The following is a 59166-nucleotide window of genomic DNA, read 5'->3' as shown; positions in this document are numbered from 1 at the left end:
CTTTTTCAGACATATGTGCTGAAAACATAATTAAAACAAGAACTGACACCCTCTATCGAAAAGCACGCACGTGCGCCCTAGCCAAAAAGACAAACTAGAAACTATTTATGAAAAGTCGACGGTTGTACAAGTATTGGTTTGTTATAACTACGTGAAGGAAGTGAAAATGACTGTAATAAGAGCATTGTGACTTAAGCCAGAACTATTTAAAGGGGCCTTTTCACAGATTTTGGCATTTTTTTTAACTTATTCATTAAATGCTTTATATCGATAAATGTAAACATTGGATCGTAAAAGCTCCAGTAAAAAATCAAGAATAAAATTAAAAAAAGGAAAAGAACATTGCCCGGACCAGGTTTCGAACCAGTGACCCCTGAAGTCCTGCCAGATTCCTGAAGTAAAAACGCTTTAGCCAACTGAGCTATTCCGCCGAGTACTTATACGTGAAGTATTTTATACCTCATATAAGCAATCATCGTAGTTTCACAAAATTTAACGACAAAAACAGAACTCTCCAAATTATTCAATCGTTTCGCGTTGCAACGCTTTATAATTTTTAGCCGGATTTTTTTCGAAAAAATCTCGGCTTATAGATTGATGTTGTCGGGCGGGCGGGGGGCGGGGGGGCGGGCGGGGGGGCGGGCGGCGTGCTCGAAAATGTTAAAGTTCTTATTTCATGGTATAACTTTGGTATGCTTGGACCTAGAGTCTTCAAACTTGACATGAAGGTTGGCCAGGATTAACAGATGACCACTGGTCATTTCAAGGTCATTCATTTGAAGGTCAAGGTCACTGTGACCTTCAATATAAAAAATGTTAAAGTTGTTATAACTTTGGTATGCTTGGACCTAGAGTCTTGAAACTTGACATGAAGGTTGGCCATAACTAGTTAGTAACCACTGGTCATTTCAAGGTCATTCATTTGAAGGTCAAGGTCACTGTGACCTTGAATGTAAAAATGTTAAAGTTCTTATTTCATGGTATAACTTTGGTATGCTTGGACCTAGAGTCTTCAAACTTGACATGAAGGTTGGCCAGAATTAACAGATGACCACTGGTCATTTCAAGGTCATTCATTTGAAGGTGAAGGTCACTGTGACCTTCAATATAAAAATGTTAAAGTTGTTATAACTTTGGTATGCTTGGACCTAGAGTCTTGAAACTTGACATGAAGGTTGGCCAGAACTAGTAAGTAACCACTGGACAGTTCAAGGTCATTCATTTGAAGGTCAAGGTCACTGTGACCTTGAATGTAAAAATGTTAAAGTTGTTAAAACTTTGGTATGCTTGGACCTAGAGTCTTGAAACTTGACATGAAGGTTGGCCAGAACTAGTAAGTAACCACTGGACATTTCAAGGTCATTCATTTGAAGGTCAAGGTCACTGTGACCTTGAATGTAAAAATGTTAAAGTTCTTATTTCATGTTATAACTTTGGTATGCTTGTACCTAGAGTCTTCAAACTTGAAATAAAGATTGGCCAGTACTAGAAGATGACCACTGGTCATTTCAATGTCATTCATTTGAAGGTCAAGGTCACTGTGACCTTAAATGTTAAAATGTTAAAATTGTTATAACTTTGGTATGCTTGGACATAGAGTCTTCAAACTTGACATGAAGGTTTGCAAGCACACTTAGATGACCACTGGTCATTTCAAGGTCATTCATTCTAAGGTCAAGGTCACTGTGACCTTGAATGTAAAAATGTTAAAGTTCTTATAACTTTGGTAGGTAAAAATGTTAAAGTTCTTATTCCATGTTATAACTTTGGTATGCTTGTACCTAGAGTCTTCAAACTTGACATAAAGGTTGGCCAGTACTAGAAGATCACCACTGCTCATTTCAATGTCATTCATTTGAAGGTCAAGGTCACTACATTTCATTTTGACCTTTGAACAATATTTCAGTAATTTAAGTATTGCATTGACAAAAACACGAAAGGTACTTTCCTGTCATTTAAATAAAAAATCCGGCTTCAATGCGGTCATCTCCGACCGCGGAACTCTTGTTAGGTTTTAAAATCGTCAAAAGTTGCATATAATGGCTATATTAGACCATGGTAAATGTTCAGTATTACTGTTTCCTCACAAATATCATAACTAAAACGAAAATTTGCGTATCTGAAACAACTTTTTTCAATTTTGTCAATTTACCAAAGCGTGAAAAGATCCCTTTAAATACAGTCACCCGGGTAGAACATTCAATTCATTTTAAACTTCTAAGTATACGTTTTCTTCGCTTGTTTTTTGTGTGTTTATTACTATGTTTAAGTTGCTTTATAGGTTTCAACTTGTACGGTTCATCCAATAAGTTATATTGTGAAAATGCAGTTTCTTGATATACGTTGTAAAAATTTTTTCAATGGAATATGTACAACAATCATTGGTAAGGAGCACATTAATATATCATACCGCTGAAGGCACCGAAATTGTTAGCTATTGCATACTCTCAGACGCAACTTATTTTCCAAATAAGGTTATCGCTTTTAAATCACAAGATTGAAATAAACACAACCCATTCACATGTATGAAGTGTGTGTTTTAACGCACATGTCGAGATGCGTGTGCACTCATATGTATTTAATAGAGATAACTTAGACAAAATAACAACATGTCCCTTTTTCGACGTTCTGAAAGCATAGACGATATGAATAAGATGGTATAATGAGAACCAGTAAACATGAAATAAAATTAGCAATAACAATAAGAAATAACCACTATATTAAATGAACATTGTTGGAATATCATAAACCTATCACGATAAAAATAAAATTTTATGATGGAAATTCCCTTAACAAATGTTTTTGTTTTTGTTTTTTGACATCATATACAAATTCAAAATATACAATAAGATAATTGATGAAAATAAATACAAAAATAAATCTGCGAGCAATACTTTTTACTCACGAAATAGGTAGTCATAAAGATAGCGCGGTTGACCCGTACTTTGTTGTTGATGCATTGCTTGTTACCCTAGCAATTAACACGTTGTCAACCAGTCTCTGACTTAAACATCGGGTTATAACACTTATGGGCTTTTCGGCGTAGCTGTTTTACCCAGCCTAATACCTTTAATGACCTGTACATAACACCAACAGACCCGAGTGAATACTTTCGAATATTTCATTGGCTGATTCGAAGAAATTCCCTGAACTTTGGCCACATGTTGAAACGACACATAGACACAAAATGTTATGCGTTAAAAAACATCCTCGGTCACCAAATCGTGTAGGGAAGACGTAATTGACTATCAATAAACATTATTTTGCTTTCAAGATAAGAAAACAAACACTACCGAAATAGAATAGTGTCACGATAAGAGGCATATCGTTTAATTATCTAACCACAAGTGTTTGCTGTCCTCGGTCAGCACGTCTGGAAATCGTTCCTGACCGCCTTTATAGGCTTCCCAGTTTGCTATATTTGCTATTTTGAACATAATAAAATATCGAAAAGCATAGTGCTAAACTGTGCCATTTACAATGCGTAATATATTTTTTAAAGACCATCGTCATGCGAAAACGGATCGTATGCCATATTCGCCCATCATAGTAATTGCCCACATAGCCTTCATCTTGCAGTCTGGTCAGGATATACATAATGCGACCATATAACCGTGAGTGATTTTATACCGAACAACATCGCCTCTAACCAGACTGCGCAAATGCACAGGCTGGGCTTGAGCTACGCTGGTGGAAACGCCATAAGACCAATTTTCGCATGACTTAGCTATGAACGTGTGATTTAAATGTGTCGAAAGAAAACTGCGTGTTAATCAAATATTAACATACGATATATGTCGATGGTGAAGAAATAAACTCATCAAAAGCCATGTGATGACACTATGATGTGAACTCCCTTAGTATAATTTTTATCTACCAATACTAATGTGTAGTTTGACTATAATAACACACATTTCATGCGGTGAATATGCGGCTAGCAAGTGAAAAACAAAACACTATAGTTACAATTTTGTTTTGCAATTTAATTATTTAGAAATTTAAATTTTCAAACTTTATTACAACGTCAGCACTTACGTTGAATATCTCTTTTAAAGATATCTGTGTTATTATTTAGCATTGTAGTCGTTGTCTATAGTATACCTGTAGTTACCGTTGAGCTCATGTTCAACTTTTTGTAAATTGAGAACTGTGAATATAAAGAAACTTAACCTTTTACTATTACGTTGTAAGCACCCGTTCGAGGATACAGGAGAAATCGCTTCTACATGTTGAGCACAAAAGAACCTTTCCCAGACATATCAAATTTAACCCCGCTGTACAAACAAACACTATCAACGAGGTCTCGCAACAGACGCGTGATAGTGTATTTGACTCTACATATCCACATATACGTGCTGATCAGCAGTAGTTTTATTTTCCCTTATCTATCAAAAGCCTCATATTTTGAATGATCTGTGCTGCGCAAAAATTTCATGCGATTAAGACGCAACAAAAAGTGGACTGTTTTAATCATTCATAAATATTCTCATCCGCAACACGTATAATACAACAATTGTGTGTTTTTTTATTCTATAAACTCTCCGTTCAAAAATAAACTCCATTTAACACGATATTCACATTATGTGTTAATTTATGAATGTATATAGTGGAAGAACTGAAACCTTTGGCATACATGATTTTGTTCGGTGATCATTACCTAGCTCATACCGATTTTGAGAACGTTGTATGTACCTTATTTGTTCTCAAGCGAACGACTAATACATGTATAAGTATCAACGAGAATTGAATAAAATTATCAAGCAAACTACTACTCCAAATCAACGAAAATTTCGTACAATAATTTGCCGAAACTTCAACGCCAGATGTGGTCTTGTAAAATAGATGTTTGTAGATACAAAATGCTCGTTTTTATTATTGTTTTGCATATTTAATTCCATTTTAATTTCCCACAACGATATCTATTCATACGACACATGAACACTAACATGGTACCATTTTAGTGTTCGTGTGTCGTATGAATAGGTATATTCGCGGGAAATTATAATGGAATTAATTGTGTCACAAATAAACAAAAACGAGCATTTTGTATCTAAACAAATCTATGTAATCATACCACATCTAGCGTTGAAATTGTGGCTATTGCTATAAGGGACACTGATTGTTTAGGTGTTAACTTTATTTTACGAAATACTTAACGAAATGTTCGTAGATGTTTAGCGTTATATAGGCTTTAATATTTTTTTCGCATGAAATTGAATGCTTCATTTAATTCATTTCCATTTCATTATTTTTTCATTTTCATGTATTGACAGTTACGTGTAACTCCTCCAATCCCCACCACTAATATTTTTTAAGCTGGAGCGTAATATCAACTACAATGCTCAGTCGTAAATTGATGTTTTTTTCTATAGCCTCAATGTTTAAATACTTTCTCATAGTTTGATTTAATTCCGATTTAAATTTATCATCATAAATTACTACATGTACAGAGTTTCGCGTCTATATTTAGTAACAACACCTGTTCTGTTGCAACACGTACGTTTTTCATGCGTTGAGCTTGGCACGCAACATCAACAATTTAGCGCTCTTATTAAAACACGGACTTTTAAATGGCATACATGATGATGCAATAATTTACATGTACAGGAATTGAACTGCTACCGCGTGTGACCTTCAAATAGAGCTGTGTCACGCGATTTCAAGGTAACACGCAGTGAACTATTTTCATGATTCATAAATAATATATAAAGTATAATCATCCGCGCCGCGAACTCTTTCTCGGCGCGGATGCGGCAGTTATCAGGTTTATAATATCTAACAAAACTGGCTTGCAAAACGTGGTATTAACCTAAGTTGTTCGCAATCGAACAGCTAAAACCATTTAGTCAATCGTATAATTTATATGAGTGCCCAAGGGTTAATTCCTGAAATAATGTATTACTATGGAGTTTTTTAAGAAATATTAGTACTAAACTCATTTATGTGTAAGCTGCACGGAAGCCAAATCCTTCAATTATTTATATCCTTCGTCTTATATAATTAAACAGACGAATTACACTGCCATTTAGAAGTACAGCACTTTAACAGAAAACAAAGACGGTGGTTAGTTGCCTTAAGCGATAACTTAACTTGTGCTTCTACTGTGGGTATGCCAATGCGTGAGTTGGTGAATACACTATGTAAACATACCCCATTAACACAAATAATTATAAAGTATTAATATATGTTTGAAATCCGTAACTTTAGATATAACAATATAATTTATGTGAGATTATATGTAAATTATATGTCATGATTAACTTACATCCTTTAAAAGTGGGGTGGCTACAGAATCTGGATTACTTAATTGCACGCAATATTCTATCATGTATTATACACTCAAATAAGTGTACAATAAAAGGCTGATATCAATGTATGAAATGATTTCAATTTTATCAAGCATGCAGGTTACCCATTTCATTTCTAATAATGGTGTTCACAGATAAGGTATAATTGCTTTCTTTTACAAGAAAAATGATGGGAATAAACTTTGATGAGGTCGAGGTTAAGACAAATCAAAGTTAAAAGTTATAAGCAAAGTGATTGAAGTAAACACCATGTTCTGTATGAGAGCATATTAATGCATACTTTATCGATGTTATAAATAAATTATCTACATAAATACGCAAACACACGCATGTAAAATAGAATAATTTTTGCATCAAAATATAAGACTAAATAGTATTAGTTATCCAAAATGAAACTACGCCAGCGTTAACTGAATCGCTGCAACTTGACATAAAACAAATGTGCTTTAATGGATAATTAAACACGTACCATTTGCATCAAAGGAAACAGATGTTTGTAAGTTCAAAGGAAGCATGGCCTGAATAGAGCAAACCAAATACATTCACAGATTCTTGTACTTTTGTGTTATATGTTTAGCGTTCCGTTTTTTCATAATTTGCAACGCGAATCGATTTATCAAGTCAACTACCTGTATGTGTTATTAATTTTTTTTTTAAAGATTTATGCTTTATTTTTGCGTAAGTCAAAAGCAACATGAAGGCTTATTAAAATATCCAGCTTTGAGTCATCAAATGAACGACGATGATATATTAAATGTGTGTCATGTATTTACCATTTGTGTCACAGTGATCTTATTTGCGTGATTTGTTTGTAGTTTGAACTTAAAGATTCAGTCTGAGTTTAGTGTTGATAGTTGATCCGCTATGTATATGAACGTGTTTAGCTAATAAAACGGCGGATATATCACTCCTAAATAGATCAGAAAAAAGACAACTATGCAATACTTTTGTCACTTTTATTATTATAAAATATAACATCGTATTTATTTATTAAATATGTTTGATATGTACTTGAGTATAACAGAAAACTATATATATATATATAATTAATTAATGTATAAAATAACAAGATGTTAATTAAAGCTTTTTACAATTTTTATGGACTATGTAAATAACGTAATTGATATGCTCATAAACAATTTGAATATATGGAAAGACATGTTTTACTAATTAACATTCAGACATGCACACACACGAATCACTTGATTGCACTCGGTTCATTTTATTGTTCATATATAGGCACCAAAATAGAGACAAACTACACATTCTTACAAACACTCATTAACAGAACAAAAAATATTTACACATTTGTTAAAAAAAATGTTTTTTTGCCAGATAGGTCCATCACAGTCATTTCAATTTATAATACAAAGTGCATACATGTATAATGTATTATTATTTAAGTGTGAAGAAAAGGGACACACAATAAGTATGTATGGTCAATTATTGTTTCTTCTTTTTCGCAACAAAATAACACTTCGAAAGTACTCAGACAGCCCACACAGTTTCACTTCTGTCGATCAATTGTAAAGTACTGTATGACCAAGCTTAACCTAATGATGCGATACTATAAAATACAAATACTTCTATTTTGTATGAGATCATATCCTAACTTCGTTGCTGTATCAGATAAAAACAAATATCACTTTCGTATATGTTGAGTACCGTTGATTTGATATATACATACACAAATTTATATCACCGATATGGCAGATTAACAGATATAATAAAAATAATGTTGACATTGTACGTAAACTAAAAAAATATTTCATAAAAATATAAATGTTTAAGATAGTGATCATACAAGACTGACGATCCACTTCTTTGGAATACCCTTCGCATGTCAGCATTTTTGCTCATATTCCATGTCTGAAAATATAGCACATATATTACATTTGAAATACTATAAATATCAGTGATACCCATTGACGTATAACATAATTCATCCATTGCAAGTGGTTTACCGAAATCAGAACAAGTTGACAAAAAAAATCGAATACCAGAAGATGCATTATGATTTATGTAAAACGAATAATTGCACTTGTCGATTTGACGTAAACAGAAAATTAAAATCAGAATGTTAAAATGAACAGTTCGTCTTACTGCAATCAATATAATGTAGAATAAAAGTTTGCTGGCGAAATCAAACATGCATGACGAGGACAAGGGCTTGCTTATATCGTGTGTCGTGTGTTATAGCAAACAGCCTTACACTTACACAGTATTGATTTCTGTTCACATATGTGTTCCCTCCTGCAAACATAAATACAATATGTGCCTACCATATCATTCAAATTATTTGTCAACATCTATGTACACGGATACTCATTTTTTACTAAACGATATGATTTTAAAAAAAAGCTTGGCTGTAATGTGTTATCAACAGAATTGAAGTTTTATAAATATGACACTTGTATTGTTTTTGGGTGAGTTGGTTAACCAGTATTAAGTACAACTACATATTCCAGTTACTGATCGGATATGTGGAACTGGAATGATCGTGAAATTCCCAATTTAGATATAGCCATGAGCTTCACCGCCCGAGCAGGCCTGCTCATGAAAGCGTGCACTATACTGGTGTAAGTGATTTGACATATGATTTATCTGTGTGTATAAATTCGCCACCACAGAACGTGTTTCATAACATACATTAAACAGAACAATCAGTTTAAACAATACTTATCACCACTTGGTGTCGTTGACACGCATTATATATTTTTAAATAACAGAATCTTGAAATTGAGGTTAAAACATATAGATGTGTAGAAACATTAATTCTTTATTGTACAAAGCACTCAATTTACTTTTAATTACTCGACTAACAATCTTGGAAAGCCGGAATTGCGACTAAAAACGTGTACTGGTAAATCGTCTCACCACTAAAACAAACACAAATGACAAGTAACCATTATTTTGGTTGCAAGTAGCATCCGCCTCGATAATGCTATCTACTTGTTTTATCTTAAACTTGCACATACCTCGTATACAGAGTGTGGTCTTATATTGGCCTGTGGGCGCTGTATGTGGAACTGGAAACACGCAAAAAACTTGTTTACACAACAAATTGAGTAATCGGAATGCTGATATGACATATTCTTTTTCTTAAAGATCTGGTAATACTTTTATTTACAATTACCAATCATTTAAAATGTATGTTGATTATGTGATATTTGCTGATTTTTACATTTTCATTTCTGCTTGTTACATATAATTAAAATTTGATTCGGGTGTAACTATTAAAATGTATTTGACAATTTTCAACACAAACATTTGTTTGCACATAATGTGCTTTACATTAGGCGAATATTGATCAGACATTTGGGCGGTCTAAGATGGTTTGTTTTATATTCTCCTCAGACTATGAGATACATATACAAGAACATTATTTGAATATCATACGCATATACTTTATTAAAATAGTCGAGACACTTAAACACCATTACAATATTATCGAAACTTTCTTCGAAGGCAATATTAACTGTGCATCGACATTTGCGTTTTATTTTATTAGGGAATATATTGCAATTAAAAGCCCATGAAAAGAAACGCATAGTAATACGCATTAATTGTAAAGGCATTTTATTAAAGGCATAGTTTAAAGGTAGCCTAGAGGAATATACATGTAGGCTCACGCATTTTGGGCTCACGCGCTACCGAGAAGATATATTTGCGGCCGTAACTGGCAGTGAAACAAAATGCCGAGATGGTATATGAGAAAAGCTATTGGGAAACTGTTGTGTGGTGTAAAATATCAGCCAGAACACTACTTACTGATTCGTTCGGGTCTATGTACCGGTATAAGAAGTCCCATGAGAAATTTGAAGGCTGATTATCGCCAACTGAAAAACACAAACAGTTAAACCCATTTATGCCTCGTGGGCTCTCCCATCCTTCTAAATTGGATCAATTTATTTCCAAAATTAGGGATGTCTAGTATATGTACAGCGTAGACAATGATGAGACGCCGCATGATAACAGCGCAGACCCTGCATCATGCGGCGTCTCATCTGAGTCTTCGCTGTTTGCCAATGCCTTTTTTTCTAGATGCTAGGCATAAATGGGTTAATGAAACACAGACAGACATTGCCGAAATTGTATACCTTATTTGAGAACAAACAACAAAGTATAAAATATTTCGTTTCATTTTTCGGCAATAGGGTCTATCAGGTTAAATAGAACTGCCTCCGTTAGAAAACGCTACAGAGTCCGTTACTGCACCCAAATACAAAGACATATAAAATTGTAAGATACATACACTTAAACATTTTTAAGATGTGTAATCAGGCTTCGCGTGCAAACATACCGAGTCATAAGCATCACAGCAAAAGGAACATTTTCGCGCATCTCCTTTGATATCAAGTGGCAATACTTTACAGGAAAAATCATGCATCAGCAGTGAATTTGCTAAATACAAAGGAAGGTTATTATTTGTCTCCAACGAGTAACCAGTGCACTATCATTGATACGCTAAGATATCACAAGTGATATTTATTGTTTCACGGTTTGTCTATTTTTCTACTTCACAAAGCTTGCAAGAGTGCACCACGCACCATAGCGTTCCTGGGCTGGATAATCATGCTCAACATTCCGGTCTTCATCGGAGACGGTAGACGAATAAAATGAGTCCCATTTACTACTGTTCTTCTTGTACACAGGGTCGTTTCGGCGCCATGAGTCGATCTTTAATGGCATACCGCGAGTTATGAAACCATAACTTAGCGCATCCCTAAAAAGTTAAATCAGAAATATACTGTAAAGCTCGTGCATTTGTATTTCAGAGCTCATCCATAAAACCCGTTTAAACCACCAATGCGTTTATGCTGTGTTAGACTATTTGAAACTTTGTTTCTTGCCAGAAGCGAATTGTAACGTGCTATAATAATATTTATTGTGTTGGTTGTGTGATGGGGTTTAATTATTTCGTCAAAGGTAAGAATTTTAATATTTTCAGTTGTGGTCAGTTGTATGTAAGTCTTATCAAGTTATTTCGATACGTGAGTAGCAATTATGAACACGATTGGAATCAAGTGATAGCCTTATGTGTAGCTAGTTTATTAGAATTTAAGCAGCTGTTTGTATTAGTATTTTTTGACGGTGCAAAATGCAAAGAAACCGCGCAAAAATGCAGCAAAATACTAATAACAATGTTTGCTTGTGTAGTGTTATAGCATTTCTGTACCTTCCGCCATCAGTTGAGTGATTGTCTCTTCGGCTTTTCACTGCATAACGGACTATGACCCCCACAACAAGACAGGCGAGGATGAAAAGAGGAATGCCAATACCAAGACCGAGCGCCAGTCCCAAATCGCCTTCCGTTTTGACAGGCCTGTACGCCGAGGTAAAACAAATAATTAGCGACTCTAACATATACGAGGTATTAAATTTATTTCTATGCTTAGAAAATATATCAAGTTTACTCAGCTATCGCCCTGAATGTTGATATACTACTTACTCTTTGTTCTTTGCACTGTTTTCTGTACAACAATAAATCAACTTGCATTTCTATTTAACACTATAGCATAAATAAATAACGTTTCTACTTACTCGCAGGAAGGCTGACCACCCACCACCACGCATGCGTATTTATTACCACAATTACCGCGATCGATTTGGTAGATATCACACATTACTTCATTTAAAGGTTTCGTGATATCAACTGAAAATGGAATCACTGTAATTTATACAAAATGTTAATTTACAAAATTACATACTTCATGAATTTTTTTCAAGAAATACTATGACATTTTGTATATTTTGTTCGCATTAAAAAGTCTTCCGCAATAAGTAAGGTGTGAAGTTACTTGATCCAACTGCCTGAAGTTCCGCCCTATAGGACTCGTTGTCCAAGACCAGTGTAGCATTGTTCAGATTCAGTGTTGTACTTGCAAATATCTTTGAGGCTTCCACGCTGTTGTCCTTTATAATGGTGAGGTTCACAGTCAAGCTACCGCTGAATACAATTTATATAAAAATGTATAATGCTTGTATCAATATTCAAGTTCAAAATTAGAGCAAAGACATATTTCCTTTTATTTTATTGTTTTTGATTGGTGTTGCTATACTGTAAACGCTGTTGTTAATTTATTTATGATACTAATTATAACGAACCTGCGATTTTCTGCTTTATTCTTTTCAACCATAAGTATTCAAGAAATATCGTAAACGGTTATTTTTACTACAATTAAATTTGTTGTTCATACATTTTTATTTTTCTACAACATGTTTATGCATTTATCGAAGTTACCTACATTTTGATACTGTGAATTATAACCTTTTCCACTCTGTTGCCCATCGTTGTCCGATAGTAAGTCATAATCTATTAAAAAACAACACCGAAACACATAACTGCGTGATGAAACGTTTTTAAAAAGCTTAGACATTATTTACACGTTTGTTTGCTCTTTGTTCTTTGCGACACATGCGATATAACTTATTTCAATAAACCTAATGCATAAAACAGATTTGTTACAAATAGTTTATATCGTGTATTGAATACTCTAGATAACACATAATTAATCTACTATATGGAATGGCATACACCGCCCTAATTAATGTGATCATTTAGTGGACAATAAATGAACTAATTAAGCACTCCAAAGCGATACGTCGTTTACTTTATTTCATTTTTAAACTTACCGAATCGGACAATTTGATTGCCCACTCATCGAAAGTCGCTTTCACAGAAAAGTTTAAATGGCTCACTTTCACAGAAGAAACATTAATTTTGATGGAAATGTTAACGGCGTTCTCTGTAAAACGAAAAACAACCCATTTATTGGTATCAATTGTCTAAATAAGACCAATAAGTCGCGACATCTAAAAATAACTTAGCTGCTTATAGTATACTATAAGGTTCGCGGTTACTTAATGTAATTTAACATAAATGTTATCATCTGATGTACTAAGTACTTGCACTAAACATTTATGCATTCTGAACAATAAATGTGTTCTGGTTGCAATGGTAGTAAGAGTAAACTTTATAATAACTTACCAAATGGGGCTAATGTAGTTGTTATGGGGACTGAAACAAAGAAAGTCAAGCTAAACATAATAGATAAGTGATCTTTGAGTTTTCTTCATACGGTTACACACCAATCCAATGAAAAGAGAAGAATTGTTTTAAAAGAAATACTGAGAGAGCAATATGATCTCTGTATCTTTATTTCAACATAACTGGACAATTAGTATAATAATGAAGCATATATCCTGCCTTCCTCTACGCACGTTCCGTTGGTTATTTCAGTGAACCCCCTCAGACACGAGCATTTAAACCCTCCTTGTATGTTGTGACAGAATTGTTTGAAGGCGGCGCTACAGTTGTGAGTTCCAAGCTTGTGGGTCCCTTCTGAGCATTCATCTATATCCTCACTACACGTGATTCCTTTCCATCCAGTCTTGCAGGTGCAACCGGTGGCCTTGTCACAGATTTGTGTGTTGGTCGCTACGCATCCACAACTCCTGTTACACTGCACACCCCATTTGCCATCCGCACAAGCTAATTCAAAAACATGGGACATGTTATTATAAGCTTTGTTGACAGAGTATAGACTTCTATAATCGGTAGCTTCTTCTTGGCCCGAAACATTGTTTTGTCATTTGTCATTCAATTTAAATATCTTTCAAATATAGTTTTTAGCACAAATAAAACATATTATTGCAATTATTAAAATGATAATTGACCGCACACATGACCCCAGTATGCAATGCAAACTTTCAAACTTGTACATGTGTATCGAAATCTATGGTCTAATTGTATAATATGATAACACATACCAACGCAATTATTGCCAGAGCCGTTGAAGCCAGGGTTACATCCACATTCAAATCCTCCAATACTGTTTGTACACTTTTGAGTGCAGTTATGCGTACCTTCCAAACATTCGTTTTTATCTGTAAATGGAACCAAGACTACATCGCTGACATTGACTGTTTAGATGTGTATTTTACACATAAGTATATTGAAAATATTTTAAACATTCAAAAACAATTATGCAACATAATATGTTTTTCCATTCAAGTATTAAAACTTTGGAGCAAGCGATATTGATGTTAGACGAAACTGGTCCCTTTGAATTTACCAATTCAACTAATATGGAATGGCATACACCGACCAAATGTAGGTCACTGTTAAGGTCGAAGTGAGGTCAGGTGATGGAAGAACGAAAGAACGGACGGACATGCAAATCGCTATATACATCCTGGCATGTTCAGATGCATGGGACATATAAAACGTTTCAGATTAACGTTACTTTTATTTCATGATTGACCAAGGATCAGCACTCATGGTTTCAATAATTGATATGAACCGTCATCTGTGAAAAGAGGGTTCAATGGATGTGCGTAAAGTGTCATCTCAGATTAGCCTGTGCAGTCCGCAGTCGCTTTTATGAAATTTTCTGTGTAAAGAAAGTCTCTTCTTAGCAAAAATCTGAATAAGCCGGACATGCACATGCATTAAACCCCTTCTTAAGAGAGCACGGCTCATCTTTATCGTTTCATGTTTGCAACTTCGTTTTCGTTAATAATCTGCATCGTTTAAAAATAACTACGGCCAATTATATTGGTGTATGTAGTACAAGAGCAAGGCAGTTTGTTACATAATCGACACATCTCCCGAACGACCACCAAACGGCCAACGTTTAATAAAACAATTCACTTGAATAATTTAACATATTTGTGAAAATCATCGTCGTGCCGTGAACATCGTACCTGTACATACGCCTGCTATCAGTGTATAACCGGTTTTACATCCGCATATATAAGACCCAAGCTCATTCTTGCAAGTCTTCAAAGAGTCACCGCAAATGGTTGTGTTCGATGCACATTCATCGACGTCCGTGGTGCAGTTGTTTCCTTGCCATCCATTTTTACAAGTACATGTTCCGTTGGTTTTCGAGCAACTTAGCGAGTTATTTGTGTTGCACACACAGTCACTCACGCATCCATCACCATATTTCCATGACGGACAAACTGAAATTTAAATTACAATTATACAACTTTTTAAATAAAGTTCTTCTTACACAATTTTCCGTTAATATGTGTAATTTAGTTCTCGATGGTCTGCTATTTTGTTTCAATTAAAACTATTTGCAGAGAAAAAAGTAATTTCAAAAGTCGTAAAAGTAATACAAACTGCATGCTGACGTACTTGACTTAATTTGATAAACATTTTGATTACCAAGTAAACCTCGACCACAACGAGTATAGTAGGCAATTAAGTACAATTAACGTTCAATTGTACATTAAAGGAGCATAAACACAGATATATTCATTTACAAAATAAAAAAAATCGCAATTTACCTTGACATGTCCCATCTCCAGATTTAAAATAGCCTGTATTGCAGTTACATATGTACGACCCGGACGTGTTTGTACATTCTGAATTTGCAGTGCATGGACTTGAGTTACACTCGTTTATGTCTTGATCGCAGTTTGTGCCTTCCCAGCCTGCCTTGCACGTACAATTGCCAGTGTCAAATGCACATGCTAACGTGTTTGTTTCGTGGCAGGTGCACACAGAAGTGCAGTTTGCACCGTAGTTTCTGGTTGGACATTCTTAAAGACAGAGCGGTCGAATATTTTTTATAAAAAGGAACAACGTAATACTAGCAATAGCAAGGTAATGATAAAATGATCTGAAACTTGACAAAAAAAACAGCTTTTTTCTGAATACATAACTTTTGGTATTGTATGTGTTTTAAAGTCATGGACAAAAGAAATATGAATTTAATGAAATAATAATCGTTGTGTTGTTAAAAAGAAATGAAGGATATAATCTTTGAAATTCCGAAGTTAATCTATGAGATAATTTTAATGACAATGATCTTGTACACGTAGATGATTAATAAGGATTGTGTCTTGCTTACTAATGCACGTCTTCTGGTCTTTGTCCAACGTGTAACCCTTCAGGTTACACGCGCATTCATAGCTTCCCTCTGTCTCCAAGCACGATTGCGAGCAGGGATTTGATAAGCATTCTTTAATATCTGCAGAAAAAAATAACAATGAACAATTGACGAAAATTGTTGATACATATTCGTTTCTCACCAACATATATAATGATAATTATCTTACAAAATGAAAATGTTCGCAAACCTGATTTAGTACTTGTATTATAATTGTTGTGTATAAAGACATTTGTCATATACAATAAGAGTAATAAATAAAAAATAATTCGACATTTCTTCTGTTAGGACAGAAATATAAAAGAGTTTGTGGCTGTAAACAAGTCAAACGCCTTCCAATCTGTCCAGTTCTCCTTAATTATAAATGTGCGATTATTCTAAAGTTATTGTCTGAAGTAATGCTTAAGATGACCAATCTCACATATGTATTAAGTGAACATGAATACCTTCGCACACTGTTGCGTTTCCTGTCTGGAACGAAAAGCCTGCATTGCATGTACATGTTGGTTGGGCATTTATCAAGGCGCATACACCATTCGTACAATAGTTTGATGTAGAACAGTTTTGCTGCGCTGGAAAATACAAACGATATACTTTGCTTTAGAAAACATATATAATTCGCTATAAAACTTTAACGTTGTTTTTATAATAAGACGAACAATACAGGGCAATTTTCTGGAAAAGGCATTCAAATAACAGCTTTGCGTATGTCGAAGCTTAATTCTAGATTTAATCTTTTGTAAGTGTTGGTTGGTACGTGCTGCGTTTTTATAGTAAAAACTTATTAAGTACATAATTATTTTAAACAGCAAGTACATCCTGTTAAAATAAAATGTAGATAAAACGTCGATAATCAGCATACGAATCATTTACGTATCAACACAATAAATCATATAATTTTTTATTTTTATTTTTTTTATTTCATCTATCATTTGTTTCACTATCCGTGGTTTCATGAATTACAGATGTGCTCTATAAATCATATGCCAAATACTCGAAAATGGAGGCCGTAAACCAATCGTTTGATACTCACGTAAGCAAGTCTTTTTGTCGTCGCCAAGCATGTAAAATTCGTTGCACGAGCAACGGAAGCCGCCATCAGTGTTTGTGCACAACTGAGCACATTTAGCTTGTCCGTTCGCGCATTCATCAATGTCTAAAACAGTTAAAGCAATCATGGGTAAAACATTTTTTTTCACAATATAAACATATTGTCAACAAAATGTTACTTTTCCTATAAAGGTATAAAACAGGGCAATTTTCTGGAAAAGGAATACAAATCACAACATGTTTTGAGTTGTAGTTCGTTCTTCGGTGTAAAATAAAAACAACTATTGTCAACTATTCTCTAATACAATACTATAATATGCGGTTAATCTAAAGTATAGTTTTACGAGGATAGTTACCTATGCAATCTTTGCCATTTTGCACGTAACCTTGATTACAGCTGCACTCGTAGCTGCCTGCCGTGTTCGTGCAAATCTGATCACAATCTTCAGACTCCAAGCATTCGTTTATATCTGTATGGGCAAAAAAAAATCTCACTGATCAGCAACATAAGATTGTTTACCTTAGGTTTCAATGTCAAACACATCACAAGCAAAGAGAGAAATGTGTTAATGTATTTTGATCAATTTGCATTTTAAATATGTGTAAACAAAACGTTTTTAACATTACATTTCTTCAATGAGAACGTGCAACATACCAACGCAGTTTGCGCCAAATTTTTTATAGCCCGTCATACAGCCACACAGGTAAGATCCGGGTATGTTGGTGCACATGGTATTACTGCCCGGACATGTTTTTGCATCCGCGCATTCATCGCGATCGATGGTGCAGTGTGCGCCGCTCCAGCCCTGTTTGCAAACGCATCCTGTCACGCTGTCACACCTCTCGGCTCCCACACCGCAGTCGCACGGATTAGCGCAGTTGTCGCCGAAATGGAAGGCGTCACACACTGAAAAGGGGAGTCCACGTCTTGGCAAACAATATTGTATGTTCCAATACGTCGAGTTGCTTGTAATTTTATTTCTGCGTTGAGCGAATACATGATTCTATTCTAATCACATAACTTCCTACAAGCTTTCTAAATGCATATTTTCAGTTTGTTTACAAAAGCTTAGATAAACATGTTTTATTGCAATATAGTGGTTTATTCTATATTATATTTCATAAAATTTCTGAAAATTGGTGTTACCAAATGTCGGTGACGCCTATTATTATCTTAAAATAAATATTCAGATTGTGCCCTAGCATTAACGACATTACATTGTTTTTAATAAAACCTCTTACCATAGCATGTGCGTTGGTCATTTGCTAATTTGAAGCCCGTATTGCATTTACACTGATATCCACCAAGTGTGTTTTCACATATCTGAGAACATTCGCTTGTATTGACATTTTCACATTCGTTTAAATCTGCAATAAATTTATATATTATTCTTTGTGTTGCGACCAATTCAAATATGAAAAAAATTCTTAAAATTTATACCATTGAAATGAGAGCCAATTGATTCGTTATTTATTACTTGAATTAAAATATGATATTAAGTACAAACTCGTCATTAAAGGGTGTCATTGCTGTAGTAGGTGACGATAATATTGTTTATAATGATGCTTTTGATGTTTTTGTTACTTACATACATATGCGATTACAATTATCAATTGTATACATTTTGTATTTTAGGCCTTGATTTTGACTATGTTTTGTCCGTGAAGTAACGATTATTTTTGCACTCGAAAGGCCAACCCATGACTTGACAAGTAATGTTTTGCATTTCGTCATCAAACATGTTCACAATGTGTTACCTATGCACGTTTTATTGTCAGTTCCAAGCTTGAAGCCAGTGTTACATAGACACTGATATGTTTCCGTTTGAAGATCCCCTCTACAAATGTGCGAACAGTCGTTATCTGGAAATTCTATTTTGCACACGTCATTCACTGCAACATATATTTATTCACTATTTTAATACTTTAATGATCACCTTTCTGAAGTGGTATAGAATAAATTAATTTTTACAGCGTACCGTTAGTTATTTAGGTGACTGGCGTCTTTTTCGTATAATTGCCCAATCATTTTCCTAATCATGTGCATGTGAAATGTTCGTTCGGGTAAGACATAATACACCGTACTTGATTGATTTATTAAAAAAAAATCACAATGTTTTGCTCCCGATCCGAAAATAAAACTTTATTTTATACCAATGTGTCATATTCTCTTTATCAAGCACAATTTTAAATTATCATACCCTTTAAGATATTAATAACAATTGCACACACAGTTTCCTACATACAGCTGAAAATAATCCATCTACGTGTACGGATTTTAATTTGGTTGTCGCAGCCTTACCTAAAACGCATTGTTTTCGGTCTTCTTTAAGTTCGAAACCAAAATAGCATTCGCAGCTGAACCGACCGACACTGTTGAGGCAAATGTGCTGACATCCTGATACGCTTGCTGCACACTCGTCAAAATCTAAAAATTTACATTGAATGTCGTTCAATGTCAATCACATAGTCAAAGTTGCTAATATAATTAGGGAGATTTTACGATTTTTATATGTGTTAAATTGAAATATATTGATACAAGACTGTTAAAATTACACAAAATAGGCAAGAAAAAATATACATTGAAGACGAATTTCATAAAATGCAGCAAAGGCAAATTAGCGCCCCGAGCCGATTGTGACGAAGATATTTCGTACACATTTTTCCGAAGCATTCGTCTTTTTATTAGGATCGGAGTTATTGTTCGTTTGTCGTATGAATAGATATCGTTGCATTTAATTAAAATGATCCGTAAAACTTAATTTTGATTCACATCGTACATGCATGATATACATGCTGGCAAATTCGACGGTACAGACATTTTCGATTTCAGAATTAAATATCTGGCTTATTTCGCATTTTTCGTCACATGTTTTTCTTAACTTTTATTTTAATGTATATGAATAATATTTTTTTTACACATTTTATATAAATTCATAAATATTTGATTAAATCGTATAATCTCCCTTTAAGAGTAGGTTATAGTAACGTCAAATAATTGTGTTAGTTAAACTCGTAATGTTAGACAAAGATATTACTGTTTGTATGGTTTCATATTTTTTTATATTCGTACTGAGAGGTTATGACAATTTACAACCATCTTCACTATTCCCACCGGTTTTATGAAAAGAACCCATCTTGGACTAGTCTTTTAACTCCAATTTTGTCAAAAGTAATGTTATCATACTTAATATAATTCAATTAGATATTTTGTATTGAAAGTCTTTCTGCGGATATATATACCTTTACAAATATGGTCCTTTTTCGACATTTATATCACGTTAAAATACAAATCATTTTCATCGATCGTTTGTTTGCTATTGTTTTATGCTTCATGTATTGTACTGCGTTCTATCAGGAGTTAATATTGTGCCTTTAATAAGTGGCCAAAAAGGTAAAATATGTAATTATATCTCCTTCCGATGATTCAAGGCTTTCATGTGTATTACCTTTGCACTGCGTCGATACTGTTGTGTCAACGAGATAGCCTTCCCTACAGGAGCAGGTAAATCCACCGATCGTGTTGTTGCAAGTCTGACTGCACGTGTTCAGGTCCAGTCTCGCACATTCGTTTATGTCTTAAATATGCAATCAATCATGGCTATTTCAGATGAAATTATTGCTAAGAGGAATACAAACATGTGTAACTGACTGTTGTCGTTTGATCAAATGCATTACACAAGGTAGGATGAATTAAATTAACGTTCCTCGAAAACGATAACATATACAAAAGAGTATTTGTATCTTAAACATTGTGTATGCCATATGCCGTATGCCATTGAACAATACCATAAATATATAAGTCTATCAGGCGCTTAAATATTAAGTAACTTAAAAAAATATATTTAAGTAAATTATTTCATGAAAGTGGTAAAATTCTAATCTTAGATGCTTTACGATATGCGTTAAACATCCATCACCTTCGCATGTGTCATTTTTATTCTCAAATCCTGCTCGACATGTACACGCATAAGAACCCACAGTGTTTGTGCACACTTTATTGGCGTCAACGCACATATTGGGCGTGTTGCACTCGTTAATGTCTGTGGCACAGTCGGTTCCCGTCCAGCCTTTCTTGCAAACACATCCGTGTACATGGTCGCAGCGATCGGAACCAGTCCCGCACTGACATGCTCTAGAGCACTTAGCGCCGTAGTTGGGGAATGGGCAAACTGGGAAACAGGAAATTGAAGAATTTAGCTGCATTTAACGACGGATCAATATTTACAAAACAATATTTGATTGTTTGTTTATTACATGTACTTGTAAATAAAACATAAGAACAACCAAAAAATAGTTATAATTCTAAAAAAAAACGTGTTTCGAATTGTAAAATAAACGAATTCACATGCAGGTTTTCATTCAACTTGCCGGTGCAATACAAAAAAGATAAAAATAACTATTTTTCCTGCTAACACTCTTAATAATTTGGAGAAGTTTTTGATAATAGCGATACGAGTGGTATCGATTTTAAGATCAGCGCTTCCATTTCTTATTGTTTAAAAAAAATTTAATTGAAGCAAAAATAACAAAAGAAATACTTTAAATATTTGCTAATTTACCTTCGCAGGTGATTTTGTCAACTGAAAGTTTGTATCCATCGTAACAACTGCACTGGTAACTTCCATCAGTGTTGTTGCATTGTTGTGAACACGGTTTAGTTGTATTGCACTCGTTAATATCTTCAAGAAAAAGAAAAAAGCTTTGTCAGATAGTACTTAATTCAATGAAAATCATGTTTTTGTAACAGTTGTCTTTTGCCCACGTTAATATCTTCAAGAAAACAAAAAAGCTCCGTCAGATATGACCTTTATTCAATGGAATTAATGTTGATGTAACAGCTGAAATCCACCCATATACATTCTACGGTCAAACAAAGGGGTATCGACATCAATTTTCAATTACAGGAAAACAGTTAAAGTAAATTCGTTTTTCCGTGGATAGAAATTGCTTATTTATCATTATTTGTAAACGTGTGATAAACTACAACTTGTCTGTGCTTCAAGATATAAGCCATCTTTCCAGCTATACAATTACGGTGACCAATTCATTCGTACCTTCGCAACGTGTGTTGTCACCGTTCAGCTTATAACCAGCTTTGCAGAAACACTTGGCTGTGTTGTTAATATCCACACATCCGTCTGTGCCGTTACATTTACCTGTACAGGCGTTGAGTTGCGTATCTTAAACATTAATATAGATATTGCCAATAACATGGTTATCATATGAGGTGATGAACATTCGAATGCCTCACTACGTTTCGCTAAAAAAGTAGTTTAGTTGTATGCACGAACAAAATTCATATGTATTAAGAAATGAGAGAGAATAGAAGCACATTAACCAATGTGTTATGATTGGTAACTACGTAACGAAAACAAACATTTAAAATGCCATACACGTTTGACGCTTTCAGTTTAACAATTATATAATTTTTAATGTCGCACTGTGTTTTTTATTGTTTATGTATACACAATTTTTTATTTATCATGTTTAGGAGTTTGATTATTTCTATGTATACGCGGGCTCTTAATCAGACCCTTGTCAATAGTTTACGTGTCATACCTTGCTTGCATTGTTTTGACGTTGAATTGTAGGTGTAGCCGGAAAAGCAGGAGCATGTGAAGTTGCCCTGGGTGTTGTTACAGATCTGGTCACAACCGCTCGTAGACTCATCACACTCGTTGATGTCTGGGACATAAAATGAGATTTGCGTTTCTTCCATTGTATTGTAATATTATATCTATAAAGTTTTAAAATGAAGAATAAAAAGAAAAGTATTCTTTACTACGTTTACTTGACACTGGAACTGGTTAATTGCTACAATTAGGAATATTTAACAGACGTACATAAAAAATTACAGAACATTTGTTCGTTATGTAAAAAAAACTACGGAAAAAGAAGACAAGATAAAAACATTTTAATTTATGATCCCATAGTTTTTATTATATGTGTTGCCTTCAATCGAATTCCTAAATGATGAGCGATTAATTATGTAATAGCGTACACGATAAACATGTCGCGCTGGACAATTTAAATCTTATAATCTGAGTAAAGTTTATACTAGTGGTTAACGAGTTATCTTTTATAGAGAAACTAAATTATAAACTGAATGGTCGGTTAATAATCATATTGGTACATATTTTGGTCACATGAGCAGCCAAATAAATAACGTTTGAAAAGCAATACATCAACAGTAAACCGTCACCTTAGTTATCTCTACGGTATGTGGCAGAAAACCAGATCATGGACAACTGGGCATCACATTATTAAAAAAATCATTTCAAGAAAAGATAATTCACAACTTGTTATTTTTTATTGTCCTCTTTGTTCCCTTATTTAATATTAATGTTCTTCAAAGTGATATTAAGTTGATCTTACCGTTACATATGGTTTTATTGGTTGAAGACAAACGGTAGCCGGCATTGCAAACACACGAGAAACTTCCTTCTGTGTTGACGCAAGAATGCAGACCACATGGCTGGTTATTACATTCGTTTACATCTACAATTTCATATGGATATCAATCTTAGCATCTAGCTACCATCTGTCCCTCTTTCTTTTGCATGAATATTATTGCTTTATATTTACACTACTGTACACATACTCTTAACGCATAATATTATTACTGCGTTTGGCTCAATTATAATATAGAATAAACACAGTATTTATTGGTTTATGACAACAATTTACTACGAAATATACAACTTCTGATAATTTTTAATACATCAGTAAGTAACCAAACTAAAGTTGTCGTTAAAGACGTACCCTCGCACTTATTATTTTTGTCTTCAAAGCCCGCGGGGCACGGAGTGCAAGTGTATGCCGGTAAGGAGGAATTAGCTTTGTGTGTATCTGCTTTGGTGTCTGTGCAGTTGCGTCTGACTGAACAAGGGTTTTCTGCGCACGCGTCAAAGTCAGTTTGGCAATCATCGCCTACACAAAATTTAATACATGGAAATGTTACATAATCTCATAAAAACACTCATGTAAACTAATGTCATATTTCTGCACATTAAGGTAAATGACCTCTGACCTGTCCAGTACTTGTCGCATAGGCATGTTGCTAGTTTGTAGTTAGGGTTGCCATGGGTTTCTCTCAACAAGCTCGTGTTGCACGTGCCGTGACTGCTACACAGAGAACACACCACGAGGACAATGTCCATAATGGGAGCGCTCGCATTCTTGCTGTCAGTGACAGTGACACTATAGTAAACAAAGAAATCGAAATGGTATACAAACATTTCATCAATAGTTGACAGTCACAGTTTATTTTAACATACCAAACTGCGAAGATTACACAATAATGGTCAACAAGCGTTGCGATCAACCATGCCGAAAGAATATTCACAAATGCACTAGTTGATCATACATGACAATGAAAGAAATCTGCGCCGAAATTAAACCACTCTTGACCTCTTTTCAAAAAAGTCACACGCTTTTAAATTTATATTTGACGAATATTTCTCATCCACATCTTTTGACAAAGACATTGCAACACGTTACCATGTAAATACAGTTTACAATTGATATCATCGAACTAATGCAAACACACGACGCAAATGAATGTTTGTTTTATTCAGGTAAAAAATTCAATGGCTATAAATGTTATCATACTGTACTCATGCCAATACTAACCTCAAATTTTTGGGAGAAGTGTCTGTCACATTCAACGTAATGTTCCTAGATTTGTCTGCTTGTTCTATACCAAGCGTAGCACCTGAGTTTCCGAGAACTAAGTAATTTAATGTGCTACCATCGTCTTCGCCTTTCACAGTTATTGACTTTGATTCATTGACCTTAAGTACCAAAATATTCTTGTTGCCTACTAGCTGTGCTCCTGCTACCACAGTTATATTCGGGATTTGATTGCCTAAAATAAATACACTATACCTGTATCGTTTTCAATTGGAAGATACGAATAAATCAACATCAACGTTAAGACTTTACAAACTAAGTATAACGTACAAAGATGTCGTATGTTAAAGCACGCTTACAACTTAAATTACGCTTACTACTAAAAATAAATCTGTTCACGATTCACTGACAAAAGTATACAGCCACACCACAACAATTTTGAACTCGACAAGCTATTGATTTACAGTGATATTGTGACCGAATATAACGTTTATTAAAAATCGCCATACAATATCATTGATTTAAAAAATATACGTACTTGCTGCCTGATTTGTCCGTACTGCAAGCTCTTCGGTACTTTCCGTATCTTTTGCAAGTTGCTCATTTCCGGTGAAGACTAAATCAAATACACACTGAAGGTTTCCACTGCACTTCTTCTCTGCTTCCGCTCGTAATGTAGCGCTGGCTTCCTCCAGGAATTTCGGAGTAAAATTCGCTTGAATGAAATTGGCGTGGGTGAGGCCGTCCCAATATTTAAAAACGGACTCTTGTGCGGTAGTCATCCCTTCAATTGAATAATTACCAACAGCATTGCATGAAATGGCATAAGAAAGTATTATTGTATTTTGCGTCAATTTTAGTTCAAGTTCAACAAAACACACTGAAGAAAGCTGTGGAATATCCGTGTCAAAAGTTTTATGTAATAATTTAAATACATTTCAATGTAGAACACGATGCAAGTCGACATAATACGTTTTATTTATGTATGTGCATTGTAGCAAAGAGAAATGTCACACTAAATATGAACATATATACGGCAGGTGAAGCGGTAGAAAGTATTATTACATTTGCTGCCGAAGTTCTCAAAAACTTGTCTTTCGGAAGGACTAGACAGGGAAGTGTTGGCACCACGTGGTATGAAGTCATCTTTATCATTGTCATTGTAGTTGCCAAGCAACCCAACGGTATTCTTGTTTTTCAAAGTATTTGGCATCGCAATCGCCATCTGAAGAAGCCCGTGTCCTTCTGTTACATTGAATGTTATACCTAAAATAAAATTGACATAAATTAATATATGTCCAAATCTATATTTTCCATGTAAAGTGTAGTTAAGGTTAGTCATTGAATATAAAGCTATACAATAATTCAATAATTAAGATGAAGACTTATATTACTAAATCAAGTTTATTTGACATACTTGTGTCTGTTTAGTCGAGTAGATGGTATAATTACTAGTCATTGTCAATGGCACACTAAGATCTAGTTTCGTAATAGAGCTCTAATACATTTATTGTAACAAAATACCGAAAGCCATAAGCCTTATAACATTAAATAAGTTCGTGTTCGTTCATAAAAATGTTTACTTTCTGAATACACGCAGTTGTTTGCGTATTTGAGTATATACGTTTATGGTCTATATGACCGTAAATACTTTCTTATTTGTCATTTTTACATTTTTAGAAATCAAACAAGATAAAAAACTAGTTGAAAAACAATGACACAAAATCAAACACGAGCCTGAATCACTGAAAAAGGCCGAAATCGTTTTTTCAGACATGTTTCTTGATACAGTCAGTCCAATGACCGATTTGATGACCATAGTTTCGGGTTTATAGTAGTCATTCGTATAGTCCGCCCACGAAGTTTTATTCGTGCCCACGAAAAGCTGTGTCCTGTTTCCTGCCTCGTTCAGCTCCACTTGCATCCAGACGCCGTCGCCCTGTATCGCAAAGCCGGAGAACACGGTAGCGTCGGATAGATCCCCGGTGGCTCTCTTTGCTCTCTGTGTTCGGCATTGGATTTCGAGTACTATGTTTGGTTCAGTTATTTTCATCATCACATATTCGCCATGGCCGTTGAAGGTGAAGGTTGCGCCATCTAACGTGTTGAAGTGAGGATCACCAACTCCACGGGCTTGAAAACGAAACAAATGATACGGTGATAAAGAAAAAAACCCGCATTGATTCAGTTTTAATATAACATGTATATAAGATAATTATGTTATTTCATATATAATAATTGTTTTTCTACACACTAACTCTTAACAACGTCTGCAATACTCTTGACGAGATTTTTTTCGCCAAAAAGTATTTATTTGCAACCAGGGTTCTTCTCAACGCATGGCAATTAGTAATAGTTTATATAACTATATCCTCAGTTCAAAGAACACATCCATATATTGACGCGTTCTGTTGATGGAATTGTCTTTATATATACAGTTTACTAGCTTTTGCAAATATTAAGGTTTTAAACCTGTAACCCGAAATATTGATGGTCTGTTCATTCTTCGAATAGTTTTTATTGTCATGGTATTCTGCACCCAGAACCGAAGTAAACAAAAATTTACCAACGATTAAGGATTCTCAGAAGCCTTCATATTTCAAGTACGAATACCATGCAGTACATCATTTGTAATCGAGAGCAATCGTGTCCGAAATGGTTCAAATTGCTTAGTTCATTTTGCTTACCTAAGAATCAATATGCAAAAAGACTCTAGTTTTAATAGAGAATAGTTCATGTGTGCCAACGCATGTGTCAATATGTGAAAATGATGAATATCATAAAATTCATAATAAACCCACATCGTAAAAAACTATATGGATTTGTTTATACTTTTTTTTTATGCCACTAACTGCATTGTTTTTTTGCCACATATGTAAAATATGATATGTTATCACCACGCCACAAAGTCGATTGTTTTTAAAATGTGAATGTTCAATGTATCAAGAATTATCGCAGATTCAAGCACAAACTCGGAGGCCGTTTGTGTTGTTGGAAATGTACGAAATAAGGCGATATATTACAGGTTTAAAACCTTAACAATCATAACAATTTCCAATATTAAAACAAGTTAGAAGTCTACAGCGAACTACACAATAGAATAGTTCATAAACTAAGAACATGAGCACGTACCTCGCAGCGAGAACGGGAACCACGAATAACATTGCGAAACAAGAGGCCTGACTTCCCAGTACAGGTCACAGAGGTCTGTCCTCTCACAACACACATCCCTGTAGTTCAGGTCTTCCAACTGATGTTTGCGGAGATCGATCAACTGATTCACAGAAGCAAAAGTTCCGGCTTCTTGCCCAAAGCCGATGAAAGACCCGGTTAAGACATCAAAGGCGCATGACTGAAATAATTCAGGCAACTTGAAAAGATATGATGGTAACTAAAATGTATTCAGGCAGCTTGAAAAGATATGATGGTAACTGAATTGTACTCAGGCAGCTTGAAAACATATGAAGGTAACTGAAATGTATTCAAGGAGTTTAAAACAAATGGCACAATACTAAAACATTTTAAGAAAGCGTGTTTATATAATATATAATTTAAATGAACATACTTGTTTAATGAATTGAAATCAAACGTGGCGTTGACTGCCATTTACTACACACGTTTTTATATTTCTAAACATAAAACCGCAAGTTGGATGAGATACTTCGAAACATATAAACCAATTTAACCAGCAAAACATCCTTACCGGATTAAGTGAAATCTTGTAAAAAAGTATTTGATTACAATTTTATAATTTATCACAAATAAAAAAAACACCGCAAGGGATATTTTGGAACCCGTTTACCAAGTAATAGACCACGATCACGTCAAATCGTGACATTCTACTTATTAAGCATTTTAGATTTTCTTACACATCAAAAGAATGAAATTAGCTTAATGCCCCCAGTCAGATGTAAGTCTAAATGTGCTGCACGTCTCGTCGTCAAAATGATGGAAACCGACATGCATCGTTTATTCTGTATCATGCGCAATGTTTCTGACACTTTACGCCTAGTTCAATAGCACAAACGTTCGGACAGAAATACAAATCATTTAGTGTGATCACACTGATATTGTGAAACAATTATTAGCCCATGTCAAGGTTTTTATTAGCTATCCCAAAGAGTCTTTAGTTGGTTTAATACATTTCAACATATATATGAACAAACAATTATCACGTATCCTTACCACAGACGATTAAACATGTATAAAAGAAATCATAACAAAAACTGTTGAACAATTAAAAGATAATCGTCATTCGGCTAAAATAACAACTTTAATGTGTCGTTTTTGAACACAAACATGAAATTGAATTACTGAACAAGCAACGCGTTACCAAAAGCAAATAAATCGAAGAGATAAAAAAAATGCAGATTGATAACACGACAAAGCCGATGATTAAATTAGCCACGAAGAGATTGCTAACAACACCGAGCAATTTGGCCGAGGCTATAACCTTAACATAGCCAGAGTTTTACTTGACCAGGACCACACAAAATCGTTACGCTTGTCAATACGAATGTGGGAATCTTGTTTAAGCCTTATGATAAAGACATAACCCACTAGCTCGGAAAATTCAGACCGAAAGTCGACCTGTAATAGTGAGATTCGTAAAACGACAGACTAATAGTAACATTCATTCAAGGGAAAATATATTGTTGTTCAAAGGAAACCAGTACCCTACCAAGTAGGAAACTCTGATTTCAAAAACTGGTTAGAAAAGCCGTTTCCGAAAATTCTTATTCCGAGTGTATAGAGAACCCTCATATGAAAGTAACCGAGAATCATCAAATAAGACAATAGTGGTTCGTAGAAACCTAGAGCACGTGCTATGTTTTATTGTTTCAAGTATAGTCAATTATCAGGCTTAACACACGCAAAGCAGATGTTTTTAAACATAGTTACCCCTATTGTTAACAAAATGTCATAATTCCATAGGTAAATATGGCGTCATGTATACAGTAAAGCTTAAGAATACTTTTAATTCAGCGGTTTGTTTTTACTATGATGTTGCCTGTATTTTTCACCTTCGTTATGTTAATTCTACCATAGTATATAAACTCAATAGAAATATTATGTATCTCATGTACTTTCCTAAATTCATCATGTCAAAGTAGTGAAACACATATAATTATATTTCAGTAAATATATATAAATGTATCATGCAAACGTGTTAAAGACATGTTCAATCAAATTTAATTGATTTCTCACTACATAGTTTTTTAAACCGTTTAAATGTTGCCTGTTCATTGTAGGAATACTATTGTAAGAAAAAAAAACCCGAAAGACTTAAATATTTTATTTGTGCTTGTATAAACTGTCTCTTTGTGTGTAACCTGAATTGTGTTCTTGATTGCACCTTACTTTACCTAATGCAATTGACAAAACAAACTTAAATACCAATTGTGTGTCTCTGTACATGCTGAACAAAAGAAATTAATCTGGTAGTTGTACATTTTAATTCAACACTGGTCGTTCAGTGTTACACGTAGATACCTGATGACCAATGGTTCCATTTAATTTGTGATTGTGAAAATGAATTAAGTGTTGAAGGTATTAGAAATGTATATTTTTAATACAATTTCACTGTTTCAAAAACTATGAATAATAAAAATGTAAGACAAACGGTTGTAAAACATATTGAAGAACGGAATTGGGACCTTGTCAGAGTTACTTATCCTGTTCTGAAACTATATACATGGGCACAAACATGCTTCGTACAAAAAGCTAGGCTTGACTTTTGCCTTCTATCACCGCTTTTATTACCAGCAGTCGTCGATACAAACATTCTACCTAGCTTCCAATCTGATGACTTAATTGTAACCATCTCGTTACAATATACTTATTTTAACCATGGAGAAGTCTATGGAAGCATAAGAATTTTCTGTTAGGAGAGGTCTTCTACTTAAATACTATTAATAACAAAACAAAAACGCATTAACACAGCGATACATGGTCCTGGTTGATAATTTGGATATTACGTCTGATATAAAAGACAAATACATTCAAGTTACGCTTAAGGATCAAATTTGCCTCGAAACCTTACTACTGTAAAGGTCACAGTTAATAATGTCCACCAACACTCGTGAACAGTAAATAAAACTCGAAATAACAAAACACGAGAAAAATCTCTCACAGACAAACATGTGCATTATATTTTATTTAAGCTAAACTTAAAACATTACATGATGAAGACTGTAAAGGTCATTCATACGGTCTAGAGCTGAATGTGTTCAAGACGGTTAAAAACTCTTGAAAATATTTTTGTAACCTTGAAAATATACAATTATGCGCCAAGAAAACAATGACAAAATGAATTAATGATAGTCAAGGAATTTTCTTATTTAACAAAAAAACTAGTTTCAAAACTAAAACGTTAAGTGCACATTTAAATAGAAAATAAGGCCTTAATACAAGATGATTACATCCAGCAAAAATGGTGGATGCAGTCAGCTCAAAACTGTCAAAATATGCCTTAATTCATACTGGGACATACAAATACAAATGGGCATCAAAATGCAATTTTTGTTTTGATAAAAATCACTCTTGAAACAGTTAATTCGTACCAGTCCTTGCACTGCCATGTACTTAATGAAATTAACTGTTTTAATGATTTGCGTGTAAGTGAAGAATAGGAACTGTTGTTTTCTCTTTGGCAGTAGTTGCGATATGGGACAATGAATTTTTGCTTATATTGTTAATTGAATAAAATTTATACATGCAGATGTTGCTTGTAAATTTTGAACTGTGTTGAGTGGCATGCACTCAACCCACACACACCTTTTGACGAGCAAATACGATATTTTACACGGAGAAATACATTTTAACATGAACATTATTTAATACTGGACTCAAAAGATTGAATGGCATATTGTGTAGAACATAATAGGTACCTTTCCATATGGTCGTGAACGACGCGTAGGTTCCATAGGTACGTGGATGACGTTAGTCGAGTGCCAAGTGTAGTCCCACAAACTGAAACTCCGGTCCCATCGCAACCAATCCAAAAAGCAAGGACAAACAGGCATTTGCCTGGCCATGGTCTCATACTGAGATACCTTTGATCTCTCATTCTTGTACCAGACTTTGCACGTTAGTCGATCGTTAGCGTCAAGATTTGTATGACCTGTGTAATCAAAACTGACGGCACCTTTGTATTGTTCTGAAATATATATACATATTTTACGTCCATATGTTCCCCAAAACATGAATTCTTTAGATATATGGTCATGAGCGTGAAAATGTTTGTCTATTTGTAATCGGCATCATGACCAACACTATCAACATCATGATTGCAATTAATTAAATCATCACAGTAATCATAAAATTAATCATCTTCATCTACAACTGCCTATCTTTAATCTAAATGATATTGCTGCAAAAAATATATACGTATTTATAACATACTGTTAAATTTCAGATTTTTATCCGCTCGACGTAAGAAGCTGCCGTCGGCTGTATTGTCTAGTCCCTCGAAGTAGCCGTCAGCCATGTAACCAATAAAGGGTGAGCCAAACGAATCAAGCATTCCGCCATCACGGTACCAATTGAACGAGTACGAATGAGTACCGTTGGTTGTAAAAATGACTTGAAACGTTACGCTCTGAAACATTTTCACGAGAAGTACTTTATAAAAATTGATATGCATTTCCTGCGGAATAATGATTTTGCACGACTATCATCGCAAAAACCTCTTTTATTTAAAAAAAGTAATACTGTGAATATTGAAGCTATTTAAACATATGCGTATGTTTTCTCATGTACTTTTCCGATTCATTTAAAATTGCTCATCGTTTGTTTTTCTTGAAAACATAACAACAACGTGTTTTTATAATTTAATAACGGACAAATCTAAAGAAAGAAAGGACTGAATGAGCTTTAGAATCCACTGACATCACTCCCTCCAACTCGTGTTGCCGCATTCCACGTGGCCTTCAGCACATAGATAGGCTCGAAGTTTGCCTCGCCATAGCTTTCCTTAACGAAGCTCTTCACATTAGCGCTCACATTAGCGTTGCTAACTGTTGCAAAGTCGTACGAATGGTAAAACAACTGATCGCGTTTCACCAATAGATCTGCAAAATAAGGCGCGATGCAAACGGCTCCCTTAAAGTCAGTGCTGTAACCTCGACTATTTCTTGGTGGGAAATAGCCCGAAAATGGCTGCTTGAAGCAAATAAGGCCGTTTGGACATATCTGAAATAATACACGAAAGTATTGTGTGATTTTCATGTTTCAATTAAATAAAATGTTTCATTTTTCAAACGAATCTTATTTAGTTTTATTTCATTCAAATTATGCAATTATATAAAATATGATTTGTTAATATTTAATCCTTCAGGAAGACGATGTATGAATGACAAACATTGCTCGACTTCGTAAATAGTAAATTGTGTAGTTATTCGGTGGACTTAATTTTTTTAACAAACTGTTTGCTTTTTGTCGATAAGAAATGTAATAAGAGACAAGCTTGAGATTTTCTTGGAATGTGGTAACCACAAACTTTGTAGCAATTCAATAGTTGTATATATTTTTTTGAAAATGAAAAATATGCATAAAGTTTAACTTGTGACACAATATTTGGCACAACTTGAAGCGCATTGATGTCTACCCTCTTATTCTTGTCATTTAAGTGTGTGCATATGAACGGTTATCGAGTTGCTGAAAAACAGAAAGACACTTACGTATATTTGTCTGTACCCCACACCGCGGAATGGTATCCGATATCCAAGATTGATGGGCACTAAACATGAATCGTCAGAGACGGGTGAGGCCTGATCACCGGCTGCTATGCCGTACTCCAAAAAGACGCCTTAATATGGGGTGAGAATGTCCAAAATGTGTCATTGATTAAAAACAATATATATAAATGTGATTAAAAAGAAACACAATAAATACAAGCACATATATAACTAGCTATTGTACGCAAGCACATTTGAACATGTAAACAATTAAAAAACGGTAAATAACATAACAATACGTGAAATGTTAACAAAATGCTACTTACCACGCGATTGAATCACGGGAGCTTCAGTTGTAGTAGGTTGTTGTGTTGCAGAAGATACCTGTGTAGTCGTAGATGCTTGTGTTGTAATGGGTGTTTGTGTTGTAGTAGAAGCTCTTGATGTACTAGGGGTCTGAGTTGTAGTAGGAGCCTGAGTTGTAGTAGTAGCATAAGTTGTAGTAGGTACTTCAATCGCAGTGGCAGCCTGAGTTGAAGTAGTAGCTTGAGTTGTAGTATGTATTTCTGTTGTAGTAGGTGTCTCTGTTGTAGTAGGAGCCTGAGTTGTAGTAGTAATTTGAGTTGTAGTAGTAGCTTGAGTTGTAGATGGTACATCAGTTGTAGTCGCAGCCTGAGTTGTAGTAAAAGCTTGAGTTGTAGTAAGTACCTTTGTTGTAGTTGGTGGCTCTGTTGTAGAAGTAGCAGGAGCCGGAGTTGTAGTAGGTACCTCCGTTGTAGTAGGTGTCTCTTTTGTAGAAGGAGCCTGAGTTGAAGTAGGAGCTTGAGTAGGTACCTGTGTTGTAGTAGGTGTCTCTGTTATAGTAGTAGCTTGAGTTGAAGTAGGAGCTTGAGTAGGTACCTCTGTTGTAGTAGGTGTCTCTGTTATAGTAGTAGCTTGAGTTGAAGTAGGAGCTTGAGTTGAAGTAGTAGCCTGAGTTGTAGTAGGTACCTCAGTTGTAGAAGAAGCATGAGTTGAAGTAGGAGCATCAGTTGTAGTAGGTACCTCTGTTGTAGTGGCAGCCTGAGTTGAAGTTGGAACATCAGTTGTAGTAGGTACCTTTGTTATAGTAGTTGCCTCAGTTGTAGTAAGAACATCAGTTGTAGTAGGTTCCTGAGTTGAAATAGGCACGTTAGTTGTAGCATTTGTCTCAGATGTGGTTGGAGTCTCAGTTGTAGATAGAGTCTCAGTTGTGGTTGGAGTCTCAGCTGTGGTCAGAGTCTTAGTTGTGGTTGGTGTCTCAGCTGTGGTTGGAGCCTCAGTAGTTGTTAGAGCCTCAGTAGATGTTAGAGCCTCAGTTGTGGTTGGAGCCTCAGTAGTTGTTGGAGCCTCAGTAGTTGATGGAGCCTCAGTTGTGGTTGGAGCCTCAGTAGTTGTAAGAGCCTCAGTAGTTGTTGGAGCCTCAGTAGTTGTTGGAGCCTCAGAAGTTATTGGAGCCTCAGTTGTGGTTGGAGCCTCAGTAGTTGTTAGAGCCTCAGTAGTGATTGGAGCCTCAGTAGTTGTTGGAGCCTCAGAAGTGGTTAGAGTGTCACTAGTTGTTGGAGCCTCGGTAGTTGTTGGGGCCTCAGTAGTTGTTAGAGCCTCAGTTGTGGTTGGAGCCTCAGTACTTGTAAGAGCCTCAGTAGTTGTTGGAGGCTCTGTAGTTGTTGGAGCCTCAGTAGTTGTTGGAGTCTCAGAAGTTGTTGGAGCATCAGTTGTGGCTAAAGCCTCAGTAGTTGGTAGAGCCTCAGTAGTTGTTGGAGCCTCAGAAGTTGTAAAAGCATCAGTCATTGTTGGAGCCTCAGTAGTTGTTGGAGCCTCAGTAGAGGTTAGAGTGTCAGTTGTTGTTGGAGACTCAGTAGTTGTAAGAGCCTCAGTAGTTGTTGGAGCCTCAGTAGTTGTTGGAGCCTCAGTAGTTGTGAGAGCATCAGTAGTGGTTGGAACCTTAGTAGTTGTTGGAGCCTCAGTAGTGGTTAGAGTGTCAGTAGTTGTTGGAGCCTCAGTAGTTGTTGGAGCCTCAGTAGTTGTTAGAGCCTCAGTTGTGGTTGAAGCCTCATTAGTTGTAAGAGCCTCAGAAGTTGTTGGAGCCTCAGTAGTTGTTGGGGCCTCAGTAGTTGTTGGAGCCTCAGTAGTTGTTGGAGCCTCAGTAGTTGTTGGAGCCTCAGTAGCTGTTAAAGCCTTAGAAGTGGTTGGAGCCTCAGTAGTTGTTGGAGCCTCAGTAGTGGTTGGAGCCTCAGTAGTTGTTAGAGCCTCAGTAGTGGTTGGAGCCTCAGTAGTTGTTGGAGCCTCAGTAGTGGTTAGAGCCTCAGTGATGGTTAGAGTGTCAGTAGTTGTTGGAGCCTCAGTAGTTGTTGGAGCCTCAGTAGTGGTTGGAGTCTCAGTAGTTGTTGGAGCCTCAGTAGTTGTTGGAACGTAAGTAGTTGTAAGAGCTTCAGTAGTGGTTGGAGCCTCAGTAGTTGTTAGAGCCTCAGTTGTAGTTGGAGCCTCAGTAGTTGTAAGAGCTTCAGTAGTTGTTGGAGCCTCAGTAGTTGTTAGAGCATCAGTAGTTGTTATAGCCTCAGTAGTACTTGGAGCCTTAGTAGTTGAAAGAGCCTCAGTAGTTGTTGGCGCCTCAGTAGTGGTTAGAGTGTCTGTAGTTGTTGGAGCCTCAGTAGTTGTTGGAGCCTCAGTAGTTGTTAGAGCCTCAGTAGTTGTTGGAGCCTCAGTAGTTGTAAGAGCCTCAGAAGTTGTTGGAGCCTCAGTAGTTGTTAGAGCCTCAGTTGTGATTGGAGCCTCAGTATTTGTTAGAGCCTCAGTAGTCGTTGGAGCATCAGTAGTTGTTAAAGCCTCAGTAGTGGTTGGAGCCTCAGTAGGTGTTGGAACGTCAGTAGTTGTAAGAGCCTCAGAAGTTGTTGGAGCATCAGTTGTGGCTAAAGCCTCAGTAGTTGGTAGAGCCTCAGTAGTTGTTGGAGCCTCAGAAGTTGTAAAAGCATCAGTCATAGTTGGAGCCTCAGTAGTTGTTGGAGCCTCAGTAGAGGTTAGAGTGTCAGTTGTTGTTGAAGACTCAGTAGTTGTAAGAGCCTCAGTAGTTGTTGGAGCCTCAGTAGTTGTTGGAGCCTCAGTAGTTGTTAGAGCTTCAGTGGTGGTTGGAGCCTCAGTAGTCGTTGGAGCCTCAGTAGTTGTTAAAGCCTCAGTAGTGGTTGGAGCCTCAGTAGTTGTTGGAGCCTCAGTAGTTGTTAGAGCCTCAGTTGTGGTTGAAGCCTCATTAGTTGTAAGAGCCTCAGAAGTTGTTGGAGCCTCAGTAGTTGTTGGGGCCTCAGTAGTTGTTGGAGCCTCAGTAGTTGTTGGAGCCTCAGTAGTTGTTGGAGCCTCAGTAGCTGTTAAAGCCTTAGTAGTGGTTGGAGCCTCAGTAGTTGTTGGAGCCTCAGTAGTGGTTGGAGCCTCAGTAGTTGTTAGAGCCTCAGTAGTGGTTGGAGCCTCAGTAGTTATTGGAGCCTCAGTAGTGGTTAGAGCCTCAGTGATGGTTAGAGTGTCAGTAGTTGTTGGAGCCTCAGTAGTTGTTGGAGCCTCAGTAGTGGTTGGAGTCTCAGTAGTTGTTGGAGCCTCAGTAGTTGTTGGAACGTAAGTAGTTGTAAGAGCTTCAGTAGTGGTTGGAGCCTCAGTAGTTGTTAGAGCCTCAGTTGTAGTTGGAGCCTCAGTAGTTGTAAGAGCTTCAGTAGTTGTTGGAGCCTCAGTAGTTGTTAGAGCATCAGTAGTTGTTATAGCCTCAGTAGTACTTGGAGCCTTAGTAGTTGAAAGAGCCTCAGTAGTTGTTGGCGCCTCAGTAGTGGTTAGAGTGTCTGTAGTTGTTGGAGCCTCAGTAGTTGTTGGAGCCTCAGTAGTTGTTAGAGCCTCAGTAGTTGTTGGAGCCTCAGTAGTTGTACGAGCCTCAGAAGTTGTTGGAGCCTCAGTAGTTGTTAGAGCCTCAGTTGTGATTGGAGCCTCAGTATTTGTTAGAGCCTCAGTAGTCGTTGGAGCATCAGTAGTTGTTAAAGCCTCAGTAGTGGTTGGAGCCTCAGTAGGTGTTGGAACGTCAGTAGTTGTAAGAGCCTCAGTAGTTGTTAGAGCTTCAGTGGTGGTTGGAGCCTCAGTAGTCGTTGGAGCCTCAGTAGTTGTTAAAGCCTCAGTAGTGGTTGGAGCCTCAGTAGTTGTTGGAGCCTCAGTAGTGGTTGGAGCCTCAGTAGTTGTTGGAGCCTCAGTAGTGGTTAGAGCCTCAGTGATGGTTAGAGCCTCAGTAGTTGTTTGAGCCTCAGTAGTTGTTGGAGCCTCAGTAGTGGTTGGAGCCTCAGTAGTTGTTGGAGCCTCAGTAGTTGTTGGAACGTAAGTAGTTGTAAGAGCTTCAGTAGTGGTTGGAACCTGTGTAGTTGTTAGAGCCTCAGTTGTGGTTGGAGCCTCAGTAGTTGTAAGAGCTTCAGTAGTTGTTGGAGCCTCAGTAGTTGTTAGAGCCTCAGTAGTTGTTATAGCCTCAGTAGTGGTTGGAGCCTCAGTAGGTGTTGGAACGTCAGTAGTTGTAAGAGCCTCAGTAGTTGTTAGAGCTTCAGTGGTGGTTGGAGCCTCAGTAGTCGTTGGAGCCTCAGTAGTTGTTAAAGCCTCAGTAGTGGTTGGAGCCTCAGTAGTTGTTGGAGCCTCAGTAGTGGTTGGAGCCTCAGTAGTTGTTGGAGCCTCAGTAGTGGTTAGAGCCTCAGTGATGGTTAGACCCTCAGTAGTTGTTGGAGCCTCAGTAGTTGTTGGAGCATCAGTAGTGGTTGGAGCCTCAGTAGTTGTTGGAGCCTCAGTAGTTGTTGGAACGTAAGTAGTTGTAAGAGCTTCAGTAGTGGTTGGAGCCTCTGTAGTTGCTAGAGCCTCAGTTGTGGTTGGAGCCTCAGTAGTTGTAAGAGCTTCAGTAGTTGTTGGAGCCTCAGTAGTTGTTAGAGCCTCAGTAGTTGTTATAGCCTCAGTAGTTGCTGGAGCCTCAGTAGTTGTAAGAGCCTCAGTAGTTGTTGGCGCCTCAGTAGTGGTTAGAGTGTCAGTAGTTGTTGGAGCCTCAGTAGTTGTTGCAGCCTCAGTAGTTGTTAGAGCCTCAGTAGTTGTTGGAACCTCAGTGGTTGTTAGAGTCTCAGTTGTAATTGGAGCCTCAGTAGTTGTTAGAGCCTCAGTAGTCGTTGGAGCCTCAGTAGTTGATAAAGCCTCAGTAGTGGTTGGAGCCTCAGTAGTTGTTGGAACGTCAGTAGTTGTAAGAGCCTCAGTAGTTGTTAGAGCTTTAGTAGTGGTTGGAGCCTCAGTAGTCGTTGGAGCCTCAGTAGTTGTAAAAGCCTCAGTAGTGGTTGGAGCCTCAGTAGTTGTTGGAACGTCAGTAGTTGTAAGAGCCTCAGTAGTTGTTAGAGCTTCAGTGGTGGTTGGAGCCTCAGTAGTCGTTGGAGCCTCAGTAGTTGTTAAAGCCTCAGTAGTGGTTGGAGCCTCAGTAGTTGTTGGAGCCTCAGTAGTGGTTGGAGCCTCAGTAGTTGTTGGAGCCTCAGTAGTGGTTAGAGCCTCAGTGATGGTTAGAGCCTCAGTAGTTGTTGGAGCCTCAGTAGTTGTTGGAGCCTCAGTAGTGGTTGGAGCCTCAGTAGTTGTTGGAGCCTCCGTAGTTGTTGGAACGTAAGTAGTTGTAAGAGCTTCAGTAGTGGTTGGAGCCTCTGTAGTTGTTAGAGCCTCAGTTGTGGTTGGAGCCTCAGTAGTTGTAAGAGCTTCAGTAGTTGTTGGAGCCTCAGTAGTTGTTAGAGCCTCAGTAGTTGTTATAGCCTCAGTAGTTGCTGGAGCCTCAGTAGTTGTAAGAGCCTCAGTAGTTGTTGGCGCCTCAGTAGTGGTTAGAGTGTCAGTAGTTGTTGGAGCCTCAGTAGTTGTTGCAGCCTCAGTAGTTGTTAGAGCCTCAGTAGTTGTTGGAACCTCAGTAGTTGTTAGAGTCTCAGTTGTAATTGGAGCCTCAGTAGTTGTTAGAGCCTCAGTAGTCGTTGGAGCCTCAGTAGTTGTTAAAGCCTCAGTAGTGGTTGGAGCCTCAGTAGTTGTTGGAACGTCAGTAGTTGTAAGAGCCTCAGTAGTTGTTAGAGCTTTAGTAGTGGTTGGAGCCTCAGTAGTCGTTGGAGCCTCAGTAGTTGTAAAAGCCTCAGTAGTGGTTGGAGCCTCAGTAGTTGTTGGAACGTCAGTAGTTGTAAGAGCCTCAGTAGTTGTTAGAGCTTCAGTAGTGGTTGGAGCCTCAGTGGTTGTTATTGCCTCAGTAGTTGTTGGAGCCTCAGTAGTGGTTGGAGCCTCAGTTGTGGTTTGAGCCTCAGTAGTTGTTGGAACCTCAATTGTCGTTGAAGCCTCAGTAGTTGTTGGAGCCTCAGTAGTGGTTAGAGTGTAAGTAGTTGTTGGAGCCTCAGTAGTTGTAAGAGCCTCAGTAGTTGTATGAACCTCAGTAATGGTTGGAGCCTCAGTAGTTGTTAGAGCATCAGTAGTGGTTGGAACCTTAGTAGTTGTTGGAGCCTCAGAAGTTGTAAAAGCATCAGTCCTTGTTGGAGCCATAGTAGTTGTTGGAGCCTCAGTAGTTGTTGGAGTCTCAGTAGTTGTTGGAGCATCAGTTGTGGTTAAAGCCTCAGTAGTTGGTAGAGCCTCAGTAGTTGTTGGAGCCTCAGTAGTTGTAAAAGCATCAGTCGTTGTTGGAGCCTCAGTAGTTGTTGGAGCCTCAGTAGTGGTTAGAGTGTCAGTAGTTGTTGGAGCCTCAGTAGTTGTAAGAGCCTCAGTAGTTGTTGGAGCCTCAGTAGTTGTTTGAGCCACAGTAGTTGTTAGAGTGTCAGTAGTTTTTGGAGCCTCAGTAGTTGTTGGAGCCTCAGTAGTTGTTGGAGCCTCAGTAGTTGTTAGAGCCTCAGTAGTGGTTGGAGCCTCAGTAGTTGTTGGAGCCTCAGAAGTTGTTGGAACGTAAGTAGTTGTAAGAGCTTCAGTAGTGGTTGGAGCCTCAGTAGTTGTTAGAACCTCAGTAGTTGTTTGAGCCTTAGTAGTGGTTGGAGCCTCAGTTGTGGTTTGAGCCTCAGAAGTTGTTAGAGTCTCAGTAGTTGTTGGAACCTCAGTATTTGTTGGAGCCTCAGTAGTTGTTAAAGGCTCAATTATTGTGGTTGGAGCCAAAGTAGTTGTTAGAGCCTCAGTAGTTGTTGGAGTCTCAGTAGTTGTTGGAACCTCAGTAGTTGTTGGAGCCTCAGTAGTTGTTAGAGCCTCAGTTGTGGTTGGAGCCTCAGTAGTTGTAAGAGCCTCAGTAGTTGTTAGAGCCTCAGAAGTTGTTAGAGCCTCAGTAGTTGTTATAGCCTCAGTAGTTGATGGAGCCTCAGTAGTTGTAAGAGCCTCATTAGTTGTTGGAGCCTCAGAAGTGGTTAGAGTGTCAGTAGTTGTTGGAGCCTCAGTAGTTGTTGGAGCCTCAGTAGTTGTTAGAGCCTCAGTAGTTGTTGGAGCCTCAGTAGTTGTAAGAGCCTCAGTAGTTGTTGGATCCTCAGCAGTTGTTGTAGCCTCAGTAGTTGTTAGAGCTTCAGTAGTGGTTGGAGCCTCAGTAGTCGTTGGAGCCTCAGTAGTTATTAAAGCCTCAGTAGTGGTTGGAGCCTCAGTAGTTGTTGGAACGTCAGTAGTTGTAAGAGCCTCAGTAGTTGTTAAAGCCTCAGTAGTGGTTGGAGCCTCAGTAGTTGTTAGAGCCTCAGTAGTGGTTGGAGCCTCAGTAGTTGTTGGAGCCTCAGTAGTGGTTAGAGCCTCAGTGATGGTTAGAGCCTCAGTAGTTGTTGGAGCCTCAGTAGTTGTTGGAGCCTCAGTAGTGGTTGGAGCCTCAGTAGTTGTTGGAGTCTCAGTAGTTGTTGGAGCATCAGTTGTGGTTAAAGCCTCAGTAGTTGTTAGAGCTTCAATAGTGGTTGGAGCCTCAGTAGTTGTTAGAGCCTCCGTAGTTGTTAGAGCCTCGTTAGTGGTTGGAGCCTCAGTTGTGGTTTGAGCCTCAGTAGTTGTAAGAGCCTCATTAGTTGTTGGAGCCTCAGAAGTGGTTAGAGTGTCAGTAGTTGTTGGAGCCTCAGTAGTTGTTGGAGCCTCAGTAGTTGTTAGAGCCTCAGTAGTTGTTGGAGCCTCAGTAGTTGTAAGAGCCTCAGTAGTTGTTGGATCCTCAGCAGTTGTTGTAGCCTCAGTAGTTGTTAGAGCTTCAGTAGTGGTTGGAGCCTCAGTAGTCGTTGGAGCCTCAGTAGTTATTAAAGCCTCAGTAGTGGTTGGAGCCTCAGTAGTTGTTGGAACGTCAGTAGTTGTAAGAGCCTCAGTAGTTGTTAAAGCCTCAGTAGTGGTTGGAGCCTCAGTAGTTGTTAGAGCCTCAGTAGTGGTTGGAGCCTCAGTAGTTGTTGGAGCCTCAGTAGTGGTTAGAGCCTCAGTGATGGTTAGAGCCTCAGTAGTTGTTGGAGCCTCAGTAGTTGTTGGAGCCTCAGTAGTGGTTGGAGCCTCAGTAGTTGTTGGAGTCTCAGTAGTTGTAGGAGCATCAGTTGTGGTTAAAGCCTCAGTAGTTGTTAGAGCTTCAATAGTGGTTGGAGCCTCAGTAGTTGTTGGAGTCTCAGTAGTTGTTGGAGCATCAGTTGTGGTTAAAGCCTCAGTAGTTGGTTAGAGCCTCAGTAGTTGTTGGAGCCTCAGTAGTTGTAAAAGCATCAGTCGTTGTTGGAGCCTCAGTAGTTGTTGGAGAATCAGTAGTGGTTAGAGTGTCAGTAGTTGTTGGAGCCTCAGTAGTTGTAAGAGCCTCAGTAGTTGTTGGAGCCTCAGTAGTTGTTTGAGCCACAGTAGTTGTTAGAGTGTCAGTAGTTTTTGGAGCCTCAGTAGTTGTTGGAGCCTCAGTAGTTGTTGGAGCCTCAGTAGTTGTTAGAGCCTCAGTAGTGGTTGGAGCCTCAGTAGTTGTTGGAGCCTCAGAAGTTGTTGGAACGTAAGTAGTTGTAAGAGCTTCAGTAGTGGTTGGAGCCTCAGTAGTTGTTAGAACCTCAGTAGTTGTTTGAGCCTTAGTAGTGGTTGGAGCCTCAGTTGTGGTTTGAGCCTCAGAAGTTGTTAGAGTCTCAGTAGTTGTTGGAACCTCAGTATTTGTTGGAGCCTCAGTAGTTGTTAAAGGCTCAATTATTGTGGTTGGAGCCAAAGTAGTTGTTAGAGCCTCAGTAGTTGTTGGAGTCTCAGTAGTTGTTGGAACCTCAGTAGTTGTTGGAGCCTCAGTAGTTGTTAGAGCCTCAGTTGTGGTTGGAGCCTCAGTAGTTGTAAGAGCCTCAGTAGTTGTTAGAGCCTCAGAAGTTGTTAGAGCCTCAGTAGTTGTTATAGCCTCAGTAGTTGATGGAGCCTCAGTAGTTGTAAGAGCCTCATTAGTTGTTGGAGCCTCAGAAGTGGTTAGAGTGTCAGTAGTTGTTGGAGCCTCAGTAGTTGTTGGAGCCTCAGTAGTTGTTAGAGCCTCAGTAGTTGTTGGAGCCTCAGTAGTTGTAAGAGCCTCAGTAGTTGTTGGATCCTCAGCAGTTGTTGTAGCCTCAGTAGTTGTTAGAGCTTCAGTAGTGGTTGGAGCCTCAGTAGTCGTTGGAGCCTCAGTAGTTATTAAAGCCTCAGTAGTGGTTGGAGCCTCAGTAGTTGTTGGAACGTCAGTAGTTGTAAGAGCCTCAGTAGTTGTTAAAGCCTCAGTAGTGGTTGGAGCCTCAGTAGTTGTTAGAGCCTCAGTAGTGGTTGGAGCCTCAGTAGTTGTTGGAGCCTCAGTAGTGGTTAGAGCCTCAGTGATGGTTAGAGCCTCAGTAGTTGTTGGAGCCTCAGTAGTTGTTGGAGCCTCAGTAGTGGTTGGAGCCTCAGTAGTTGTTGGAGTCTCAGTAGTTGTTGGAGCATCAGTTGTGGTTAAAGCCTCAGTAGTTGTTAGAGCTTCAATAGTGGTTGGAGCCTCAGTAGTTGTTAGAGCCTCCGTAGTTGTTAGAGCCTCGTTAGTGGTTGGAGCCTCAGTTGTGGTTTGAGCCTCAGTAGTTGTAAGAGCCTCATTAGTTGTTGGAGCCTCAGAAGTGGTTAGAGTGTCAGTAGTTGTTGGAGCCTCAGTAGTTGTTGGAGCCTCAGTAGTTGTTAGAGCCTCAGTAGTTGTTGGAGCCTCAGTAGTTGTAAGAGCCTCAGTAGTTGTTGGATCCTCAGCAGTTGTTGTAGCCTCAGTAGTTGTTAGAGCTTCAGTAGTGGTTGGAGCCTCAGTAGTCGTTGGAGCCTCAGTAGTTATTAAAGCCTCAGTAGTGGTTGGAGCCTCAGTAGTTGTTGGAACGTCAGTAGTTGTAAGAGCCTCAGTAGTTGTTAAAGCCTCAGTAGTGGTTGGAGCCTCAGTAGTTGTTAGAGCCTCAGTAGTGGTTGGAGCCTCAGTAGTTGTTGGAGCCTCAGTAGTGGTTAGAGCCTCAGTGATGGTTAGAGCCTCAGTAGTTGTTGGAGCCTCAGTAGTTGTTGGAGCCTCAGTAGTGGTTGGAGCCTCAGTAGTTGTTGGAGTCTCAGTAGTTGTAGGAGCATCAGTTGTGGTTAAAGCCTCAGTAGTTGTTAGAGCTTCAATAGTGGTTGGAGCCTCAGTAGTTGTTAGAGCCTCCGTAGTTGTTAGAGCCTCGTTAGTGGTTGGAGCCTCAGTTGTGGTTTGAGCCTCAGTAGTTGTTGGAGCCTCAGTTGTTGTTGGAGCCTCAGTAGTGGTTAGAGTGTCAGTAGCTGTTAGAGCCTCAGTAGTTGTGAGAGCCTCAGTGGTGGTTAGAGCCTCAGTAGTTGTTGGAGCCTCAGTAGTTGTAAGAGCTTCAGTAGTGGTTGGAGCTTCAGTAGTGGTTGGAGCCTCTGTAGTTGCTAGAGCCTCAGTTGTGGTTGGAGCCTCAGTAGTTGTTGGAACCTCAGTAGTTGTTGGAGCCTCAGTAGTTGTTAGAGCCTCAGTTGTGGTTGGAGCCTCAGTAGTTGTTGGAGCCTCAGTAGTGGTTAGAGCCTCAGTGATGGTTAGAGCCTCAGTAGTTGTTGGAGCCTCAGTAGTTGTTGGAGCCTCACTAGTGGTTGGAGCCTCAGTAGTTGTTGGAGTCTCAGAAGTTGTTGGAGCATCAGTTGTGGTTAAAGCCTCAGTAGTTGTAAGAGCTTCAATAGTGGTTGGAGCCTCAGTAGTTGTTAGAGCCTCCGTAGTTGTTAGAGCCTCGTTAGTGGTTGGAGCCTCAGTTGTGGTTTGAGCCTCAGTAGTTGTTTGAGCCTCAGTTGTTGTTGGAGCCTCAGTAGTGGTAAGAGTGTCAGTAGCTGTTAGAGCCTCAGTAGTTGTGAGAGCCTCAGTTGTGGTTTGAGCGTCAGTAGTTGTTAGAGTCTCAGTAGTTGTTGGAACCTCAGTAGTTGTTGGAGCCTCAGTAGTTGTTAGAGGCTCAATTATTGTGGTTGGAGCCTCAGTAGTTGTTAGAGCATCAGTAGTTGTTGGAGCCTCAGTAGTTGTTTGAACCTCAGTAGTTGTTGGAGCCTCAGTAGTTGTTGGAGCCTCAGTAGTTGTTGGAGCCTCAGTATTTGTTAGAGAATCAGTAGTGTTTGGAGCCTCAGTACTTGTTGGAGCCACAGTAGTGGATAGAGTGTCAGTAGTTGTTGGAGCCTCAGTAGTTGTTAGAGCCTCAGTAGTTGTTAGAGCCTCAGTAGTTGTTGGAGCCTCAGTAGTTGTTGGAGCCTCAGTAGTTGTTAGAGCCTCAGTAGTGGTTGGAGCCTCAGTAGTTGTTGGAGCCTCAGAAGTTGTTGGAACGTAAGTAGTTGTAAGAGCTTCAGTAGTGGTTGGAGCCTCAGTAGTTGTTAAAACCTCAGTAGTTGTTTGAGCCTCAGTAGTGGTAGGAGCCAAAAGTGTGGTTTGAGCCTCAGAAGTTGTTAGAGTCTCAGTAGTTGTTGGAACCTCAGTAGTTGTTGGAGCCTCAGTTGTTGTTAGAGGCTCAATTATTGTTGTTGGAGCCTCAGTAGTTGTTAGAGCCTCAGTAATTGTTGGAACCTCAGTAGTTGTTGGAACCTCAGTAGTTGTTGGAGCCTCAGTAGTTGTTAGAGCCTCAGTTGTGGTTGGAGCCTCAGTAGTTGTAAGAGCCTCAGTAGTTGTTAAAGCCTCAGTAGTTGTTTGAGCCTTAGTAGTTGTTGGAGCCTCAGTTGTTGTAAGAGCCTCAGTAGTTGTTGGAGCCTCAGTAGTTGTTGGAGCCTCTGTAGTTGTTGGAGCCTCAGTAGTTGTTAGAGAATCAGTAGTGTTTGGAGCCTCAGTAGTTGTTGGAGCCACAGTAGTGGATAGAGTGTCAGTAGTTGTTGGAGCCTCAGTAGTTGTTAGAGCCTCAGTAGTTGTTAGAGCCTCAGTAGTTGTTGGAGCCTCAGTAGTTGTTAGAGCCTCAGTAGTTGTTGGAGCCTCAGTTGTTGTAAGAGCCTCAGTAGTTGTTGGAGCCTGAGCAGTTGTTGGAGCCTCAGTAGTTGTTAGAGCGTCAGTTGTGATTGGAGGCTCAGTAGTTGTTAAAGCCTCAGTAGTCGTTGGAGCCTCAGAAGTTGTTAAAGCCTCAGTAGTGGTTGGAGCCTCAGTAGTTGTTGGAACGTCAGTAGTTGTAAGAGCCTCAGTAGTTGTTAGAGCTTCAATAGTGGTTGGAGCCTCAGTAGTTGTTAGAGCCTCCGTAGTTGTTCGAGCCTCGTTAGTGGTTGGAGCCTCAGTTGTGGTTTGAGCCTCAGTAGTTGTTGGAGCCTCAGTAGTAGTTGGAGCCTCAGTAGTTGTAGGAGCCTCAGTGGTGGTTAGAGTCTCAGTAGTTGCTGGAACATCAATTGTGGTTGGAGCTTCAGTAGTTGTTAGAGCCTCAGTTGTGGTTGGAGCCTGAATAGTTGTTAGAGCCTCAGTAGTTGTTGGAGCCTCAGTAGTTGTTGGAGCCTCAGTAGTGGTTAGAGAGTCAGTAGTTGTTGGAGCCTCAGTAGTTGTGAGAGCCTCAGTGGTGGTTAGAGTCCCAGTAGTTGTTGGAACGTAAGTAGTTGTAAGAGCTTCAGTAGTGGTTGGAGCCTCAATAGTTGTTAGAGCCTCAGTAGTGGTTGGAGCCTCAGTAGTGGTTGGAGCCTCAGTTGTGGTTTGAGCCTCAGTAGTTGTTAGAGTCTCAGTAGTTGTTAAAACCTCAGTAGTTGTTTGAGCCTCAGTAGTGGTTGGAGCCTCAGTTGTGGTTTGAGCCTCAGAAGTTGTTAGAGTCTCAGTAGTTGTTGGAACCTCAGTAGTTGTTGGAGCCTCAGTTGTTGTTGGAGGCTCAATTATTGTGGTTGGAGCCTCAGTAGTTGTTAGAGCCTCAGTAGTTGTTAGAGTCTCAGTAGTTGTTGGAACCTCAGTAGTTGTTGGAGCCTCAGTAGTTGTAAGAGCCTCAGTTGTGGTTGGAGCCTCAGTAGTTGTAAGAGCCTCAGTAGTTGTTAGAGCCTCAGAAGTTGTTAGAGCCTCAGTAGTTGTTATAGCCTCAGTAGTTGTTGGAGCCTCAGTAGTTGTAAGAGCCTCATTAGTTGTTGGAGCCTCAGAAGTGGTTAGAGTGTCAGTAGTTGTTGTAGCCTCAGTAGATGTTGGAGCCTCAGTAGTTGTTAGAGCCTCAGTAGTTGATGGAGCCTCAGTTGTTGTAAGAGCCTCAGTAGTTGTTGGAGCCTCAGCAGTTGTTGGAGCCTCAGTAGTTGTTAGAGCGTCACTTGTGATTGGAGGCTCAGTAGTTGTTAGAGCCTCAGTAGTCGTTAGAACCTCAGAAGTTGTTAAAGCCTCAGTAGTGGTTGGAGCCTCAGTAGTTGTTGGAACGTCAGTAGTTGTAAGAGCCTCAGTAGCTGTTAGTGCTTCAGTAGTGGTTGGAGCCTCAGTAGTTGTTAGAGCCTCAGTAGTTGTTGGAGCCTCGTTAGTGGTTGGAGCATCAGTTGTGATTTGAGCCTCAGTAGTTGTTGGAGCCTCAGTAGTAGTTGGAGCCTCAGTAGTTGTTGGAGCCTCAGTGGTGGTTAGAGTCTCAGTAGTTGTTAGAACTTCAATTGTCGTTGGAGCCTCAGTAGTTGTTAGATCCTCAGTTGTGGTTGGAGCCTGAGTAGTTGTTAGAGCCTCAGTAGTTGTTGGAGCCTCAGTAGTTGTTGGAGCCTCAGTAGTGGTTAGAGTGTCAGTAGTTGTTGGAGCCTCAGTAGTTGTGAGAGCCTCAGTGGTTGTTAGAGTCTCAGTAGTTGTTGGGGCCTCAGTAGTTGTAAGAGCTTCAGCAGTGGTTGGAGCCTCAATAGTTGTTAGAGCCTCAGTAGTGGTTGGAGCATCAGTAGTGGTTGGAGCCTCAGTTGTGGTTTGAGCCTCAGTAGTTGTTAGAGTCTCAGTAGTTGTTGGAACCTCAGTAGTTGTTGGAGCCTCAGTAGTTGTTAGAGGCTCAATTATTGTGGTTGGAGCCTCAGTAGTTGTTAGAGCCTCAGTAGTTGTTGGAGCCTCAGTAGTTGTTTGAACCTCAGTAGTTGTTGGAGCCTCAGTAGTTGTTGGAGCCTCAGTAGTTGTTAGAGCCTCAGTTGTGGTTGGAGCCTGAGTAGTTGTTAGAGCCTCAGTAGTTGTTGGAGCCTCAGTAGTTGTTGGAGCCTCAGTAGTGGTTAGAGTGTCAGTAGTTGTTGGAGCCTCAGTAGTTGTGAGAGCCTCAGTGGTGGTTAGAGTCTCAGTAGTTGTTGGAGCCTCAGTAGTTGTAAGAGCTTCAGTAGTGGTTGGAGCCTCAATAGATGTTAGAGCCTCAGTAGTGGTTGGAGCCTCAGTAGTGGTTGGAGCCTTAGTTGTGGTTTGAGCCTCAGTAGTTGTTAGAGTCTCAGTAGTTGTTGGAACCTCAGTTGTTGTTGGAGCCTCAGTAGTTGTTAGAGGCTCAATTTTTGTGGTTGGAGCCTCAGTAGTTGTTAGAGCCTCAGTAGTTGTTGGAGCCTCAGTAGTTGTTTGAACCTCAGTAGTTGTTGGAGCCTCAGTAGTTGTTGGAGCCTCAGTAGGTGTTGGAGCCTCTGTAGTTGTTGGAGACTCAGTAGTTGTTAGAGAATCAGTAGTGGTTGGAGCCTCAGTAGTTGTTGGAGCCTCAGTAGTGGATAGAGTGTCAGTAGTTGTTGGAGCCTCAGTAGTTGTTAGAGCCTCAGTAGTTGTTAGAGCCTCAGTAGTTGTTGGAGCCTCAGTAGTTGTTGGAGCCTCAGTAGTTGTTAGAGCCTCAGTAGTGGTTGGAGCCTCAGTAGTTGTTGGAGCCTCAGAAGTTGTTGGAACGTAAGTAGTTGTAAGAGCTTCAGTAGTGGTTGGAGCCTCAGTAGTTGTTAAAACCTCAGTAGTTGTTTGAGCCTCAGTAGTGGTTGAAGCCTCAGTTGGGGTTTGAGCCTCAGAAGTTGTGAGAGTCTCAGTAGTTGTTGGAACCTCAGTAGTTGTCGGAGCCTCAGTTGTTGTTAGAGGCTCAATAATTGTGGTTGGAGCCTCAGTAGTTGTTAGAGCCTCAGTAGTTGTTGGAGCCTCAGTAGTTGTTGGAACCTCAGTAGTTGTTGGAGCCTCAGTAGTTGTTAGAGCCGCAGTTGTGGTTGGAGCCTCAGTAGTTGTAAGATCCTCAGTAGTTGTTAGAGCCTCAGAAGTTGTTAGAGCCTCAGTAGTTGTTATAGCATCAGTATTTGTTGGAGCCTCAGTAGTTGTAAGAGCCTCATTAGTTGTTGGAGCCTCAGAAGTTGTTAGAATGTCAGTAGTTGTTGGAGCCTCAGTAGTTGTTGGAGCCTCAGTAGTTGTTAGAGCCTCAGTAGTTGTTGGAGCCTCAGTTGTTGTTAGAGCCTCAGTAGTTGTTTTAGCCTCAGCAGTTATTGGAGCCTCAGTAGTTGTTAGAGCGTCAGTTGTGATTTGAAGCTCAGTTGTTGTTAAAGCCTCAGTAGTCGTTGGAGCCTCAGAAGTTGTTAAAGCCTCAGTAGTGGTTGGAGCCTCAGTAGTTGTTGGAACGTCAGTAGTTGTAAGAGCCTCAGTAGTTGTTAGAGCTTCAATAGTGGTTGGAGCCTCAGTAGTTGTTAGAGCCTCAGAAGTTGTTGGAGCCTCGTTAGTGGTTGGAGCCTCAGTTGTGGTTTGAGCATCAGTAGTTGTTGGAGCCTCAGTAGTAGTTGGAGCCTCAGTAGTTGTAGGAGCCTCAGTGGTGGTTAGAGTCTCAGTAGTTGTTGGAACCTCAATTGTCGTTGGAGCCTCAGTAGTTGTTAGAGCCTCAGTTGTGGTTGGAGCCTGAATAGTTGTTAGAGCCTCAGCAGTTGTTGGAGCCTCAGTAGTTGTTGGAGCCTCAGTAGTGGTTAGAGTGTCAGTAGTTGTTGGAGCCTCAGTAGCTGTGAGAGCCTCAGTGGTGGTTAGAATCCCAGTAGTTGTTGGAACGTAAGTAGTTGTAAGAGCTTCAGTAGTGGTTGGAGCCTCAATAGTTGTTAGAGCCTCAGTAGTGGTTGGAGCCTCAGTAGTGGTTGGAGCCTCAGTTGTGGTTTGAGCCTCAGTAGTTGTTAGAGTCTCAGTAGTTGTTAAAACCTCAGTAGTTGTTTGAGCCTCAGTAGTGGTTGGAGCATCAGTTGTGGTTTGAGCCTCAGAAGTTGTTAGAGTCTCAGTTGTTGTTGGAACCTCAGTAGTTGTTGGAGCCTCAGTTGTTGTTAGAGGCTCAATTATTGTGGTTGGAGCCTCAGTAGTTGTTAGAGCCTCAGTAGTTGTTGGAGCCTCAGTAGTTGTTGGAACCTCAGTAGTTGTTGGAGCATCAGTAGTTGTTAGAGCCTCAGTTGTGGTTTGAGCCTCAGTAGTTGTAAGAGCCTCAGTAGTTGTTAGAGCCTCAGAAGTTGTAAGAGCCTCAGTAGTTGTTATAGCCTCAGTAGTTGTTGGAGCCTCAGTAGTTGTAAGAGCATCATTAGTTGTTGGAGCCTCAGAAGTGGTTAGAGTGTCAGTAGTTGTTGGAGTCTCAGTAGTTGTTGGAGCCTCAGTAGTTGTTAGAGCCTCAGTAGTTGTAGGAGCCTCAGTGGTGGTTAGAGTCTCAGTAGTTGTTGGAACCTCAATTGTCGTTGGAGCCTCAGTAGTTGTTAGAGCCTCAGTTGTGGTTGGAGCCTGAATAGTTGTTAGAGCCTCAGTAGTTGTTGGAGCCTCAGTAGTTGTTGGAGCCTCAGTAGTGGTTAGAGTGTCAGTAGTTGTTGGAGCCTCAGTAGCTGTGAGAGCCTCAGTGGTGGTTAGAATCCCAGTAGTTGTTGGAACGTAAGTAGTTGTAAGAGCTTCAGTAGTGGTTTGAGCCTCAGTAGTTGTTGGAGCCTCAGTAGTAGTTGGAGCCTCAGTAGTTGTAGGAGCCTCAGTGGTGGTTAGAGTCTCAGTAGTTGTCGGAACCTCAATTGTCGTTGGAGCCTCAGTAGTTGTTAGAGCCTCAGTTGTGGTTGGAGCCTGAATAGTTGTTAGAGCCTCAGTAGTTGTTGGAGCCTCAGTAGTTGTTGGAGCCTCAGTAGTGGTTAGAGTGTCAGTAGTTGTTGGAGCCTCAGTAGCTGTGAGAGCCTCAGTGGTGGTTAGAATCCCAGTAGTTGTTGGAACGTAAGTAGTTGTAAGAGCTTCAGTAGTGGTTGGAGCCTCAATAGTTGTTAGAGCCTCAGTAGTGGTTGGAGCCTCAGTAGTGGTTGGAGCCTCAGTTGTGGTTTGAGCCTCAGTAGTTGTTAGAGTCTCAGTAGTTGTTAAAACCTCAGTAGTTGTTTGAGCCTCAGTAGTGGTTGGAGCATCAGTTGTGGTTTGAGCCTCAGAAGTTGTTAGAGTCTCAGTTGTTGTTTGAACCTCAGTAGTTGTTGGAGCCTCAGTTGTTGTTAGAGGCTCAATTATTGTGGTTGGAGCCTCAGTAGTTGTTAGAGCCTCAGTAGTTGTTGGAGCCTCAGTAGTTGTTGGAACCTCAGTAGTTGTTGGAGCCTCAGTAGTTGTTAGAGCCTCAGTTGTGGTTTGAGCCTCAGTAGTTGTAAGAGCCTCAGTAGTTGTTAGAGCCTCAGAAGTTGTTAGAGCCTCAGTAGTTGTTATAGCCTCAGTAGTTGTTGGAGCCTCAGTAGTTGTAAGAGCATCATTAGTTGTTGGAGCCTCAGAAGTGGTTAGAGTGTCAGTAGTTGTTGGAGTCTCAGTAGTTGTTGGAGCCTCAGTAGTTGTTAGAGCCTCAGTAGTTGTTGGAGCCTCAGTTGTTGTAAGAGCCTCAGTAGTTGTTGGAGCCTCAGCAGTTGTTGGAGCCTCAGTAGTTGTTAGAGCGTCACTTGTGATTGGAGGCTCAGTAGTTGTTAGAGACTCAGTATTCGTTAGAACCTCAGAAGTTGTTAAAGCCTCAGTAGTTGTTGGAGCCTCAGTAGTTGTTGGAACGTCAGTAGTTGTAAGAGCCTCAGTAGTTGTTAGTGCTTCAGTAGTGGTTGGAGCCTCAGTAGTTGTTAGAGCCTCAGTAGTTGTTGGAGCCTCGTTAGTGGTTGGAGCCTCAGTTGTGGTTTGAGCCTCAGTAGTTGTTGGAGCCTCAGTAGTAGTTGGAGCCTCAGTAGTTGTTGGAGCCTCAGTGGTGGTTAGAGTCTCAGTTGTGGTTGGAGCCTGAGTAGTTGTTAGAGCCTCAGTAGTTGTTGGAGCCTCAGTAGTTGTTGGAGCCTCAGTAGTGGTTAGAGTGTCAGTAGTTGTTGGAGCCTCAGTAGTTGTGAGAGCCTCAGTGGTGGTTAGAGTCTCATTAGTTGTTGGAGCCTCAGTAGTTGTAAGAGCTTCAGTAGTGGTTGGAGCCTCAATAGTTGTTAGAGCCTCAGTAGTGGTTGGAGCCTCATTAGTGGTTGGAGCCTCAGTTGTGGTTTGAGCCTCAGTAGTTGTTAGAGTCTCAGTAGTTGTTGGAACCTCAGTAGTTGTTGGAGCCTCAGTAGTTGTTAGAGGCATAATTATTGTGGTTGGAGCCTCAGTAGTTGTTAGAGCCTCAGTAGTTGTTGGAGCCTCAGTAGTTGTTTGAACCTCAGTAGTTGTTGGAGCCTCAGTAGTTGTTGGAGCCTCAGTAGTTGTTGGAGCCTCTGTATTTGTTGGAGCCTCAGTAGTTGTTAGAGAATCAGTAGTGGTTGGAGCTTCAGTAGTTGTTGGAGCCTCAGTAGTGGATAGAGTGTCAGTAGTTGTTGAAGCCTTAGTAGTTGTAAGAGCCTCAGTAGTTGTTGGAGCCTCAGTAGTTGTTGGAGCCTCAGTAGTTGTTAGAGCCTCAGTAGTGGTTGGAGCCTCAGTAGTTGTTGGGGCCTCAGAAGTTGTTGGAACGTAAGTAGTTGTAAGAGCTTCAGTAGTGGTAGGAGCCTCAGTAGTTGTTAGAGTCTCAGTAGTTGTTAAAACCTCATTAGTTGTTTGAGCCTCAGTAGTGGTTGGAGCCTCAGTTGTGGTTTGAGCCTCAGAAGTTGTTAGAGTCCCAGTAGTTGTTGGAACCTCAGTAGTTGTTGGAGCCTCAGTTGTTGTTAGAGTCTCAATTATTGTGGTTGGAGCCTCAGTAGTTGTTAGAGCCTCAGTAGTTATTGGAGCCTCAGTAGTTGTTGGAACCTCAGTAGTTGTTGGAGCCTCAGTAGTTGTTAGAGCCTCAGTTGTGGTTGGAGCCTCAGTAGTTGTAAGAGCCTCAGTAGTTGTTAGAGCCTCAGAAATTGTTAGAGCCTCAGTAGTTGTTATAGCCTCAGTAGTTGTTGGAGCCTCAGTAGTTGTTGGAGCCTCAGTAGTGGTTAGAGTGTCAGTAGTTGTTGGAGCCTCAGTAGTTGTGAGAGCCTCAGTGGTGGTTAGAGTCTCAGTAGTTGTTGGAACGTAAGTTGTTGTAAGAGCTTCAGTAGTGGTTGGAGCCTCAATAGTTGTTAGAGCCTCAGTAGTGGTTGGAGCCTCAGTAGTGGTTGGAGCCTCAGTTGTGGTTTGAGCCTCAGTAGTTGTTTGAGCCTCAGTAGTTGTTAAAACCTCAGTAGTTGTTTGAGCCTCAGTAGTGGTTGGAGCCTCAGTTGTGGTTTGAGCCTCAGAAGTTGTTAGAATCTCAGTAGTTGTTGGAACCTCAGTAGTTGTTGGACCCTCAGTTTTTGTTAGAGGCTCAATTATTGTGGTTGGAGCCTCAGTAGTTGTTAGAGCCTCAGTAGTTGTTGGAGCCTCAGTAGTTGTTGGAACCTCAGTAGTTGTTGGAGCCTCAGTAGTTGTTAGAGCCTCAGTTGTGGTTGGAGCCTCAGTAGTTGTAAGAGCCTCAGTAGTTGTTAGAGCCTCCGAAGTTGTTAGAGCCTCAGTAGTTGTTATAGCCTCAGTAGTTGTTGGATCCTCAGTGGTTGTAAGAGCCTCATTAGTTGTTGGAGCCTCAGTAGTGGTTAGAGCCTTAGTAGTTGTTGGAGCCTCAGTAGTTGTGAGAGCCTCAGTGGTGGTTAGAGTCTCAGTAGTTGTTGGAACGTAAGTAGTTGTAAGAGCTTCAGTAGTGGTTGGAGCCTCAATAGTTGTTAAAGCCTCAGTAGTGGTTGGAGCCTCAGTAGTGGTTGGAGCCTCAGTTGTGGTTTGAGCCTCAGTAGTTGTTAGAGTCTTAGTAGTTGTTGGAACCTCAGTAGTTGTTTGGGCCTCAGTAGTGGTTGGAGCCTTAGTTGTGGTTTGAGCCTGAGAAGTTGTTAGAGTCTCAGTAGTTGTTGGAGCATCAGTAGTTGTTGGAGCCTCAGTAGTTGTTAGAGCCTCAGTAGTGGTTGGAGCCTCAGTAGTTGTTGGAGCCTCAGTAGTTGTTGGAATGTAAGTAGTTGTAAGAGCTTCAGTAGTGGTTGGAGCCTCAGTAGTTGTTAGAACCTCAGTAGTTGTTTGAGCCTCAGTAGTGGTTGGAGCCTCAGTTGTGGTTTGAGCCTCAGAAGTTGTTAGAGTCTCAGTAGTTGTTGGAACCTCAGTAGTTGTTAAAGCCTTAGTAGTTGTTAGAGGCTCAATTATTGTGGTTGGAGCCTCAGTAGTTGTTAGAGCCTTAGTAGTTGTTGGAACCTCAGTAGTTGTTGGAACCTCAGTAGTTGTTGGAGCCTCAGTAGTAGTTGGAGCCTCAGTAGTTGTTGGAATCTCCGTAGTTGTTGGAGCGTCAGTAGTTGTTAGAGCATCCGTAGTGGTTGGAGCCTCAGTAGTTGTTGGAGCCTCAGAAGTGGATAGAGTGACAGTAGTTGTTGGAGCCTCAGTAGTTGTTAGAGCGTCAGTAGTTGTTAGAGCCTCAGTTGTGGTTGGAGCCTCAGTAGTTGTTAGAGCCTCAGTAGTTGTTGGAGCCTCAGTAGTTGTTGGAGACTCAGTAGTGGTTAGAGCCTCAGTAGTTGTTGGAGCCTCATTAGTTGTTGGAGCTAGAGTAGTGGTTAGAGTGTCAGCAGTTGTTGGAGCCTCAGTAGTTGTTGGAGCCTCAGTAGTTGTAAGAGCCTCAGTTGTGGTTGGAGCCTCAGTAGTTGTAAGAGCCTTAGTAGTTGTTAGAGCCTCAGAAGTTGTTAGAGCCTCAGTAGTTGTTATAGCCTCAGTAGTTGTTGGAGCCTCAGTAGTTGTAAGAGCCTCAGTAGTTGTTGGAGCCTCAGTGGTGGTTAGAGTGTCAGTAGTTGTTGGAGCCTCAGTAGTTGTTGGAGCCTCAGTAGTTGTTAGAGCCTCAGTAGTTGTTGGAGGCTCAGTATTGGTTAGAGTGTCAGCAGTTGTTTGAGCATCAGTAGTTGTTGAAGCCTCAGTAGTTGTAAGAGCCTCAGAAGTTGTAAGAGCATCAGTTGTGGTTGGAGCCTCAGTAGTTGTAAGAGCCTCAGAAGTTGTTAGAGCCTCAGTTGTTGTTGGAACCTCAGTAGTTGTAAGAGCCTCAGTAGTTGTTGGAGCCTCAGTAGTTGTTAGAGCCTCAGAAGTTGTTATAGCCTCAGTAGTTGTTGGAGCTTCAGTAGTTGTAAGAGCCTCAGTAGTTGTTGGAGCCTCAGTAGTTGTTGGAGCCTCAGTAGTTGTTGGAGCCTCAGTAGTTGTTGGAGCCTCAGTTGTTGTTGGAGCCTCAGAAGTGGTTAGAGCCGCAGTAGTTGTTGGATCCTCAGTTGTGGTTAGAGTGTCAGTAGTTGTTGGAGCCTCAGTAGTTCTTGGAGCCTCAGTAGTGGATAGAGTGTCAGTAGTTGTTGGAGCCTCAGTAGTTGTTGGAGCCTCAGTAGTTGTTGGAGCCTCTGTAGTTGTTAGAGCCTCAGTAGTTGTTAGAGCCTCAGTTGTGGTTGGAGCCTCAGTAGTTGTTAGAGCCTCAGTAGTTGTGAGAACCTCAGTAGTAGTTGGAGCCTCAGTAGTTGTTGGAGCCTCAGTGGTGGTGAGAATCTCAGTAGTTGTTGGAAACTCAATTGTCGTTGGAGCCTCAGTAGTTGTTGGAGCCTCAGTAGTGGTTAGAGTGTCAGTAGTTGTTGGAGCCTCAGTAGTTGTAAGAGCATCAGTAGTTGTAAGAGCCTCAGTAGTGGTTGGAGCCTCAGTAGTTGTTAGAGCATCAGTTGTGGTTGGAACCTTAGTAGTTGTAGGAGCCTCAGAAGTAGTAAAAGCATCAGTCGTTGTGTGAGCAATAGTAGTTGTTGGAGCCTCAGTAGTTATTGGAGTCTCAGTAGTTGTTGGAGCATCAGTTGTGATTAAAGCCTCAGTAGTTGTTAGAGCCTCAGTAGTGGTTGGAACCTTAGTAGTTGTTGGAGCCTCAGAAGTTGTAAAAGCATCAGTCGTTGTTGGAGCCTCAGTAGTTGTTGGAGCCTCAGTAGTGGTTAGAGTGTCAGTAGTTGTAGGAGATTCAGTAGTTGTAAGAGCCTCAGTAGTTGTTGGAACCTCAGTAGTTGTTAGAGTGTCAGTACTTTTTGGAGCCTCAGTAGTTGTTGGAGCTTCAGTAGTTGTTGGAGCCTCAGTAGTTGTTAGAGCATCAGTAGTGGTTGGAGCCTCAGTAGTTGTTGGAGCCTCAGTAGTTGTTGGAATGTAAGTAGTTGTAAGAGCTTCAGTAGTGGTTGGAGCCTCAGTAGTTGTTAGAACCTCAGTAGTTGTTTGAGCCTCAGAAGTGGTTGGAACCTCAGTTGTGGTTTGAGCCTCAGAAGTTGTTAGAGTCTCAGTAGTTGTTGGAACCTCAGTAGTTGTTAAAGCCTCAGTAGTTGTTAGTGGCTCAATTATTGTGGTTGGAGCCTCAGTAGTTGTTAGAGCCTCAGTAGTTGTTGGAGCCTCAGTAGTTGTTGGAACCTCAGTATTTGTTGGAGCCTCAATAGTAGTTGGAGCCTCAGTAGTTAATGGAATCTCCGTAGTTGTTGGAGCCTCAGTAGTTGTTAGAGCATCCGTAGTGGTTGGAGCCTCAGTAGTTGTTGGAGCCTCAGTAGTGGATAGAGTGACAGTAGTTGTTGGAACCTCAGTAGTTGTTAGAGCGTCAGTAGTTGTTAGAGCCTCAGTTGTGGTTGGAGCCTCAGTAGTTGTTAGAGCCTCAGTAGTTGTTGGAGGCTCAGTAGTTGTTGGAGCCTCAGTAATGGTTAGAGCCTCAGTAGTTGTTGGAGCCTCATTAGTTGTTGGAGCTTCAGTAGTGGTTAGAGTGTCAGCAGTTGTTGGAGCCTCAGTAGTTGTTGGAGCCTCAGAAGTTGTTAGAGCCTCAGTTGTGGTTGGAGCCTCAGTAGTTGTAAGAGCCTCAGTAGTTGTTAGAGCCTCAGAAGTTGTTAGAGCCTCAGTAGTTGTTATATCCTCAGTAGTTGTTGGAGCCTCAGTAGTTGTAAGAGCCTCAGTAGTTGTTGGAGCCTCAGTGGTGGTTAGAGTGTCAGTAGTTGTTGGAGCCTCAGTAGTTGTTGGAGCCTCAGTAGTTGTTAGAGCCTCAGTAGTTGTTGGAGCCTCAGTAGTTGTAAGAGCCTCAGTAGTGGTTAGAGTGTCAGTAGTTGTTGGAGCCTCAGTAGTTGTTGGAGCCTCAGTAGTGGTTGGAGCCTCAGTAGTTGTTGGAGTCTCAGTAGTTGTTGGAACCTCAGTAGTTGTTGGAGCCTTAGTAGTTGTTAGAGCCTCAGTTGTGGTTGGAGCCTCAGTAGTTGTTAGAGCCTCAGTAGTTGTTGGAGCCTCAGTAGTCGTTGGAGCCTCAGTAGTGGTTAGAGTGTCAGAAGTTGTTGGAGCCTCAGTAGTTGTTTGTTCCTCAGTTGTTGTTAGAGCCTCAGTAGTGGTTGGAGCCTCAGTAGTTGTTGGAGCCTCAGTGGTGGTTATAGTCTCAGTAGTTGTTGGAACCTCAGTAGTTGTTGGAGCCTCATTACTTGTTGGAGCTTCCATTGTGGTTGGAGCCTCAGTAGTTGTTGAAGCCTCAGTAGTGGTTAGAGTGTCAGTAGTTGTTGGAGCCTCAGTTGTGGTTTGAGCCTCAGTAGTTGTTGGAACGTCATTAGTTGTAAGAGCCTCGGTAGTTATTAATGCTTCAGTAGTGGTTGGAGACTCAGTAGTTGTTAGAGCCTCAGTAGTTGTTGGAGCCTCAGTAGTTGTTGGAGCCTCAGTAGTTGTTAGAGCCTCAGTTGTGGTTGGAGCCTCAGTAGTTGTTAGAGCCTCAGTAGTCGTTGGAGCCTTAGTTGTTGTTATAGCCTTAGTAGTGGTTGGAGCCTCAGTAGTTGTTGGAACGTCAGTAGTGGGTAGAGTTTCAGCCACAGTTGAAACACTTTGTAACGCGATTATCAGCAGAAGCATTGTTAGTTTCCCCTTGATTTGTTCACAGTAGCTTTAAATAAAATAGACACATGTTTTTATTTTATTTGAATGATACATTATAGCTTTTCATCCATCAGTTTAAATGCATGTTTTATCGAAATTATTTAAATCCAAATTACTTCCGAAGAATTAACAAAACGTTTAATTAATATGCTACAATCATACTTTTTAGGCTTAATGTGTATTAACATATTTCAATGTCATCATTATAACTGCTTTTTTAACAGATTTTTGTGTGGTTTATTTGAGCTTTCTGAATGTATCTAATTCTTTTCTTAAAATAGTTAATTATTTTAGCAAATTCGCAGCATAATACACATTAAGAATATATTTTCATATAAGCCACATCAAAGTTATTATTAAAATTGTGATTTTAACCGATAACCAATTGAATACTCAACAATATAGTTGCGAATAAAATGCTGTTATGTGATATCAAAAGCTTCAGCACTGTGTAATAAAAGAACTTTCAGTCATATGGTATACATGGGTCAAACCGTAAAGAATTAAGTTCATACTTCGAGAAGTAGTTAAGCGGTGATTACTATTGATTTTCCCTCTTTCTTTGCTTCGTGAACTACGAAATTTAGCTTTCCGATGCCATCTCAGATTTAAACAGAATACGTGCAATTTATTTAATTATGCATACATGCATGATTAATTTACACTTGTACTATTAACATGGTAATCACAAGAACAAGTGTAATGTACTAATGAAGCAAATTATACCACTCAAATTAATCGTCGCAACAAATGTTCAATCGATATAACTCGTGATACTTACGAATATTTCAAATATGTGTATCGATTTGTGTTTCAAATAATTAAATGGACATATATACAGTTTTAAAACTACCAACAATGTCTGTAACCGTGTTATCACAAATAACGATAAAGAAGTACACATTATATACATACATAAGTGATATAAAAATCATGAACAAGATATATTATTTCAGATAATTGATAGTTAAGTTTTGTACAAAAAATATTTTGATCACATTAGAAAATAC

The 59166-nt window shown here is 39.3% G+C and overlaps 2 protein-coding genes across 2 annotated transcripts; both read right to left on the bottom strand.

Annotated features, from left to right (window-relative positions):
- Window positions 1-7266: 7266 nt before the first annotated feature.
- Window positions 7267-36573, bottom strand: LOC127859620 (uncharacterized). The gene is made up of 42 exons (XM_052397123.1): window positions 36349-36573; window positions 33903-35082; window positions 33580-33707; window positions 32789-33091; window positions 32303-32498; window positions 31789-32057; window positions 28031-28250; window positions 26636-27031; window positions 25964-26164; window positions 25437-25682; window positions 24899-25133; window positions 24297-24466; window positions 24029-24196; window positions 23642-23764; window positions 22826-22951; window positions 22321-22446; window positions 21826-21945; window positions 21184-21435; window positions 20713-20841; window positions 19566-19691; window positions 19022-19156; window positions 18506-18631; window positions 17919-18170; window positions 17620-17733; window positions 17247-17369; window positions 16660-16785; window positions 16175-16294; window positions 15609-15863; window positions 15018-15278; window positions 14082-14198; window positions 13519-13803; window positions 13300-13329; window positions 12945-13057; window positions 12557-12624; window positions 12110-12258; window positions 11853-11964; window positions 11488-11634; window positions 10859-11034; window positions 10080-10147; window positions 9287-9337; window positions 8527-8561; window positions 7267-8177 (listed from the first exon to the last, which is right to left on the bottom strand). The coding sequence occupies exons 1-41, from the start codon at window positions 36571-36573 to the stop codon at window positions 8544-8546; spliced, it is 7785 nt and encodes a 2594-aa protein (XP_052253083.1). The 3' UTR covers window positions 7267-8177; window positions 8527-8543.
- A 1905-nt stretch (window positions 36574-38478) lies between these two features.
- On the bottom strand, window positions 38479-47149 carry LOC127859619 (threonine-rich protein-like; the record flags this gene model as incomplete). Its single annotated transcript, XM_052397122.1, has 4 exons — window positions 38479-38630; window positions 41556-41577; window positions 43592-43936; window positions 47057-47149. Coding segments are annotated over 4 exons (612 nt in total), but the record flags the coding sequence as incomplete, so codon positions are not given.
- Window positions 47150-59166: the final 12017 nt, after the last annotated feature.

Source organism: Dreissena polymorpha, chromosome 15 (genome assembly GCF_020536995.1).
Source record: "Dreissena polymorpha isolate Duluth1 chromosome 15, UMN_Dpol_1.0, whole genome shotgun sequence".
NCBI lineage: Eukaryota > Metazoa > Mollusca > Bivalvia > Myida > Dreissenidae > Dreissena > Dreissena polymorpha.
The sequence above is the reverse complement of the archived record's forward strand: the minus strand, read 5'-3'. Positions and strand labels throughout refer to the sequence as shown.

What these genes read in the sequence shown, in the direction of transcription:
- LOC127859620 (XM_052397123.1), bottom strand. Translation starts at nt 36,573, where the DNA reads ATGACTGATGCTTTTACAACTTCTGAGGCTCCAACAACTACTGAGGCT. An exon ending in TAAAAATCTGAAATTTAACA is followed by an intron (nt 32,058 to 32,302) that starts GTATGTTATAAA and finishes TATATATTTCAG; the next exon opens with AACAATACAAAGGTGCCGTC. An exon ending in CGACAAAAAGACTTGCTTAC is followed by an intron (nt 16,786 to 17,246) that starts GTGAGTATCAAA and finishes TGTATTTTCCAG; the next exon opens with CGCAGCAAAACTGTTCTACA.